Here is a 72,089-nt window from a genome sequence, read left to right as displayed (position 1 = left end):
GAATATGTATATGTACATAATAAATATTAAACCTGAATGGTAAAATTATACAACAAAAGTATTTAAGTATTTTTTACAATATAAAACTTCTCGGCGTCGTTTAAGAATAAAATTACAGGTTTTGGCACATAATCTTATAATATCTTGATTCGAAAAAAAAATACCATTTTCTTACAATCTGTAAAACTATTAAAATGAGATAATTAAGAGACTCAGTAAAAAGAACTTGTCTAAGATCATTATAAACAGGACAATGTAAAATAACATGATATTTATCTTCGACAGTATTAAAACAATTAAAACAACATCACTCTTCCAGCGGAAAATTTTCATACCTCATAGTTTCCAGTCTAATAGGAGCCACCCCACATCTAAATTTTGCAAAGGCGCTTCTTTCACAAAAAAGCATTAACAGTTTGCAGTAGTTTTCTACAACATACTCCTGGCGAGATAAATTAAGCAAACAATGTATTTTCTCGCAACACGTCGTTCTTGAAAAAAAAAGATAGCAGACAAATTGTCACAAATGAAAACATGGTTAGTACGGAATTATCACAGGTGAAAACAAATAAAATTTGAACCTTCGTAGAAAAAGACATTTTTCATCCAAATTGTTAATTTGGTATTTTATATCGTGACTGAATTAAGGATATTGACATATAAAAAGATCAGACAAATTATGACAAATGAAAACATGGTTAACACGGAAACACCTCAGGTGAAAACATAAAATCGAACGTTCGTGGAAAAAGAAAACGTTTAGTCCAAATTGTTAATTCTGTATCAATGTTGACTTTGTTTATATATATTTAAATCATCAAAGAACTGTTTAGTATGGTGAATTCAGATAGTCACTGAACAATACCTAATCGGTGTTTTTAAATACTTATAAAAAGAGACAAGAAAAATTATCCCCCAAAAAATTGGAATGTAGTAACTGGTCAATAGTATGTATAAAACAACATGATCTATTTTATATTCTTTTATTCTTCCATTGTTTAAAATAAAAGTTATAATTACAAGTCATATTCTATTTCCGCATTTTACAGTAAATAAAACCCTTTTTTCAAATAATATCTATAAACAAACTAAAATTATTGGAAAAATTGTTAAAATGAAAAAAAGTATATTTAAAAAAATGTCAAAAATAGATATTCAACAATTATTGGTTGAAACCACAAACACAATCTGTTAAACAAAAAAGTATCACATCTATGCGTACTATGCAAAAGTGAATGTTCACTGTCTCAAACGGGATATATTAAAGGAATATATGATATAAGCAAGAAAGTTTCACTATTCCATGAATTCAAGGTATGGAATATTTACAGGTGTATATAGATCAATGATATTGACATACATACCTAGTTTAAAAATAGGAAGTGAAAAGGTAGCTATAAGAGATGGCATGATTTATATATAAACACCGCAGGCAAAAACAAATAACATCGAAACTTTCGTAGAGAAAGAACATTTTCATGCAAATTGTTAATTGTTTAAAAGAGAGAGTCGTAAGATACTATAGGGACAGTCAATCTCATCAAAAATAACTGACATCGCCATGGCTAAAAATGAAAGAGACAAAAAAATATATAATAGAACACATGTCATAGAAACTAAAGATTAAGCAACACGAACCCCACCAAAAACTGGGGTTGATCCTAGCTGCCCTGGAAGAGAAGTCATATCCAGCTCCACTTTAAGAACCCGTCGTTTCGTCAAGTTATTATAATCCCGATAAATAGTCTTATTCGGTAGGTCACATTCGTGAAAAGGGACGAGGATTGAGGTTACTACGTAAGGAACATATCCGATATCATCTGTGACACGGTTATTCCATTACGGTCAACCAACTCGTGATGGCGTCCGTAAAATTTATAGAGGGGTACTTTCAACTTCACCCTGTGCAACTTCTGGTTAAATAGCTTCCTTGAAACAATGTAGACTTTGTTTAAAGATCAAAATCAAAAGGGAACTGTTTGCTATGGTCTTCTGAACACCGCTTAATCGGTGGCTCCATATGATTTACATTTTCTTGAAAATAATCGATATTTCTCATAATCAGCATTTTCATCCAGATCAGAGAACTTGTGCTTTGTTTCTTTCAGTTGGTAACATCATTTTTTGAAAATATTATCTGTGAGTTGGACAATCACATATTGCTTGCATGAAATAACCTTTTTGTTTCACCATCGGTCATAGTTTGAATAATGTGCTGCCTAAAATTGTTTGGTCCATATAGTGGTCAGCAATGTTATAAAATTACCTTTTATGCTCCACTCTAAGTCCAATTTTCTACGGAGATATTGTTATATACATTTTGAGAGAAGACGATGAGTTATTGTATATCTGCTTGTAAGGGGGAAGTTTTATACAGACATAAAGAGTCAGTTGTAGCTTTTTTCATATTAAATACGTTTTTGAAATAATAGAGGGTGAATATATGATGTTGAAAAAAACTAGATAATAAATTTTATGTAAGCAGTTCGATTAAATATATTTCATGAGCACAAAAAATGAATATATCGAGAATGTAAGCAGTAGTTGTGTGCGGATCAGTCAAACATACAAGCCAAACAAGGACATTCTATTAAAATTGGGGTTGTTTGTTGAGGACCGTCATTTTTTTATTATTCGTTTATCGTTTTATTATTAATCAGGCTTGTGTAGTTTTTTTTTGCGATTGCAAATGTAGCTCATTTGTTATGTCAAAGACTTTCATAGCTGACTTTGTCGTATGGTTTTTTCTCATTGTTGAAGCCGTACATTTATTGACCTTAATCACGGTCATTGAGAGTCTGTTGTATAGTTGTGCTGTGTCAATGATGCCCCGTCTAGTATATGGCTAGTGCTAATTTATAAATTCCATAAAAAAATATCAAGATTACTGAATGTATATGTCATAATTTGAATTATGGAAAGATATATTGGCATCAAGTTAATTTAAATCAGTTCACACCAATATTTGTGTAATTATAAAAATCCATCAATGATAGAAAGTCATTATCGGTTTATAAAACACGCAAACAAATTTTCTCAAAAGCACAAATATGACAACCGATAATTCATGATGGTACAGAAAAAAACTCATGCAAGCGTTTATTTTCTGCTCTTATGACGGGTTGTTGTCTCTTTGACACATTTCCAATATCCATTCTGAATTTTATTGTGTTGTTTATTGTTAGTTATGTTTGCAATGTTGAACATTTGGACTTAATTAATAGTCCATTTATTTTCCCAAATTAAGCATACAAGACTGTCGCATTGGAACAATCATGAAGTCATTGTTACTTGATTACGGGATCACGATTTGAATAAAACTCTTCAACCTAGGACATTCAGTAAGTCAACAATTTAATACAAGAAAACACGTGACAAACCATATTAGAGAGTAAATCAAGGAAACAAAGAAACAACAAATAAAAGTATTTGCACAATAATTAAAAAAATAGATTAAAAGAGCAATATATTTCAGAATGATAAAACACGACATCTAATTATCCTTGAATCGCACCACAAATACATACAATACGTCATTTCAAATTTATATTTGAATATAAACTTTGATAGAAATTGAAAAAGAAAACAAATCGGAACTAAACACATTTATTCAACAACTGTATCGGAACTAAACACATTTATTCAAAAACCAGTTGTTGGCATGACACGGGTTATGTTCTTCTCATATATGTTGTGATGGTATGATACTAAACCCCTAACGGGAAGGATTGTGCCTGATGACTGTTCATATGATGAAATCATAATATTTCAGTCAGTTTATTTGAAGTCTGGAACTGGCATGTCAGTTAACTGCTAGTAGTCTGTTGTTATTTATGTAATATTGTCATTTTGTTTATTTTTTTTTGTTACATCTTCTGACATCAGACTCGGACTTCTCTTGGACTGAATTTTAATGTGCGTATTGTTATGCGTTTACTTTTCTACATTGGCTAGAGGGATAGGGGAGGGTTGAGATCTCACAAACATGTTTAACCCCGCCGCATTTTTGCACCTGTCCCAAGGCAGTGCCTCTGGTCTTTGTAAGTCTTGTATTATTTTAATTTTAGTTTCTTGTGTACAATTTGGAAATTAGTAAGGCGTTCATTATCACTGAACTAGTATATATTTGTTTAGGGGCCAGCTGAAGGACGCCTCCGGGTGCGGGAATTTCTCGCTACATTGAAGACCTGTTGGTGACCTTCTGCTGGTTTTTTTTTTCTATGGTCGGGTTGTTGTCTCTTTGACACATTCCCCATTTCCATTCTCAATTTTAAACCATAAGATATGTGTAATTGCTGGCTCTTTTACAAAAATAAGTAAAAGAAAACAACCATAAAAGAGAGACGAATATGTGTAGTTGAAGTTTCTTTCACAAAAAAATATAAAAGAAAAACAACCATAAGATATGTGTAGCTTCTGGCTCTTTCACAAAAATATGTACAAATCATAAAATGTTTACGTACTAAATTGAATATTCAAGTAAACTGACGTCTTGAGTTTGTATATAAAAAGATATACTTGAACAACTCAAACGGTTCAAATACTTAAAAATGATACAAGAAGTTGTTACAAATTTGAGTAGTAATATTTATAAAAAAATATTGTTTGCTTAATTAATAGTTATCAAAGGTACCTGAATTATAATTTAACACACAAGACGCGCATTTCGTCTACATAAGACTCATAAGGGACGCTCAGATAACAATAGATATAAAGCCAAACAAGTACAAAGTTGAAGAGCATTGAGGACCATAAATGTTATCTATTCCTGGTATTAGAAAATCCTTGTTTTTTTGAAAAATTCAAAGTTTTGAAACAGGACATTTATAAAAATGACAATATCATTGATATTGATGTCAACACCGAAGTGCTGACTACTACTTATCATTTATCCGGTTTTTCTTAATAATTTGTTATTCGTATACAAAATCACCGATTAAGTGTTGTTCAACAGTCTTTCTGGAATCAACATATTTAGCGTTAGCTGTTAATTCTAATTTTTAAACGACGTGTGTATTATTACGCAATGAAACAATTTATGCGAAAAATGTTGTTTATCTTTTTTGTATACACCATGTTTGGATATGTGACAGTTTGTCTTCTATCTTATTCAAGCAACATATATTGTGCGGGCATACATATTACCTTTTCACTTGTTTTATCGAGATATGTCAAACATACCAGTCATGTATCACAACTGAAGTTTCCGGTGTATGAAAAAAACATAGAGTGAAACAACATAGTCTATTTTTTTGAATATTTTCTTATTGTTAAAAGTATTGTTAAAAAGTTTATTCTGAATTGGACATAATACCGATATTTTTTTGGGATATAAAAACAGTTAAATGAAAGGATATGATGTTTACTGGAACTAGGGTGGACTAGTAAAAATATCAAACGATTATCAAAGAGTAGTTTTGAATTTCTGTGTAGCTTTTTATTTGAGAACAATTTCAAGGATCAGTTGTTTTGTACACGTGTACGACAATGGAGCAGTGAACTGCAACCGGTATATGGATTTGTGTTGCGTATATTCAATGCAAGGAATTAATTCATGTGGACTTGTCTGCTATAAATGATTTAAGTTCTTTCTGAGAAATAAAAATCATACATTAGGAAGGTAAACTTAAAAAAAAGAAGGAAATCATGTAACTATCATGAATTTTGTATTTAATCAATCCTAATTCTATCTTACTTTTGAGATATAGTTTTTCATATGTGACGTCATTTTCTGCTGTTTCAGAAATTTCATAAATTCAAATGTGACGTAATTTTTAATGCCTTTTCACCATCGTATGTGACGTCATTTTCATAATTTACTGCGTTGAGGCCTGGACTGAGTCGGGTGTGTCTATTCTGTGTTGGTCTTTGCATTATGTATTCGTGTTTGTTTTCTGTAATGAGTTAATACTTCAGTTTCATTATGAATATCTGTTATATTCATTTGATAAAATTTACTGTTTGCAATTGCATTAATTGTTCTAAATAATAAGGATGTTCTTATCCCAAGCATAAAACATAGCCGTATTTGACACAGCCTTTTTCAACTTTTGATCTTCAGTGCTGTACAACTTTGTACTTTTTTTCTCTTTCGATCTTTTAAATCTGGGCGTCACTGGTGAGTCTTGTGTGGACGAGGCGCGTTTTTGACGTATTGAATTTTAAACCTGATGCTTTTTGTTATTCATTAATCATGTGTTTCTTTTTCTAATACGTTCACCTATTGATTTGTATCGAGGCCTGTAATATTATGTTGTCATTTCAATGTTATATTTAACATTGCCATTAAAGTGCGAGGTTTTGCATGCCACAAAACAAGGTTCAACCCACCATTTTTTCCTTTAAAAATGTCCTGTACCAAGTCAGGAATATGGCCATTGTTATATTATTGTTTGTTCTGTGTGTGTTACATTTTAACGTTGCGTTGTTTGTTTTCTCTTATTTTTTAGTGTAATTTCACATTGCGATAAGACATGTCACGGTACTTGTTTATCCCAAATTCATGTATTTGGTTTTGATGTTATATTTGTTATTCTCGTGAGTTTTTACTGATGCTTGGTCCGTTTCTGTGTGTTTTACATTTTAGTGTTGTGTCGTTGTTCTCCTCTTATATTTAATTCGTTTCCCTCGGTTTTAGTTTGTTACCACGATTTTGTTTTTTGTCCATGGATTTATAAGTTTTGAACAGTGGTATACTACTGTTGCCTTTATTTGTATGCAATTCATCGTAAAAAAGTAGTACAAGGTATAAATCACAGCAGTTTAGAGTACAATGAAACCCTGGTAGCATTACATACGCAGTTTTGAAATAAAAAGAACATAGACAGATTTTTATCTCCATTAAAACATTGTGTGGAAAGTTATAGTTGAACAATTTCATTGAAAAACAGTACAAAGTTGAAGGAGAAAGAGAAAGAGCTGCATACAAAACTAAACATTTTCTTTCTGGGTATTATTTGCAAGGCTCAATTGGCAATTTATGTTTATATTTGGGCATTCTTTTGGTCCATATGGACGAGACATTTTCTGCACTTTAATATGGTATTATTTTACAAGTTTTATAAACAGTTTAAGCTCAAAAGCTTTTCAATGATGATTAAGAAAATAGTACTGTTGTCACTGGTCAAGTGAATGAAATAATTCTAATATGATTTGCATAATAGGAAATACGTTGATAGTTTGGTCGAGAGCACTTCCGGGATTTGAACTTGACGTTGTTTATTATTCGATAGACCACGTTGACCGAACTTCTTTTCATAACCAATGTAAACGAGATGCTGGCGACAATAACACCGACGTTAACAAAATTTATTTTCATTGCAAGTTATTCGTTATGTATTTAAAAAAACCACTAAAACATCGTGTGAATGATAATATGAGTTTTTGTACTTTATTTTTTATCAGATAGCAAATTTCATTGAGTACATATTTTTGAGTAAACCAAATTAATTCAAACGCCAGGCCTATTCAATGACACAAATATACAATTTACGTGTGATAGAGGTAGCGAATGTTGAAAAATATATTCCTTATCTACAATTTTAATGAATTATAAAGATTAAACACATTTTAAAGGAATTTATTGGTGTATACACTGGACCAAGTCCTTTGGACTTTTATTTGTTTGTGAGTGAATTGGTCGAGTTTATACACCAATAAATTCCTTTAAAAAGGCGTTTAATCCTATAGTAAACGACGTAAACTATGGATGATTCTTTTGTCCTTCTTTTTTGCGAAAATCAGAACTCGTATTTTCGTAAATCACAGTTTATCAAACCACCTATTAATAAAAAATACATATACGCTAATTAATATTATCGAAAGATTATCATTCATGAGGCAGGTTAAAATGTGATTAGTATAAAAATGAAAATTCTAGAATAGTGATAACAGAAAAAAGGTAAAACCAATTGTAATTGAACCTTCGTAAAAAAAGAAAATTTATCGTCTAAATTATTAATTGTATAACAATGTAGATTTCGTTAAAATATTTATATCAACAATGAACTGTTTAAAATGATGAGTCCTGATAGTCTTCCGAACACTACTCAATCGGTGTTTTTAAACAATATCCAAAAACAAATTCAATTCAATTCAATTTAATTCAATATTTTATTTACGTCTCACCTAATGTATAAAATTATACAATACATTTATAAAAGATACCTTTTTTATACATAAGCCAATCTGTACAGATTGATGAGAGACGATAATCACTTAAAAGAATATGACGTATATGTACATAATAAATATTAAACCTGAATGGTAAAATTATACAACAAAAGTATTTAAGTATTATTTACAATATAAAACTTCTCGGCGTCGTTTAAGAATAAAATTACAGGTTTTGGCACATAATCTTATAATATCTTGATTCGAAAAAAAAATACCATTTTCTTACAATCGGTAAAACTATTAAAATGTTCATCAATTTTAAGAGACTCAGTAAAAAGAACTTGTCTAAGATCATTATAAACATGACAATGTAAAATAACATGATATTCATCTTCGACAGTATTAAAACAATTAAAACAACATCTCTCTTCCAGCGGAAAATTTTCATACCTCATAGTTTCCAGTCTAATAGGAGCCATCCCACATCTAAATTTTGCAAAGGCGCTTCATTCACAAAAAAGCATTAACAGTTTGCAGTAGTTTTCTGCAACATACTCCTGGCGAGATAAATTAAGCAAACAATGTATTTTCCCGCAACACGTCGTTCTTGAAAAAAAGGTAGCAGACAAATTGTCACAAATGAAAACATGGTTAGTACGGAATTACCACAGGTGAAAACAAATAAAATTCGAACCTTCGTAGAAAAAGAAATTTTTCATCCAAATTGTTAATTTGGTATTTTATATCGTGACTGAATTAAGGATATTGACATATAAAAAGATCAGACAAATTGTGACAAATGAAAACATGGTTAACACGGAAACACCTCAGGTGAAAACATAAAATCGAACGTTCGTGGAAAAAGAAAACGTTTAGTCCAAATTGTTAATTCTGTATCAATGTTGACTTTGTTTATATATTTAAATCATCAAATAACTGTTTAGTATGGTGAATTCAGATAGTCACTGAACAATACCTAATCGGTGTTTTTAAATACTTATAAAAAGAGACAAGAAAAATTATCCCCCAAAAAATTGGAATGTAGTAACTGGTCAATAGTATGTATAAAACAACATGATCTATTTTATATTCTTTTATTCTTCCATTGTTTAAAAAAAAAATTATAATTACAAGTCGTATTCTATTTTCGCATTTTACAGTTAATTAAACCCTTTTTTTCAAATAATATCAATAAACAAACTAAAATTATTGGAAACATTGTCAAAAATAAAAAAAAAGTATTTTTAAAAAAATGTAAAAAAAAGATATTCAACAATTATTGGTTGAAACCACAAACACAATCTGTTAACAAAAAAGTATCACATCTACGCTTACTATGCAAAAGTGAATGTTCACTGTCTCAAACGGGATATATTAAAGTAATATATGATATAAGCAAGAAAGATTCACTATTCCCTGAATTCAAGGTATGGAATATTTACAGGTGTATATAGATCAATGATATTGACATACATACCTAGTTTAAAAATAGGAAGTGAAAAGGTAGCTATAGGAGATGGCATGATTTATATGGAAACACCGCAGGCAAAAACAAATAACATCGAAACTTCGTAGAGAAAGAAAATTTTCATGCGAATTGTTAATTGTTTAAAAGAGAGAGTCAAAAGATACTAGAGGGATAGTCAATCTCATCAATCGAAAAGTAACTGACAACGCCATGGCTAAAAATGAAAGAGACACAAAAAAATAATAGAACACATGTCATAGAAACTAAAGATTGAGCAACACGAACCCCACAAAAAACTGGGGTTGATCCTAGCTGCTCTGGAAGGGAAGGCATATCCAGCTCCACTTTAAGAACCCGTCGTATCGTCAGGTTATTACAATCCCGATAAATAGTCTTATTCGGTAGGTCACACTCGTGAAAGGGAAGAGGATTGAGGTTACGGTTATTCAATTACGGTCAACCAACTCGTGATGGCGTCCGTTAAATTTACGGAGGGGTACTTTCAACTTCACCCTGTGCAACTTCTGGTTAAATAGCTTCCTTGAAACAATGTAGACTTTGTTTAAACATCAAAATCAAAAAGGAACTGTTTGCTATGGTGAATCCAAATATTCTTCTGAACACCGCTTAATCGGTGGCTCCATATGATTTGCATTTTCCTGAAAATAATCGATATTTCTCATAATCAGCATTTTCATGCAGATCAGAGAACTTGTGCTTTGTTTCCTTCAGTTGGTAACATAATTTCTTGAAAATATTAACATGGTTAAACTAGCAAAACTATACACCAATATGTATTTATACAATGAAACTTAATGCATTGTAAGTTTTTTTAGTTTTCCTTCTTTTGTGCACACATGAGAAACAATCTGAAACTTTTTTTCAAAATTGTTTCAAATTTGTGTATCATCATTTAATTGTTTCCATAGCAACACAGTTAAAACTGTAATGCTGTTATACATGAATACGTTTAAAATCTTAATGTAAGTAATTTCTACAAATTGTCAATGTATTATTTATCATTTTTCTAACTGCAGAATTACGTTTTGAAACAATTTGATCAAAATTGTGTCAAATTTCATTTTATAGAAAAATGAAAGCAAGGCATTTTGTATTCAAGGAACCAAAATAGTAAGACATTAGTGTTATTTATAAGATAGGACTATTTTTTTTTTTTTTTATGAATTTGTGGTTCCCTCAAAAGGCGATTTTATACCAAATGAATACCACAAAAAAGGGTGGGGGTGGGTTAATGTGATTACGATTGAAATTTGATATAACCATAACAGTTATTAAATCATATTACTAAAATAAATATATTTCAAAAAATCATGAAAATATTTGTTTCTCTTTTTTAACACATATATAAAAATTATTTCGAAATTAACCTTTTATAGTTTGAAATTATGGATATCCAGTAGGGGGTAAAACTGATCATCGGTTGCTCACTGGTATGCGTAGCAACCAAAATTTTGTCATATTTTCTATTTTTCATCAAGTCAAGAAAGTGTGTGAATTTTGTAGAAAATCTATGACCATGTGTGCCACATTTCCTATCTAAGAGTTTACATAGTAACAAAGAACTACTGTTAAGGAATACAAAAACCGATTACTTGCTTGCAAAAAATCAAGAGGGAAAAACGAACATGGTCCTTTGTTGTCCATCTTCGACCGTCGTCGTTTACCTTTGCAAAACTCGTCTCCTTTGACACTACTGGACCCAATTAAAATAAAATTCATAAGGGGCTTTAGTTTCAGAAAAATGTGTCTAATGACGTAACCTTCCAAACAAGATTGACGACATAGGCGAGTGACTTATTTCAAAAAGACGTTTAGTTAACGACTTTAATGCACCCACCTAACACACGGCTGTATTATATATCATTCGAAAGCTGTTAATCTGTACTTTCTGTTTTGCCCGGTCGTAAAAAAATCGTACGGTGCAATTTTTGTTAAATCAAGGTCAAAGGTCATGAAAAAAAACATTCCAATTTTTGCGATTACTAAATAAAACGCCATTTTCTAATTCTTGCACCATAAAATAGTCCAAAAGATCATATGAACTTTATCGAACATGATACATAATATCCAAATCAAACAAAAAATAAGAGATTCGATGCTAAAAATTTCCCGAAAAATTGAAATTTATCACAAATCCTAAAAAAATGAAAAATTATTCAAAAAGCAAAATATATCTTGGGGAATCGATATTTGTATGCTAAAAAAATAGATAATTGTATATGTTTTAGGTCAAGGAATATTTGTTTTGTAATTTTAAGATGCAATTATTAATTATTATTCACGGAACAGCCTTTTATTGAAGTATTTGCAGTTGCCCAAAAATCTGCCATCAGCAAATAGCGATCATTTTGTTAATCTATGTTAAAATAGCACATTGCTAATTGTGAATATCAGGGAGGAGAATGATTTTCCATAATAAAAGAAGGGATATTTAAAGTGAGAAAAGAATATATGCGAGGTAATTGAGGTTAAAATATGTTTTTTACGAAGTCAAACTTTTTTACTTTTTGTAATCATGTTTAAATGCAAACATTACTTTGCGACTAAATCGTAGGCAACATTGAAATAAGTAACCTTGTTCAGAAACACTTGGTTGTTTAAAGAGGGATGTAAACGAACTAAATAAAATGCGGCTTCTTCTTGTTTAGTTTATAATCGTGTTATAGTAAGTCAAATTAAATGTGTTTAGAAGTTTAATCGCTTTCATTATTTGAATAAAAGATGCTTTGAGTACTTTCTACATAAGCTTTAAAAATACAAAATCATGTCATTGTGTATGTAAAACACTATAAGCAGTTGTGAAATAACAAAATGAAAAAGTTAAATACCCATCATGACCTCATAAGATCATTCGCTGTTTTAGGAGTGTTCGTTTTCATGGTATGCTGTCTTTTTTGGACTGTTGTTCGTCTCTTGGACTTTAATTTTATTTTGTTCATGGTTTTGATTAACTTTATTTGATTCATGGTTTGAGATGTTGATTGTCCCTTTGGTATTATTTTACTTTAAAGACATTAACTTGCAGTAATGAAAATCGGCCAAAAAATCCCCTCAAAGTAAAGTGAAGAAGATTAACGCAATAAGACAATACTATCCGCGAAAATGACTTAATTTGCTCACGGTGATATATATATAGAACCAAATCGTTATCATGATACATTTAGCTACACTGATCTGTAATTTTTAAACCTTTTACTACTTGAATAGTGACGAAATATATCAAAGGGACATCAAACTCATAATTAAAAACGAACTGACAAAGCCGGGCAAAAAACGAACAAGACAAGCAACAGTATACAAAACATAACATATAAAACTACAGATTGAGTAACACAATCCCCCCCCCCAAAAAAAAAAATTTAGTGAACTCAGGGGCTCCCAAAGGGTAGGCAGATCATGTTCCACATGTGACACCCGTATTCGTTTAAATATATTTATTTATAGTGGATTGGGAAACAAGTTTTGCAATTTAAATTAATCGCTTTTCACTTTGCGGGTGCGAGTGCTGCCTTCTAGCGGCATTACCCTGTTCTTTTTCGAAATCTACAAAGGTGTCTTTAACGTGCAAGAGATATGACTCTCTCTTAACACGGGTCAGACCATACTCACAAATTATGTCAAGGAAGAGCCGAAAATTCAGTCCGTGAAATTTTCATCACGGAACGGAAATCGAACGAGGAACCTTTATGTTAGTAGTCCGATGCACTTACCACCACACCACGGCTCTCTTTAACCCGTCTTGTGGCTCATTTATTTCCTGACTCGGTGCCAAGCCTTATTCGGTTGGTAACATTCACGGCAGAAATGACGGCAATTTGGTTACGTCGATGGAACTTATTAGTCGTCATCTGGCGAAACAGATAGTTCATAATTGTCAACCAACTCGTATTGGCGTCCATGAAATTTTCAAAGGGATGATTTCAACTTTGCATTTGAACTCTGGTTTCAAACATGTTTAAACCACCATTTTTCTTCAAATGTCTTGTACCAAGTCAGGCATATGGCAATTGGTATCGAATAATCTGTTTCTTTGTATGCTGCCGTTTGTTTTTGTAGCAGTTCTGTGTTTCTGTTATATCGTTGTGTTCCTCTTATAGTTGATGCGTTTTCCTAGTTTTTACCTTGTGACCCGGATTTATTTCAGTTACTAGTAAATCGATTGATGACTATTGAATAGCGGTATACTATAGTTGCCTTTATTTCAGAGGAGTTGAGGCTCAATGAAATCGGTTTCCTCCTTTAGTAGTATAGATATTCAGGCGTTGCTATAATGTTGTTACATAGAAATGAAAAGTTTATAATTTGGTAGTAAGGGGTGTTTTTATGGGTTGTTTTATGCTCATCTCTTTTGTCGTAAAACTTGTTCTCAACCAACCCTCGTCATCGATTTCAAGATACGTGATAGAGTAAACTATATCTGTTGAGTCTTTTATTTTCAATTTCAATGGAAAATACGTGTACAACATTGTCACAAATTTTGCACTATTCAGTGAGATGACATCATCTATATAATGGAAAGTGAAGTTTCAATATAAAGATAGCTTCTTTTCAGTCGTCATCAGAAACTTTTGCATGAAGTCATCCTCGTATGATAAATGAACTAGTCATTCAAGCTATTCAGGAAGTCTAGTTGTAACTAGAATCGTTGCGTATTAATGGATATTTTTTCTTCAAAATTATTATTATTTGATGAATTAATGCATCTAACAACGAACAACGCAATTTAAGCAATGAAGTAGTCAAGTTTTATAATGTGTTTACTAGTTTTTGAAATTCTTTGAAATTTCAATTTTCATCAATTTATTTTCTATTTATTTTGGTCTAAATTTTCAATTCACATTAAATAAATAAAAGGTCTTTTTACTACATCAATATTTATAATGAAGCTACAAATCAAACAATTAGAAAAGTCGAAATATGTTTATTTCAGTCTGGTAGTTACATGTACAATGCAGATTGCAATCTCTTATTTTCACCCCCTTTATTTCAAGCAATAAGATGATTCGCGCACATTATTTATTCACTCTAAATTTTTCAGATTCTTATGAATTTGTTTATTAAATCTTATATTGACCACATACAATGTTTAAATAGGAAGAAATGCTTAAAAGCTGTTTTTTCGCAAATGGCGGTATTTTGGGCAACTGTATGAGTTGTTATGATTTGCTGTTTGATTAGAAGTAAGCATAATTTTAGGAAATTTTATGATGTCAAAAACTTCTTTGATAGTCATTACAGGGTTTTACTTAGTTTTAGTTGATTAGCATTTGCACGAGAAAGAAAAATTTGGGTTTTCACACATTTTATTCACTTTTACTCGAATTTCAGGAAACATGTGCTCTCTGTCAAAAAAACACTTTAAATATTAAAAAATGCATTTGAATAATGACTGTTAATCTCCCTGCTAAAAATTTAAATTGTTTGCATATGCGAATTTAGCAAATAAAAGTCATATTATGCAATCAGGCTGAAATCTTAGAAAATATGCAATTATTCGTCCTTGGCCTTTGGTCTTGATTTGACGGAAATTGCACCGTACGATTTTTTTACGACCGGGCAAAACAGATAGTACAGATGTGTTGCTTTCAAATGATATATAATTTAGCCATGTGTTAGGTAGGTGCATTAAAAATTTAATTTTATGGTTAAAGTCACTCGCCTAACATGGCTTTAGATGGAACATGGCTGTAAAATGTAAGTTTGGTCAATTTCGCCAAAATCTCGTATGTTGGTTTCGCCAAAATCTCGTATGTTGGTTTCGCCAAAATCTCGTATGTTGGTCTAATTGGGATGTAAAATGCAATGCCTTAGAATAAAATATTGACAAAAAATAGATAATCGATAATGCTAAAATCGATACAATGCAAGTTTGTTCTAATGTCTAGAAATTCGTTTGAATAAAGACAATCGGAAAGGAACCAAAATGTTCAGAATGTTGAGTAGCTCCGTCCTCTGTTTATTTTCGTCAAAACTGTCGGACTACTTCTGATAGGAGATATTTCCCATAAATGTCAAATTCTAACAATTTTTTTTCATTTTAACGTATGAATATCAATATCTTATTAACCGTTTTTTAGGATGTTTTATTTTTGTCCGATCTGTGCCAACTTCCGTATTTTATCACGAAATTTCATGTTATACATACATCATACAAGTTTCCTAACGAAGTGTTCAATAACTTTATCAGATCTTCCTGGTACATTTTAAAAATAGAAAATAAGATTACAACATATTCATGTACATCTTACTCATTACATGTTAACACCTTTAAAATCTTTGCTTTAATTCAGTTGCAGATAATTCATTGTTAGAAGTCATAACTGTTAACCATAGATGATATGCCAATCAAAAGCACATTTAAACCTAAAATACAATAAAAAGAAAAAAAATATTTTTCTAATGTCTATTAAATCTAAAGGATCAAAAGAGCCTGTATATATGATTAACCATTGCATTTACAGCATCTTACAATTTACGTTAAACCTTTTCTATCATAATATAAGTAGATTATGTAACAAGTAAATTATCAAAGGAGAATTTTCTATGGAGCTTAAGGAGGGACATATCAGCATTTGATGTTATAAATAAAGAAACTTTCAATAGACATCGTTTTATGGTGCAATATGATGGAGGGGATACAAAAGCAGGTGATGTTTTATGTAAAGAAAAGTGTCAATAAAAAATGTTCTATAGTGTTTAAAAGGGGTGGGGGTGGGGTGGGGAAGGGGGTTTTAATTCTATATATCAATATTTTAATTCAACTTAGAAAAACATAATTTTGAAGTTGATTTAATACTACTCAATTTAAACATTATTTTTTATAGATAATTTATACATCATTCTTGAAATATTTGATTTTGCATCTGATAAATATTTGTTACATGATTTCATAGCATTCCTGTATAGTCCGTAGCCGAGACAGTTGGTGACATCACAGCTGAAAAAAGATATTGACAAACAAAATAAAAGTCATCAATCAAATCAGGATGGCATCCTCATGATAAGAAAAGCAAAGCGATTGGGTAATTAAACACATTGATGTGCGTAGGTGTGTCCTAGCTTTATGTGCATACTATATATTTATTAACATTCAGGTTGTCCTAATGTTTTCTTCAGAACGCAAGCCTGAGAGGATGGTGAAATATAAGGTTAGTAAAATAATTTATATCAATAATACAACTTTTTTTTTTATTTCATCGTTTTTAAAATTATTTAGGGAATCAAAAATTAAAAATGAACATATTAGTTTAAAGTCCTTATTTTTTGGCCCAAATTTTTAGATGCATAAATCTTTTGATAATTCCAAATTCATAAGTTTTTATAAAACGATGAGAATAAATTTCATCGCAGACTTTTGTTCATTTCAACGGTAATTAGGCATTTGTCGGAGCTGCCTGTTGTATGTACCAGAGTATTTTCTTTGCGTCATATTGCTAAATCGCTAAGGTGTTTTGAATAAAAAAAAACTTAAATTGCTATTTTTGACAAAGCCTTAATTGTTTAGCTTTTGAATTTTTAAATGACGAATCTTTACTCGTTACAATAATTTTGGCTGCTTTTCCTTCAGATTATAATTTCGAATAGTTTTATTTCTTTTGTTCAAACTCTGTTTTTCTTGGCATGATACTTTCATGGCGTGTTTATATGTCTTACATGTATGACTGTATTGTGTGATTTACTGAATTGTTGAATAGTTTTCAATTTTGTTGGAATAAGCTGTTGCTCGTATTTATTGCTGTCATAATTTCAAACTCTAGAATTGATTATATAAGGGAACTTTACTTTTTTAAAACACATTTTGTAATTTGTATATATCGTGATAATGCGACAATGTGTATGCTCCGTCACTAAAAGCTACCAGAACTTTGAATTGTAAAATTGCTTTATCGTGTCGTGGTCATAATGTGCTGAATCGACACGATTGCAATATCTTTTTAAAATCAATTAATTATTTTGTTTTTTGTTTATTATTGATGTTAGTTATAAAAACATATATAATATCAGTTTTAATTACAGCTGAACCTGCTAATAATTGTGGTATTCCTAAATATTAGTCAATACAAAGGACTGATCATACGGGAACAGAATCCAATCGACCAGCAGACAGATATTTTTTTATCGATGACAGTGGAACTAGAGGTAAAATTATACATAATCGATTCATATTTCAGAAACGGGTTACTTTATACAAATCTTAGTTACTAGAGCAGGATCTGCTTACGCTTCCGGAGCACCTGAGATCACCCGAGGTTTTTTGTGGGGTTTGTGTTGTTTATTCTTTAGTTTTCTATGTTGTGTTGTGTGTACTATTGTTTGTCTGTTTGTCCTTTCCATTTTTAGCCATGGCGTTGTCAGTTTATTTTCGATTTATAAGTTTGACTGTCCCTCTGGTATCTTTCGTTCCTGTTTTACTACTTTGGCTTAGTATGAATCGCTTTGTATACCTTTTGCAACATTACACATTATGATAAATCATAGGTCTATGCATAGGGTACAGGCAAAAACATTTAAAACACAAACAAAATATATCCGTCAGGGAAGATCAGTTATATAGCTAAATGTGAAATGTAATAAAAATATTATTATCTAATAAAGTTATGACGCAATCGCGGCATGTGTATAGAACGGAGGTCGACTATAGAGGCCAACAACTGGACGTCGATTAGAGAACAACAAAAAAGAAGTTTATAAGAGGATCCAAAAAATTGGTCGTCGATTTGCATTGTTATTTTGTTATTACGTCAGAGTTAGACGTCGAATTGTGGACCGGACGTAGATTAGTGACCGGGCGTCGATCTGAATCTATATATTTTTTATTTTTTTTTATAATGGAAACCTATCTATTATTTCCATTTCCAAACTAGACGTATGTTCTCTACTTCTTTCGTAAATTTTGTCATATTTGTGTTTTAGAAAAACATGCTACAATTCTATATTCCAGTGCATATTTTCGTATGCTGTTTGTGCTGTTTGTGTGTTAACACCTAGTTTTCAAATTCATGTAATATATCCATTTAATTTACCTGAATAACAAATATTTCAACAAAACAATAAACAATGGTTGTGTATCAAGTCGACGTAAACGGTAAACACATACGAAGTTATTTGATAAACTTGAAATGCCAAAGATAGAAGAGACGCGGGGGATACCAAAAGGAAAGACGTGCTAATACGCAAACGACAAACTTTACTGAAATGACTGAGAAACACGCATCAAACTGTAAAACTGGAGTGAAGTTCTCAAGGAAGGGTAAGCGGGTAAAATTCTGATGAATGCTTTCAAAAGATCATCAATTCATCTTGGCGTTTTATGAAATAATCATATGTTTCTTTTTTTTCTATCAGAAACCTCATTTGTAGATGGTTCTGGATTAGGCACAGGGTCAGATTTTGGACTACTTCCTATTCCCCTGTTAGCCCTAGCGTTACTAATGATACCGATGATTATGATGCCAATGATGAGTTCTGTTACTAGTGAATCAAGTATTGCTGTTGCACCCATACCTGTTGTGTCAACACCTGTTTTGGTTACTGTTCCATCAACACAAGCCGCTGTACAAACAACAAGTAAGTATTTTTTGGAAAGCAAGTCTTTATAAACATCCGTTGTCGTTCTATTAGCAACAATATTAAGAGAGGATTAATTAGGTGGCTCTGCCGTCGTCGGCGACGTCTAAAGTCCGCGAAATCAATCGTCTACAAAATCATCATTTCATTTTTTTGGGGATATTATTAATAGATCTTTGCCTTTTTATATTTTATTGAGATGACAAATTGCATTCTTTTTCGGCTTCGACTTCAAACATATCAAGAATTATTACAGAATTACAGTTCGTCAATACTGAAACCATTCATTCCTCTCTGATTTCTAACAGTACATTAAATATGAAAACTGACACAATGTGTATTCAAACATGCCACTCTTTATCGCACATAAGCCGTTCCTTCCTAACCATAATCATTATGTTAGCTAAAGCTTTTAGTGGATAAAGCATCAAGTTATTGTTTAACATTAAAGCTAGAAAGGAATATCATAAGCCTTCTCCCATCTTTAGTCGTAAATATCATTCAGCTATTATACTAGATTGATACAGAATAGGTTATCACGTAACTTGATTGGTGTCGTCCGCATACAAATGGCAAACAAAAACATAATCTCCACGGTAGATTGTCTGCTATTGACATGAGCACGGTATTAATATATGAGAGCAAAATACTTGTCCATATGTTAGTTTGTATCTTATGTTACATGTATTCACGATAAAAACATTGCAAAGGAGTATTTATAACTTGTGACAAATATAAACAAGTTATGTATTGCACTATTTACAGCTGGGTGCAGACCAAGCATTACATGTGGACGGGCGGGAAAAGTTAACGATTAGTTTACTCGCGTGCACTTCATGTAAAAGCTGCGTTAACTCTACGTTAACTCAGTTATTTTAGTTGACATAAAAAGTAAAAGTAGGTGTACATTCGCGTTTACCTCCCCGTTCACGCAAAAAACTTCTAATTTTGTAAAAGGAAAACGTACGTTTACTGTTTGTTCTGAATTTGTAGTAAACGCGCATCAAAACAGATTGACCAATAATTAACTTTTAGATGAAAAGCCGCGATAATGTGCTAAGACATGAAACTAAATGTTTGTACGCTATGTCATTTATTTATTTCTTGAAGCATAACCTAGTTAACTCTGCCTTAAAGAATGTTGACCAATTACTCATGATATTGTATACAACATAATTGTACATATAAAGGTGCCTGCTAAAGTACCTCTGTGGGTGTGGGATTTTCTTGCTGTATTAAAGACCCATTGGTAACTGTTTTCCCCTCTTTGGACGAGTTGTTGTCTCTTTGACACATTCCCCATTTCTATTCTCATTTTTACACATAATTTTGCAGTATCAGTATTTGATTTTGGTATATATATTTTTTTTTAAATATTTGTGTTTTGAATTGGCACTGTTTTAAACACATATACGTAAAATATTAAGATAAAAATCATTTAAACAAAATAACAAAATGTACAAATGTGCACGAAGTTTATTCTCTAATTTATACAATTAGTTAATGCAAAAAATAAATGCGCGTTTACTTTCAGGTGCACGTAAAAATACACTTGTGAAATCTGAATCTTGAATAAACGCCCGTTTATTTTTAATTGCACGCTAAAATAAACTCGTGAAATCTGAAGAAACGCCCATTTAATTACTGCTGACTAAACAGACAAAGAGTAAAACGCGCGTTAAATCTGAATGATTTTAATTTTGACCGTGTTAACGTAATTATTGTGAACGTTCGTGACTAGTAAACATGAAATGTGAAGTTAACTAACGAAATAGGAGGAGTTATCTGCCCTTGATGTGACATGTAGTGTTTTTCGCAAGCTCCGGTTAAAATTTAAAAAAAAACATCTTTAAACCTATTGCTTGTTGTACTTTTCGTCGGATATATAACCTAAATTCATTGCAAAGGTCTTTTCCGTCCAAGAGTAAGTGAAAATGAAGTAAACAAACTGTCAAAACTGATTTCTAAGTGAACACATATCGTTTTGTTTACAAAATGGCGAGCCAACTAGACACAGTTCACAACAATAATCAACAAATACAAAGATATACGTCAGTACACTTTAGTTCAAAGTATATCAAGGGGATCACACATACAGATATTCTAAACGAACTGGAAAAATATATAAATAGAGAAAAGGTTAAAGCTATACAACTGACTGAAAGAGAATGTGTTGTTACGGTTGATGATCAGGTATCGAAAACATTATTACTAATAAAGGGTATCGAACTTAAAAACTATCATTACAAATTTGTTGATGTTGAAAAAGAGGTGACACATGTTACGATTAAGGATGCACCTGTCGAGTTGGGTGATCTTGCAATTTGTACATTTATGAGACAATACGGTGAAGTAGTCCAAGACTCAATTAAAAGGGGGACTATAAGAGGTACTAACATTGAAACCGGTACGCGGTATATTCAGCTGATAAATTGTGTCCCAACCATCCCAAATATCACCAAATTCGGAAGATTTGAAATCCGACTTTTCGCTGACAACAATAGAACCCAATGCCGATACTGTAGTCGAACGGACCACCCTTCATACCGTTGTGATATGAAACCACAAAGACAAGAAAGACAGCGATACTGTTTTCGTTGCAGTAGCCACGACCATATTATTCGAGACTGTCCGCACACAGATAACGTATGTTTCGAATGCGGTCAAGAAGGTCATATCAAACGAAATTGCAATCGAAATAAACAAACCGTTAGAAAAGACGAGCAAAATGAGAAAATAACCGAAGATAATGAATACGGGGACTATGTTCATGAAATTAGGGAGGGACGAGAAACTACGGAACAAGATCAGATCGAGGAATTGAATGTCTACATTGACAACGATACCACCAAACACTCGGATTATGAACAATCTGTTCCTGAAAACGAAGACAACTGTTTACCATTACCCCCTATTACAATCATTTTAGGTGCATCAAACTGTTGCCGTCTCAAGATATCTGACAACAGAATACACAATGCATCTGTTTCTGGTAGTACAGCAGAAGACATTGACAAACTTTTAGTCACACTGGACAAAAGTGTTGATAAAAATTATGTGTCGAAGGTCATCTTTTGTTTGGGTACAAACGACGTCACAAGAAACATGACAGATAAAGAAATGATTTGTGTTAATATGACAAATGCTATAAATAAAGTTAAAGCAGAGTTTCCAAATGCGGATATATGCATATTCAGTATACTGCCAAGAAAGGGCAAAGGTCAAACTTTAACAAAATGTAATTTAACATCTCATTCTGTTAATTTGTATATGGAAAAGGTATGTTCAAAAGACCAAAGGCTATCTTTTATCGATCTTTGGGATGATTTTTGTCGACCAGGCATGGGTGTCAACCCCATTAAAACATTGTTTGATAAAAATGACCCATCCGGGGTACATATCAATCCAGAAGGAGCAAAACAACTTGTTTCTCTTGTCAAGAACTTTATGAGTATAGACAGATTAGGTGAATACCAAACACCAAGTGGTAAAAAGAGAACTCGAAGTTCAGCTTCAACACCAGGATCAGGCGAGAAACAGCAATCAAAAAGACAAAACTCTTCTTTGGAAGAAACTGTTTCTAAGTAAATTATCCCGGCATATTCCTTAAACGAGCTTATGGAGAACTTTGTGTAAAATGTATATAATATATTATTATAAATTTTTATCATATAATGAAAAACTTAAAAAAAATACATGCTATTATTGTGTATGCAAAATCTTGCATTTATTGTAAATATTTTGGAAAATTATTGAACTGTATTATGTTAGTGATACAAATATGTGTATTTGTTGGTGAAATAAGTAGGCAGATAATAATTATATATGAAATATATGGTATGGGAGATAACTCTAAAAAAAAATGCATTGCAAGTGTACATGCAAATTCATTTATTGTAAATACATTGAATATAGGTTGGACTTTTATTATGTTGTATAACATAAATGAAATCGGTGAACTGTATAGCAAACTAAATATTCAGAATTTTGAAGACAATAATATAAATATATATTTTTCCCATAAAGTATGTCTATTCGTTTAGTTTCATTAAACGCAAACGGTATGGGAGATAAGTCAAAACGAAATGCATTATTTCAATGGTGTCAAAAAAAGAATTTTGATTTTATATGTTTGCAAGAAACTCATTGCACAAAATTTGTTGAAAATGAATGGAAAAAAGAATGGGGAGGTTTAAGTTTTTGGTGTAACGGGACTTCCGTTTCCAAAGGGGTAGCAATTTTAGTGAAACCAAATTTAGATATAAACATTTCTGAAAAATATAAAGATGCAGAGGGAAGGAAATTAATAGTTGAATTCAAATTAGACTCAAACGAAACTATTAGAATTTTTAATATCTACGCCCCTAATAATGGCATAGAAAGAAAACATTTCTTTAATAAGTTATTAATAGATAAAGAAAATGATATTGTGAATTACGTTATGGGAGATTTTAATTGTTGTCTAAATAGGAAATTAGATAGAAAACATATGCCCAAACGTGAAGATGCGGGAAATTATGAACTAAAAAATTTCATTGAAAAAAATGAACTGACGGACATTTGGCGTCTCAGATATCCAAACAAAAAACAATATACATTTTCAAGGGGTCAATCATACTCGAGAATAGATTATATATTCACCAGTGAGAATATCGATTGTAGAGTAAACAATGCAAAAATTGTTTATTTTCCCTTCAGCGATCACGACGGCGTAACAATTACTATGAACATCGTCGAACCAGAAAGAGGCCCGGGTTACTGGAAAATGAACAATAGTATAATTAAAACCGACCTTTTCAAAAATACTTTTGAAACATTTTGGAAATCTTGGAAACTTAACATAAATAATTTTAAAGATAAAAAGGAGTTCTGGGATTTAACAAAAACTAAAATAAAGGACATAACAATAACGGTTTCAAAGAAACTTAGATTAAATGAAAATGAAGTTAAAAATTGGGAAGATAAATTAGAAAATCTGTTAGAAAATGATGGAACACAAAAAAATCTGAATGAGGTTGAAAAACTAAAAAAAGATATATATAAATATTACGAACAAAAAGCAGAAGCAGCACGCATACGATCAAAAATAAATTGGTATGAAAAAGGCGAAAAATCCACAAATTATTTTTTCAGATTAGAACAAAAACGAGGAAAAGAAAAACTATGGTCAAAAATAAAAGCCGAAAATGGCACATACAAAAATAATATTAATGAAATCTTAGGCGAGCAATTAAAATATTATGAGAAACTTTTTACCTCGGGGGGTTGTAATAGAGAGGCTGGGGAAAAATTACTATATAATGTAAGTAAAACTCTATCTGAAGCAGAAAAACGGTTATGTGATAGTGAAATTACAAAAGATGAAATTTTCAAAGCAATTAAATTAATGAAAAGGGATAAATCACCAGGGGAAGATGGCATAACTGCAGAATTTTATCAGGAATATTGGTTTTTGATACAGGATGAGCTTACGCAAATATTAAAAGAAACCTTTTTTGATAAAACACTTTCCGAATCGCAGAGACTTGGAATGATAAGCCTATTATATAAAAGTGGGGAGAGGGAGGATATTAAAAACTGGCGACCTATAACATTATTAAATGTAGACTATAAAATTTGCTCAAAAATTCTGGCTGAACGTTTGAAAATAGTTCTACCATCAATTATAGAAACAGATCAAAAAGGGTTTGTTAAGGGCAGAAATATTTTTGATTCTAATAGAATGCTGCAAGATATTTTCGATTTTATAGATATGGAAGACGAGGAAGGATCAATCCTTTTTCTTGATCAAACAAAAGCTTTTGACTATGCAGAATGGGAATGGTTAGATGCATGTTTAGAAAAATTTCAATTTGGGGAAAATTTTCGGGAATGGGTTAAAATGTTACTAAAAAATGCTAAAACTTGTTTAATGACTAACGGTTTTCAATCAAGATACGTCCCAATTTCTAGATCAATCCGTCAGGGCTGTCCAATATCGCCGATGCTTTACATTTTACAAGCAGAGCCGATGGCAGCCACAATTAGGGCTAATCCGAAAATTCAAGGAATAAATTTACCCCACCCTGACATAGAAAATGAAAAGAAAGAGGTTAAGATTAACATGTTTGCAGACGATACACAATTTTTTAATAGAACAGAGGAATCAATAGAGGAAACATTCAAGGTTTTAGAAATATATGAGAAAGCATCGGGTGCTAAGATAAATTATGAAAAGACTGTAGGGGTATATTTGGGTCGTTGGAAAAATAAAACACCAAAATATAAAAAAATTAGGTGGTCTAGCGAACCAATTAAAGCATTGGGAGTCATGCATGGATATAGTGTTGATATAGAAGCTATATGGTTAGAAAAAATAAAGAAGATTAAGGCGTGTCTTGAGGTTTGGAAATCTCGTGACCTAACATTGAAGGGCAGAGTCTTAATATTAAAATCATTGATCATTTCTAAAATAGGGTTCGAAATCGAAATGCGAGGTATACCTGAAAAATATAAAAAAGAAATAAACAATGTCATGTGGAATTTTATATGGGAGGGGAAAGTAAATTTAATTAAAAGGGACGTGTGTTGCTTACCGTTAGAAGAAGGGGGGATTGGTATGATCAATATAGACTCGTTCATTAAATCCAAACAAATCAAAAGTATGCAAAAGATTTTAAGATCAAAAACCGATAACTGGAACATAATAGCCAAATGGTGGCTACAGAAGTTTGATATCAAATATAATTGTAATAATTTTTTAGCAAAGTGTTCGGACTTACGAGGATTGCAAATGGAAAATTTTCCAAAATACTATCTTGAGTTAATTAAAACGTGGTCAAAATTTTTAAGTATACAAAGTCCAATAAATAAAAACGATATCCTAAACCAACAACTTTTTGGAAACATAAAAATTCAATACAATAAAAAACCTATTTTTTTCGCTAACTTCGGAAAAAGTGGAATTCATACAATAAAAGATATTTGGGATGAAGAAACGGAAAACATCAAAAGCGACAACTTTATATACAATACTCTTAAAGATAAGAGAAACTGGATCTCGGAATGGGCAAGGCTGAAATTAGCTATTCCTAAATTGTTCAAGGACAGACTAAAAAACGTCCACGTTGATCCAGAACCCCCCAAAAATGGTTATTATATTAAAAATACATTTGAATTTTACGATAAACAGAATAAAGTAGTAATCCCAAGTGAGATATCTTTGAAATTAATCCAATATTCGTTAAATTTAGATATAGTTCCAAACTGTCAAATAAAATGGAATATTCAGTATAATTCGGAATTACCGTGGAAAAAGATCTGGATAAATTTAAATAAAAGTATGTCCTCTAGGAAAGCAAATCAAATTAGCTGGAAAATTGTTCATAACATTATCTATACGGAGCAAAAACTATTTAGAATGGGCAAATCAAATAATGGCAAATGCCATTTTTGTAAAACAGAAAACGAAACTCTCACACACCTTTTTCACAACTGTAACATTATAATGGTTGTTTGGGAACACATTTTTGATGCGCTTAAAACATATAATGTACTAAATAACACAGTATATATTCCATTGAGCGAAGAACTTATCATGCTAGGAATGTACGATTACAACAAAAAGTACAATGTCATAACTAATACGATTATGAATACAGTTAAATGGATTATTTGGAAATGTAGGAATATAATCAAATATCAGTCTAAAAGTTTTACTTCCAGTCAATTGATAGCATATGCAAAACGGGAACTGGGAAGTTTAATTGAATCTATGGACAAATCATTATCATCCAAAAAAGAAAATTTTGCAGCTGAAATAAAACTTATAATAAATCTTATACATTAGTAAGTGACGAAATAATTTGTACTAACTTTCTTTTCCTTTTTAGAACATAATACATCCAACGATAGAAATATACAATACACGCATTTACAAGGTCGAGCATGTGACCTATAAAACCACTGACCGACACATAACAATGTAATCCAGGTGTTAAAAGTACAAAAAATTAAATGCCAATTATATAAGTAAAGGTAAATTATTGTGTAGATTGTAGTGTGTTTTGGGGGACTTTTAATGTATTTTATTTACTGTAGAATATTGTGAACATTTTATACGCAAACTCAATCTGTGTAATTAATATGAATGTATAACTTATGTATGGAAAAAATATTAAATAGATTTTTTTTTTTATGATAGAGTCTACCGTTTATCCCTGGACGTTGGATCATTGTAAACACAGGGCCCCTTGTGTATTCTTCCCTGAGTTATACAAGGAAAATGTAATCAGGTGATTTTCAATAAATGTATTTCAAGTCTTAAAAAAAAAAAAAAAAAAAAAAAAAAAAAAAAAACGAAATATGTGCACGCGGTGTTAACGTGCGTTTACATTATGTTATATTTGGTCTGCACCAAACTGTATTTGTCAACAACTGTGCTTTATAGTACAAACATTTTATATAGATTATTCTCTGTGTGTTAGTCTTCAAATGAACTAGGGGTCATTTGCCGAAATTGTTTTTTTCCATGAAATTTTTTTTTTACATTGTAATGTTTAATTACCAGTTAAATTTTTATTGCTGTTCATTAAAAAAATAACCATTTTTGTGTCATTTGAAAAGCACCATGTGTTCCAACGAATTGCCCTGCAGGATATAGATTGCTGAGTGACCAAACTGCCAGCCCTAATTGCTACCTATACAGTGATACTAGTCAGCTTAGATGGTCTGAAGCTCTGGTTAGTATATTTTATTTTGTATCAAATTTGATTATTTCTTGTTATAGTAGGCTTTGTTTTGATTCGTTGATAACAAATTTAATTTTGTGAAATATGATCTTATTCTACAATCCCATGAGAATACTCAAAAGGATATACATGTTTCGTGTTAACCCTTGTTATACGCGTAGTATTCCTTTTCTCGACTTCTTTCTTGCACAAAATGTATATATATACATTCAAAATTTGTAACATGAAGTTAACATTTTGAAAGTATGAGGCATGATTCAAGAATTATTTGACATCAACGAAAAAGTATTATAAAACTTATCAATGAATAATTGCTTCCATTAAAATACACTTTCAATTAAGAAAGCTCTAAATATTAACCATTCTTTATGGATAACAGTTACTATCGAAATGATTTCAACGATGCTTTATAGCAAATAAATGAACAAATAAACCTTAGATACTAATCGCATCTATAAATTATTATTTTCTAATCAAAAAGTTAACCGTACACATTTTGTCTATATATATATATATATACAACTCGTCTAAACATCAACCCAACAATGTTAGATCTGTAAATTTGCTTTCGCAAATTTTTGGTTCTTCCCTCGCCGGGATTCGAACCCATGCTACTGTGATATCGTGACACCAAATCGCCTGCACTGAAGCCGTCCCGCTAGACCACACGACCACCTGGGCTCTCAAAAAAGAGCTTTCGCTGGCCATGTGTTACCTTTCCACGTCAGTTTTAATCTAGCGGCGTACTGCAGTCAGTAAGACAACAAATTGAAAATAATGATAAATTGAAAAAAAAAAAAAAAACAACAACTGAAAAATGTCGTTACCAATACCTGCAGTAGCGATACTTTAAAAGCTAAGTTATTGGTGTTCATGCTTTTACACTTAAAGGTATACAATAAATGTATCATTTGTTTTATAACCTAGAACTAATTACTGATGAAGAAAATTGCACCGATGTCTTATTTTAAAATTTTAGACAGCATGTGCCAATACACCAGGAGCCTATCTATGGAAGCCAAATGATGAAAAAGAAGCTGATGCTGTAAGAAGTTTGTTTGCCTTTGGTAAGTTATGGGTAATGTAATTGATTATCTTCCTCATTTATGTATAAAAAACCATATCAACTACTATTTTTATTCATACTTTCTAAAGAAGATCTTGAAATTAGAAAAAAAAGTAAAATTTGTTATCTCTATGAATACTTAAGGCAAATACTACACTGTTCCCAAGCGACAATACACAATCGCTTCAAGTCATGATAAGGTCGACAATATTTAACCGACATATCCTTCTATATTATTCACATATTTCTACGATTAAATTCTACACTGAAAAAAAATCATTTAAGGATTTTTGCACCTATTGTTTTTGAACATTTGCTTAATTTTGATTGGGAGTGCTCTGATTTATACAGGTATTTCTAAAAACAAAATTGCCCACTAACTTCTTTTCTTTCCATAATTTGATTACTTATCGCATCGTATGTCACCTTTGTAAATCTTAAAAATTCGTTCATTGTTAATGAAAGAAATGGGTGCCGATGTTAAATATTTGATTAAATGAGAGAGAAATATTTTCCGCCAAACTCTCAATGGCTTATGTCTTGAAAACAAGCAGACGGATCCAATATTTAGGTCTTTCCACCTGTCCGTGGAAAGACCTATTGATTTTGTTCTGATTATTATGTTTTTTTTTTCTGCCGCCTAATTTTTGTTTTGCTTTTGCGTAGTATGGTTGTTTCATACGTTGTCGCTTAGATTTGTCGAATATGATATCGTATAGTTTATACGTTTTAAAAACTGACAACCGCTTAACCGAATACTTTACATTGTAAGAGTTATCTCCCCAAACACTGTGTTTCTTGTGGCCACTACTCCTTCGCAACAGTAAAAGATTATGACAAATTTATTTTACCAAATTGCTCGTTACATCTTCAGGATAAGGTTGGCTATTTAGACCAAAGATATACGGAGACTCAATATGAAAGTTATTCACCCTTTTTCATTTGATTCAAGTGATATGCATTTCTAACTATTAAACCATAAGTGATAGAGACCTAGGGTCTTTAGAATTGAGGTCTTTGGTCCAATAAAATGAAAATTAGGTCAAGGTCAAAGGTCAAGGTCATCTTCTAAATTTTGATTTCGGTTTATTTTCACTTATTTTCAAAAACCATAGAATATATCGACAAATTATTTTAACTAACACTTATATTTTGATTAAAAGGGTACGTTGACCGTTGATTGGATTTTTCTCCCCTTTTATATTTAGAATAATGCGTAAAGTGATATAACTCATTAACCATACATATTATAGACCTAAGGTCTTTTGATTTAAGGTCCTTGTTTTGTGACCTTGGAAATGAGGTCAAGGTCATTCGCAAATTGGACGTTCTAGATTTTGACCTTTGCTTTAAATTCATATTTATACATCATAAAGCCATAGGAACTGACGATTTTAACTAAATTTAAATATTTTCAAATCAAATGAAATTGTTCGTGGTGGAAAGACCTTCAATTGATCTCTGAACAATCGGTTGTTAATTTTTTTCTGCTTTTTTAATACCTTTGGGGAATCGCATAAATTCTGAACGGAGCAAGACAGATTGCGTCGACAGGATAAGCGTTTACTGCTATGCATGCTGTATCCGCGATGAGAACTATCATTCAAACAGAATCTTACCATCGGCAATAGAACAAATTCAGTCACATGAGAGATTAGACAACTTTTCTGTTATCAAGAGATTTAAGTTTGCAAATCATGTTGTTGGTGGGTTTAGACACTAACTATCGATCGTACCGATTAACACATTTGTGCTGGTGCCTAAAACTCCTATGTAATGATGAGTTAAGCCGTCTTTTCAGCCATTCTGTATTGTGTAACTGACTTGATATAATAAAGAAGCTCCCTATGATACAAAGAGCAATTATTTTATTCTTAAGGAACCAATGTAGATATATGGATAGGCGCAAATAGTCCTCTCCATAACGGGAATTATGAATATGCCGTTGCTGGTGGTGCTTTGTCATTGACTAATCTTCCATTTGGTACACGTAAGTTTTACCTTCTAAGATAATTGAATAAAAATGTGTGGTTTAAAATGTGTTGTCAATAAGATCAATTTCTAATGGTATAGGTTGTGTTCTAAAGAGATACTTCAATAATTATTAAGATGAAGTAACGAAGTCAACATTATGTCTTCAACAGTAATCACTCTTAAATCGACCGGAGCCTAGAAAAGCAGATCAGTAGTTTTACCTGAGAAAATCAAAGATCCTGTAAATTCTTGCAGATTCCCAATGGTATATTCAATCACTTTTTCAGTTTTCGTTTTTTTACTATACCGTCTTCAGCAGTATGGCAACGAGAACAACGAATCACGTTTTCGGTAAAATGGCTGAAATATATACTTAGAAGCGATTGTTAGATTACAAATTTGAATGCCGATGATTTTTGAATCGACAATATAACGGTTCTGATTAGTTGAATACTCAGACACCAGTTTTGTCTATCAAAACTGTTATCTGCGACCAGAATGATTGGTTAGTCTTCTTTCGTGTTTCTTCTTTTCACATTTCAATAGTATTGTTTTTGTGCGTTACTGAACACTTATATTAAGATAAAGATTTCTTCTTCTATTTTTTTCAGTGTTTGCAGATAGTACCCAAGAAGACTGTATTGAGATAGAAGTAAATGGGATGAATACCTGGGAGTGGGATGATGAAAGTTGTGATGACACATATCGGTATATTTGCGAAGTGCCAAGGGTTAGTATGAACATGCGTTTTAGACTTCTGAAAATATTTAATTAATCTTTTTGTCGTATTGGACATAGCACAGCAAGATCAGTCGCGACGATTTAGAACCAAGTACGTGCAAATGCGATAATTACTCTCATCGTTATATTGTTTTCATCTTTGCAAAAATAATGATTTACACAAGTAGGAAAATGTTAATGAGTATTGGAATGAGTTATCATATATAACTGTATTTTTTCTGAAATCCTTTGATCAAAAGGGTTTAATAGATTGATATTAAACTTACGATATTTTCCTACTAGTATCTACAATTGAAGAACGCTTTTTGGATGTAGTATTTTTTTCTACAATTTAAATTTTTGAAAATTAACAATTAACTATTAAATCTATTCATGACTTAAACTTTACGAGATTTTGCATTTTGAATAAGTGAATACAATATAGATCAAATGGAGAAAAAAAAAGACAAATTAAAAATGGTTAAGTGTTAGATAAGTCGATGAGAAACTGACAAAACAATGATTAAACATAAAAACAACAGAATACCAAAACCTACAAAAAACTTTTCCACACACCTCCCCCTCTACACTCACATTAAAAAGAAAACAAAAAAAGGTGATTAGAAGGTGCAATTGAAGAGTAAGCAAATATTGTTCAACATATGACACCCGATATATTGATCATGGTAAGAAATGTTCCCAATTCACCGTTTCACAATCTAATGCCTTCTAGGTAATATTTCCTAAAGCATTGCGATTGGTTAAAAACGTAATAAACATAAAAAATTCAACCTATGACGTTACGTTATTTTAATTTGTTCAACGAACGATGAGATTATCCATAGTCCTTTAGATTCTGATAAGGCGAATTGGTCTGAATGATTCAGACAAAACTTGTATGTTCTATTGACTAGAATAAGTATTGTGTACCTCTAAATTTAAATCTGATTACAATGTATATTGATCAAGCTTTTTCAACATTTCATTTCAATGTATTTAAATGACCTAATGTTACATATGTTTTCATATTATATTAAACTAAATCAAGTATTTTTTTTCTTTCAGCAAACCTGTCCGTAGAAGTGTATGTAGACGTTGTTAAATTCATATGGACGAATATTTCTTATCCTTGGCGCAAAAAAAATAAAGAAAACTGGAATCATATTGATGTTGTTATTTAATTTGTTTTAGCCTTGACCAATAGCAATTTTTCCTCCAATCTCTATGATATAAAATTAAAAAGATGTGGTGTGATTACAATGAGACGACAACTATCACCAAAGCACGAATTGATTTAGCGATATCATTACTTTCATTGTAAATTATCTTAATAACGCGATATAGTACATTGTATTATTTTATTTAGAGATTTATTACTATTGAATAGCGATATTCTTCTTTTGTCTATATTATAACGTAGAGTCGGCTATTTTAAGTACCGACATGAAAAATATGAAACAATTCAATAGAGATAACCGTTTAAAGACAAATAAAATAATACAATGTACTATATCGCGTTATTAAGATTATTTACAATGAAAGTAAATATTTTCTATACGCCAAGAGCATCGTGTATTAAGGGGGCTCCTGGGTATAAATCTTTTTTTTTTTCTAATACAGGATTTCGATTTATTTTTTTATCAATGAACTTTATCATATACTTAAAAGAAAAATGAAATAAAAAAATTGGGTCACCGTTCATTTAAGCTCACAATCTGCCTCTGGAAGAAGCATACATTTTTGTTAATGTCCTATTTTTCTATTGAACTAATAGGAGAAATAGAGGTAAAATCGAAATAAAAAAAAGATCCACTTGCAGAAATCGCTTAAATTTTACAATTACTTAGTTTATGTACAGCTTATTCGATAACAATAATAAAAAATATAGGTCACCGATGAGTTAAAAAAAATATTTCAAATCTAATGCCAAAAAAATGGCATTTTTGCACCAACGGTGGATAATTTGGAGCTTTTTCAATGATATAAACATTTTAAAAGTCATCTGGGGCCAAACCGAATAAAAAAAATATGTCAATACGAAACTCCTTCATATTGATCCCTTGTCCCCCTGTCTAGAATCTTTTATTGTTTTGCTCATTTTTTTTTATCAAATATGCTGTATGGTATTCTATAAAATAAAATTCCTTAGATGAACTTAAATGTAGGTTGCTTTTAGGTTTGAGTAAGTAATACATCTATATGTAATAGAAAAGATATACCTTGTTAGCAATATAGTAAAGAAACTACCCCACCCAATCAATGACCAACCTGAGATTACCGTCGGTATTTGATGAGGTTCGTGTTGCTATATCTTAGAGTTTTAATGTTTGTTTTAAAAACTGTGGTGTATGTTAAGTGTTAGTTTTTTTCCACGGGAATTTTAGTTTGTTTCTGATGTTTTCAGCCTCTTTTTGGCTAGATGACAAACGAAAACAGTATTGAATTATTATCACAGGTCAGAATTAATATTTCGATGGTAATGTCTTTCCGAAGTTAAAAAGACAATACACTTGCATTTTTGTGGTTTTACTTTTTAGTAGTAAAACTCCCTTGAAATATATTAATCATTGCAGTATACATTAAATCATTTTAAAACAAAGGTTGTTATGAATGTTTATATTCAAAAATTGTTGTTAAGACCAATGCAATTTATATCACTATTTTTTTTCATTGCTAATTTCCAGTTTTGAAATGAAAATGAGCAATCGAAACTGTTACAATAATTTACGACAAAAATAGACGTTTTCGTGTTCCATCAGTTAGTGTTATTTTTGGACGGGGATGTTCCGTTAGTCCAATCTAAAGATGTCTTAAAAAGTTTATACTTTCCTTTTGCTTGTTTTTGATCGGGTTTAAAGTGACGTTATTCATTTCAATTAATATTATTAATGTATTACTTCTATCTTCATAGTCAAGAATTGAGGTACTTTACCATATATATCTTATATTTTTTATTCTTATATTTCTATAGATACAAATATTCTGTAATAAAGTTTTGGTGTCCCTTATGAAAAGTTGTTAAATATGGTCAAAGCAAAAATTCAAGAAAAATTCAAAGACACATTTAGAAAGCTTGTTTCTTAAAAATAACTAATTCATAGAAAAATATCTTACATATATATTATTTCATATTTTTATCGCCAAAAATGACTTTAGATTGACTTTTTGGCATATAGGGGGCAAATTTGAAAATTTCAAACAGCTAATAAATAACAAATGACCTTGACCTATTTCACTTTCTTATTCCGAAATTTTGTATTCAATTTATTACAAGTAAGTTCTAAAGATGACTTTAATAATTTGTCGAAAACAAACTGTGTTTTTCACGACTTTTGATAGTAAGGTGTTCGTCAATTTCTAGGTAAATATCAAATTTCTTTTATTGGGTGTGAAAGGGTATATATAAATGATTTGTTTCGAAATTTGTGTAACATAAAGGTAAAACTTGGTTGAATATAAAGCTCTGTGTATAGCTTTGCTTTACAGAAATAAAAATTACTGCAAACGGATAATAACAAGAAAGGAATTATCCGTTAGATCAATTAAATGCACGTTAGAGGCCCTATAGATATAATTCAGATGCTCCTAAAGACTTCCGTTAGCTATTTAGCAACGATAAATTCCAGAATAAACTGGACCCCTGCTGTTGTCTCACTCTTATCTTGTGGCGAAGTATCAATTAGCGGGTGGCCAGTTTAGTCCGAGAACTCGTGTGTACAATGACGATCTCGATTCAACTACGGATCGTCATTTGACAGTGACTGGGAATCTAAATTGGTTAGTGAATTAACGGCTGAGAAAATAATTATAAAAGCAAAATCGCTCCATGCCGGACATCATTTCTCAACGACGAGCGTGATTGACGGAGTGGTGTTTTATTTATAAACAAAAATGAGGCAATACGTTTCATTCTCCTGATATTTTTACATTTTCATTTACAGCAGATTCCAACGAGTATGAAGCTATAGGTAGATTCTTTGGTTAGCTTCCTTGATAGCTCAACCATGAAATCATTATTAGACCTTATAAGGTAAGGTACAACAATCATTTGGGTGGAGTTAATAGTTAAGCAGAGAACCAATCAGAACTAGTGACATAATTAAATAGTGTAAAACTAGTTTTACAAGTCAGTTTAAAAATAAGTTTTCAATCTAAATTTAAAATGTAGTAATAATTATAAGCTTATTCACACGCATGTTATAGGTGTGTTTGATTTGTCAATTTTATTTAAAAAAAAATTACTCAGTTCATTTATAAATACAGTTATGTGTATGTATAAGGTTAATGACCTCTTCTGTAGCCTTTGAATTACGAATGTTTCAAACTGCAATAATATAAAAACAGCAAAGATAATGAATAATAGAGATGGGCCATTTTGTACATTTACAATAAGGAAACTTCGATCAAGAATTATTATTTGTAGTTTTATTGCATTTAAAAGTTAAACGGGATTTTGTGGCAAATAAACCAAGATTTTTGTAGAAAATCCACAGATATTTTTGTTATAAAATTTTAAGCATAGATTACTCAGACACTTGATTTTCTATGATGTGCTAGCGTTTATTGTTTACAAAAAGTCCTAGACAACCGTTAATGTAAATTTTAAAAAATCGTCCGAAGTCACGAAATTCGAGCGCACCCTAGAAGGTGTACTTGAATTGGTCCATATATATATATTTGTTTAAACCAATATCTAAATTTATAAACTTGTTTTAATAAAATCATTGCTAGCACTGCTTGCAAAAAATCCTCCATATATCAAGTACTAAATTGTCAACTATGAAAGTGCAAAGGAAATGCTGTGGATTTTCTATAAAATTTCCATTTGTTTAGCATTGAATCAACACAAGGGTACATCATCCTTGAACAAAACATAAACCGTAACTCCGCTTCTAATTTATTGTAATACATAGAATTTTTTAATTCAATGAAAAACTATAAGAAATGAAATTTAATTTGCAAAGTTGTTTAGAGAAACCTGTTTGTATGAAACATACATATTATAAACAGGCCATTGATATGAGTGTTTTCATTGGGTGATGAATTGGTGCTATGCTCCTCCCAACTTTGAGGTAATAATCATTTCATGGTTGAGCTAACAAGGAAGCTAACCAAAGAATCTACTCGTAGCTTCATACTCGTTGGAATCTGCTGTAAATCAACATGAAAAAAATTGTTGCTTGTTGTGTCACCTAGCTATTATCTCTTGTCGTGCGAAAATTATTTTGGTGTCGACTTCCGTTTACCTCTACAATCAGAACACATGTGAAAACCGAACAAAGCGCAAAGTCCCATGGGTGTTCGCAGGCGATTTGGTGTCACGATATCACAGTAGCATGGGTTCGAATCCCGGCGAGGGAAGAACCAAAAATTTGCGAAAGCAAATTTACAGATCTAACATTGTTGGGTTGATGTTTAGACGAGTTGTATATACATTATGTACACAGACATGTATCACCATCATTGATGGCGATCCGATGGATACATCTGTTGTAGAGTTGTCACTGACTCAGACGTACTTATAAATATAATTATTTTCTGTGACTGTATATTACATTAATCCTAGTAGGATCCTTTACTATAGATAATTTACCTGATCCGTAACAATAACATCTTCATGCCTTATATATCATGTACTGTAGTACGCCGCTGGATAAAAACTGACGAGGAAAGGTAACACACGGCCAGAGAAAGCTCTTTTTTGAGAGCCCATGTGGTCGTGTGGTCTAGCGGGACGGCTGCAGTGCAGGCGATTTGGTGTCACGATATCACAGTAGCATGGGTTCGAATCCCGGCGAGGGAAGAACCAAAAATTTGCGAAAGCAAATTTACAGATCTAACATTGTTGGGTTGATGTTTAGACGAGTTGTATATATATAATATATATATATATATATATATATATATATATATATATATATATATATATATATATATATATATATATATATATTTCAAAATAGATATTCAAACTCGTACATGTTATAAGTCGAAATGACAGACAATAGTTAAAACACCCCAAGAAAACTGAGCAATACGATCATCACAGATTCCGGGGGCTGATCTCAGTAAGAAAAGAAAAAAAAATGGCACTATTCCTGTAGCGAATTTGACGGTCAGCAGTAATCAACAGTTACTAATGAGGTAGGGTTCAAAAAGGATTCGCGAAAAAAAAAAAAGAAAGAACAAATTATCGGTCAGAGAGTAGTAGGTCAGAGACCACAGTTGTCGTTCTATTATTTTGTAGTCCCTAGTGTGGACAGTGTTACTTGCCAATTTTTAGCTCACCTGGCCCGAAGGGCCAAGTGAGCTTTTCCCATCACTTGGCGTCCGGCGTCCGTCATCGTCGTCCGTCGTCGTCCGTCGTCGTTAACTTTTACAAAAATCTTCTCCTCTGAAACTACTGGGCCAAATTAAACCAAACTTAACCACAATCATCATTGGGGTATCTAGTTTAAAAAATGTGTGGCGTGACCCGGCCAACCAACCAAGATAGCCGCCATGGCTAAAAATAGAACATAGGGGTAAAATGCAGTTTTTGGCTTATAACTCAAAAACCAAAGCATTTAGAGCAAATCTGACAGGGGTAAAATTGTTCATCAGGTCAATATCTATCTGCCCTCAAATTTTCAGATGAATCCGACAACCCGTTATTTGGTTGCTGCCCCTGAACTGGTTATTTTAGGGAATTTTTGCTGTTTTTGGCTATTATCTTGAATATTATTATAGATAGGGATAAACTGTAAACAGCAATAATGTTCAGCAAAGTAAGATTTACAAATAAGTCAGCATGACCAAAATGGTCAGTTGACCCCTGAAGGAGTTATTGCCCTTTATAGTCAATTTTTAACCATTTTTTCGTAAATCTTAGTAATCTTTTACAAAAATCTTCTTCTCTGAAACTACTGGGCCAAATTAAACTAAACTTGGCCACAATTATCATTGGGGTAACTTGTTTAAAAAATGTGTGGCTTGACCTGGCCAATCAACCAAAATGGCTGCCACGGCTAATAATAGAACATAGGGGTAAAATGCAGTTTTTGGCTTATAACTCAAAAATCGAAGCAGTAAGAGAAAATCTGATAGGGTTTAATTGTTCATCAGGTCAAGATCTATCTGCCCTGATGTTTTCACATGGATCGGACAACCCGTTGTTAGGTTACTGTCCTGCATTGGTAATTTTAAGGAAATTTTACCGTTTTTTGTTATTATCTTGAATATTATTATAGATAGAGATAAACTGTATACAGGAATAACGTTCAACAAAATAAGATCTACAAATAAGTTTGCATGACCAAAATAGTCAATTGACCCCTTAAGGAGTAATTGCCCTTTATAGTTAATTTTTTACATTTTTCATAAATTTTTGTAAATTTTTAGAAAATATTTTCCACTGTAATCACTGGGGCCAAGTTCATTATAGATAGGGATAATTGTAGCAACAAGAATGTTCAATAAAGTAAGATCTACAAACACATCACTATCATCAAAACATAATTATGTCATGAATTTATCCGTGTCCATTGTTTAATATGCACAAGACCAAGGTGAGCGACACAGGCTCTTTAGAGCCTCTAGTTCTTATACCCCTTCAAAATATATTTCTCCATGTTTTATGCCTGAAATAGCAAGCTAGAGGGTGAGGTGAACTTACACTGTCAATAAATTTGAAACATGAATTTCAAAGTAAAGTAGTCCCCCTTAACATAAAAGTGTCCATATTTTGAGTTAGAATGGATGAACGTTTCTATGATTTTAATATAATTTGTACCAAAAGTAGTAAACCTCACTAAAAATATTATTTAAAAGCGCAGGTTTTGTTTTTTCAAATTTTCATTTATTGTCTAAAAGAAATGCAATACAAAAAACATCTTTGCTCTCGGGCCAGAAGCAGCTCAGTGTTAACAACAACTAATAAATAATTCGAGTTTCTCTAGACACAAGTATCAATCAAAACACACCCATCGATTTTAAAGTGTGTATAGTGTAAGAAAACCATCATCTAGTGCTTGTAAAAAAAAGTTATGAACATAGCTTAACCTCATTGGTTGATATCTTTGGTGGAAGCACATGTGATACATCCTCATTCTTTCAATATCCAAGCTGTGGGAAGGTCGTGCTCCACGTGTTGTCGGCAAAGTAACTATATTCTTTAACTTTTACTTACATTTGCCTTGGTGGCAATACAGCCTTGGTGGCTTTAAGACCTTGGTGGTCATTTATATATGCCTTGGTGGCAAAAGACCTAGGTGGTCATTTATATATGCCTTGGTGGCAATAGACCTAGGTGGTCAATTTTTATATGCCTTGGTGGCAATAGACCTAGGTGGTCATTTTTATGATTTTTTACATTTGCCTTGATGGCAAAAATGAATTAAAAATACTAGCCTTGGGGGCGTCAAGACCTTGGTGGTCCTTTATATTCGCTTTGGCGGCTTCTTGATAGAACTGGATGGTAATGTTTGACCTTGGTGGCAAAATGTTTTGGGATTTAGACCTTAGGTAGTTATTATCAACCCAGGTGGTCAGATATTTGTTATGCCGTGCGCCGGTTAAACGCAGGGCAAAGTGCTATCGCTATATAAAATATATGTGGAAGTGGGGGCTCTGGCCATTTTGGAAAATTGTAGTTGATAGGAGAATAATAAATTGTTTATAGAGTAAATAGTTTCTTTTGTTACTTTTGACTGTGTTGTGGACTTTTCATTTATTTTTACATCGTACATACTGATAGAAATGCTAGTTAAAGACTTTGTTAGAAAAGAATAGAATTATTGAGAAAGTGGAATAATTTAGTGTGACATGTCACTTGATATTCATGTTTTTTATCGGAGTGATGTGTATTGAATTGTAAGGTGTCTTCGTCGAGGTCCGCGTTCAGCGGTCTGTTTGATTGTACATTGAATTGAATAGAATGTTTTTGTTTTCAGATGGTGTTACCTACAGCTTTGACAGGGTGACGAATGAAGGAGAAGTAATATGACATTGCACGATGATTCATGTCAATGAGTTTGAACAACCTTTTTAAAAGGAAAGGATTTTTCTAATCAGAATATGGTGAGAACAAATTGCAATTGAAGTAATGTTTTGATTTCTGAAAATAGGAAAATAATGCATGTGGAAAATATTGATACTACACTAAATTATGTATGTCTGTGTTGAGAAAGGCAGAAGATGCCAATATGGCACGGTACTAAAAAAAAAAAAAAAAAAAAAAATCTGTGATGGAAGCAGCTTTATGTTCAAATGAACCTTTTTAAAAGTAATGCTAATAATTTTTCCGTAATTTCATGATGTTTTCTATTGGATGTGTAATTAATTTCATTGATGTGTTGAAATATGTCACAAAAATCTTTTTGTCATAGGAGATTAAATAATGGTTGCAATATTTTTGTTTTGTTTTGTTTTATCTAAATTAATAAATAAATATAATGTTAAATGATTTTGTATACTAGTACAAATGTATACTTAAATTTTATGTTTTGTTAAATTTTTTAATTTAAATTTCTTTGTCTACAGTTCGAGGGACACTGATTCCCTAGTGGTTTTCCACGTGGGTTGTAGGCAAAGGGATTTTTCCTTTTCAAAGTGTGACTAATGCTGTCTTTAGTACAAATACACAATTTGTTATTGGTTAATATATTTTCAGTAGACATGTGAAGAATCGAGTGGAAATACAATTGTCAATGTTCCTGATTATAAAGTAAAGAGTGTGTTTGATTCAACAACAGTAAAGAAAGAGACAAGCCAGCATAGTTTACACTTGGAGGTTGAGTCCCTTTGCTTACAAGCTTTCCACATGCTGAAGATGTTATTAGAATAATGACAATGTTCATTTTGATATGAGTTCATTGCCTTAACTCAACTTTTAAAAGTCCGTAGGTGGTCAAATTCATGAGAATATATTGAATTATGAACGATTTATAAAGAACTGTTTACATGCATCTTTAAATGTTTAGAAGTGTTTTAAAGTAATTGTAACAGGAATAATATTTAATAAAAGGGTTGAATTTGTTTTGAGTATTGGGAATACTATTCCTTAAGGGAAAGCCTTGCTAGTGGTATATTTTGAGATTGGCCTGCAAATATGCTGTATGGACTATAGAGTTTTCTATGCCCATAACTTAACATGAACTGGATGCAAGATTGTATCAATCACTGAGGATATGTGTATAACCTCATTGGTTGATATCTTTGGCGGAAGTACATGTGATACATCCTCATTATTTCAATATCCAAGTGGTGGTTGGTTAAAGGGCTATGTTTGGTCAGGCAATACATATTGCCTGTTTGGGTTGATGAGGTTCTTGATAAGTTCCCCCCTCTCCCACCCATAAGTACCAAAATGTTGATATGTTTTTATATTTATATTTCAATATTGGTTTTACATGTATGCATTTTGGGTTGATGAGCACGAGACAACATTAGAAAAACATGAGCATTACCATGGGATCATGTTGACAAAACAAACCTTCGCTTTATCGATTTTCAAGGGAAAGGTCAATTAGGGCAAGTGTATTGGCATGTTTGTGTTTGCTTTTTCATTACAACGGTAAAAATAATATTGTATATCTCGGATGACAATAATGTTGATTATAATGCTTCATTTTATGAGCTCCAGAGTAGTTTTATAACTGAAAAACAACTGTGCACTATATCCAGTGAGCTCTTCTGCATTGCATTGTGCATGGTAGTCCACATTTTGGTTTCTGAAACGTAAAGATATTATCTTGTATTCGGTTCTTTCCTCTAGAGTTTTCTATGCCCATAACTTAACATGAACTGGATACAAGATTATATCAATCACTGAGGATATGTGTAGTTCATAAGTGTATAGCAAAACATATATATAGGTATATCTTTAACTAGTAAACTATTTGCGAACTGTAAAGGTATTAAAGAAATGCACAGGATTTTACATCAAAAATACATTTTTAAGTCGGTTTCAGTATTTCAATTGAGTTTCTGACTCATCCAATGCTGTTGAGGCAGTACTATTTCGACAAATTGAGCCCACATGCCACTACTTCTTAATGAATACGATTTATTACCCCGTAATATCTATACTGTCGATCTCATGTGTTTATATTTTGTTTTTCCAGAGTATAACAACAAAAACAATAATAAAAGATAAAGCAGGTAAACAAATGGAAGCCTTAACGGTGTTTCAAATAACTATCAAGTACTTTAAAGACCATATGTATACAAAAATAACCGAAAACGTTAAAGACATAGATAACCAGATTTGTGTTGTCTATGTATTTACAGTACCAGCTAATTGGGACTACTTAGCTGTTGAGTTCATGAGAGAAGCTGCAATAAAGGTTTGTGATTCCTTTTCAGTTTGCTTATTAAAAGTGCACGTATATCGATATTTATCGTTTTAACAAAAAAAATGACCGCCTAGTTTGAAACAACAACCAACACACTACAAAATCAAAGACAACAACAGGCAACTACAACATTACAACATACGAACTTTAACGAACAATTAATGTTATTATCATTTTTACAAATGTTTGTATAGAATTTCTTTAAACTAATAATGCCGTTATTTATTCCCTTAAAAGTAAGATAAGTCGACTATTTAAAAACATTATTCTGAACTGAAAGTCCCTTATGCAAATGTCAATTGAAAAGCCCATGCACATCGAGTGAATGTATATAAACTGTCATATACATGTACCTGACTTGGTACAGATATTTTCTAATGTAGAAAATCGTGGATAAAACTTGTTTTTATAGCTAGCTTAATCCCTTGTATGACAGTCTTACAATGTCAACGATGTGCGAATAGATCAAACTGACATTATACGCAAACATGTTAAAATAGTTACCAACGTACCAAGATTAATTATAATTTAATACCCCAGACATAAGACTCATCAGTGACGCACAGATGAAAAAAGTTATAAAGCCAAACAAGTACAATATTGAAGAGCATTGAGGGCCGAAAATTCCAAAAGGTTGTGCCAAATACGGCCATGGTAATCTATTCCTGGGATAAGAAAATCCTTAGTTTTTCCAATAATTCAAGGTTTTGTAACAGGAATCTTATAAAAATGACCCTTTAATTGATATTCAAGTCTACACCGAAGTGCTGACTACTGGGCTGTTGATACCATCGGAGACGAAATGTCCACCAGCAGTGGCATCGACCCAGTGGTGTAAATAGTTATTTAATTAGGGAACAACAGTCACCATTGTGTAATTATCTTAAGCACATTAAAAATATAACATGTACTTCAATAAAGAAACTAAAGCTTAAACAAACGAAGGTAGTTTTAATAAGTTGAAGCCTATCAACTTGAAACTAAGTACACATGATTGTGTATATGATATGATCTTTCTAATTTTATTGTCAAATTAGTTTTGACCTTATTTTAAGAACATAGAAAATGATAGTGCGAGTAAGACATCCGTGTACTATGGACAGTAAACCGTTTCACAATATTTCTCAAGACTCTCTTTCACTACGGACAGAATTGTTGTCATTCCAATTGAACAATTCGTTCGTCAAGATTGAGCCGGCAATGTACCATAGCGTGTACGGAATTTTGTGAATCTCAGTTATCCAAAAAATTTTTTTTTTGCAAATTCTCCAACTTACTGCTCAATGTGATGTGCATTGAATTTATGAAGGACTTTTGATTCGCCTAAAGCTCATCCTTGTCAAATAAAAATGAAATGTATTTGTATGTGGGATTACCTGAGTGCTCATTTATTCATAATTTTCATACGAGATACCCGTAGTAGTTAAATTTACATACAAAGACAATATTATTTGAAGCTTTGTCCGCAGAAGCAACGATAAAGATTAATAATGTGTCTGGCTTTTAAATTTAACATCGAGTGTAGCTGTATAAGGTTAACTCTTTAGCAGGTTTTGTTGTACTAGTAATGCATTTATTCAGGCAGGTATTGGCAGCAGACAGTTGGTCATTGTTTCAGAACCTGAAGCTGCATCTATGTACAATGTATTGTCAGGTCGTGAATTCGCACTTGCATGATTCACAACAAAAGAATTCCTTTGAAACTCAATTTAAATCAGGCAAGATGTTTATGATGGTTGATCTTGGAAGTATGAAAAGTTCATGCAATATAAATTTATAGATTTGATTCCGTTTCTGAACTGATAAGTTTAAGCAAAATCTAAATTATTTCAAGTATAAAATGTCTTACTTCTAAGACTTGCACTATCGTCTGACATACTGTTTGATAATAATCGCATTGTATAGGGTGCGACAAGAATCTTAAATTATATTAGGCGTCATGTTTCGTCGAAATTTTAACTCAAATGTTGATTTCCATATGCTTTAATTCGAATTATATAAAATAAGATTAAATAAAGGCAACAGTAGTATACCTCTGTTCAAAACTCGTAAATCTATGGACAAAAAACAAAATCGGGGTAACAAACTAAAACTGAGGGAAACGCATTAAATATAAGAGGAGAACAACGACACAACATTAAAATGTAACACACACAGAAATGGAGTAAGCATTAGACAAAATCCGATGAGAATAAGAAATATAACATCAAAACCAAATACATGAATTTGGGATAGAAAAGTACCGTGACACGTCTTATAGTAATAAGAATTCACACTCAAATATAAGAGGAAACAAACGACACAACGGGAAAACAACGTTAAAATTTCACACACACAGAAACGAACTATGATATAAAAATGGCCATTTCCTGACTTAGTACAGGATATTTTTAAAGAAGAAAATGGTGGGTTGAATCTGGTGTGGATAATTGACGTGTTGAGAAAGGTTTTTTATGCGTTTTGATGAGATATGCATTTATTTTCGTACCTTCAGTTTTAAGATCCCCAAATATAGTGCACAACAAAAACTAAAGACTCATCAGTGACGCTCGAATAAAAAAATGTTAAAAAGGCCAAAAAAAGTACGAAGTTGAACAGCATTGAGGACCAAACATTCGATTCCTGAAGTAGAAAAGCCTTAGTTTTTCTAAAATTTAAAGTTTTGTTTTCAATTATGAACATATCAATGATAACTCTAGTCAACCCAGAAGTGCTGACTACTGGGCTGGTGATACACTCGGGGAAATAAATCTCCACCAGCATTAGTATCGACCAAGTGGTTGCAAATAAACTCATCTGAACGACCTCTTTGACGTATAATGTTTGGCATTTTGGATCCGCAATGCTCTTCAACTTCGTACTTGTTTGACTTGATAAATATTTATTTTGATAGGAGCGTCACCGTTGAGTCTTATGTAGACAAAACGCGTACTGAATTATAATCCTGGTACCTTTGATAACTATATTACTTTTCTCGGTGAATATTAATAATTTTTAAATTTCTTTACAGTATTAATTTTGCAATATTTATTTGTTGCGTTTTTCAACATCACTTCATTCTCTAGTACTGTCATGTCTACATTAGAAAAGCCCTAACGCAGTTCCTAAAGGTTTGTGGGATTGCAAAATATGTATCACCACTGAAGACATAATAATGGCCAAATGCGCATCTGGTGAAGTGAATTTGTTGTCGGAAATGACATAACTACTTTACATCTAGAAATTAACAATGGGTTGAAAATAAAACGTTTGCGTTGAAAGAGATGATTTCAGCTTTTAAATGGTGAACTGTCCATTTATATATAGTTACATTCCAGCAAGCATTTGATACGACTTTCCATCTCGAATTTTCTTGACATGGAGTTACAGCTCATAAAAATTCTTTTGAACCAAAGGTTCCAAGTTGAAATCATCCCTTCGTAAGTTTAACGGACGCCTTCACGAGTTGGTTGGCCATTTTTGAATGTTCAAAGTATATGCTCCAGACGTGATAACGGATATATTTTATTTTTTTTAATTACAATCTAGACAGTTTTCCCCGAATGTGACCTTCCGAAATAGACTTTGTACCGGGTTTGTTATAATATAAACAACACGACGGATGCCACATGTAGAGCAGGATTTGCTTGCCCTTCGAGAGCACGTAAGATCACTCCAGGTTTTTGAATGGATAGGGTTGTAATTTGCGTACTGTCGTTTGTATCTATTTCCTTTTTGTTTAGCATATATTTCATTTTGTATCATTGTAATATGAGTAGGAGGTTTGGCTAGCCGTACAACCTGGTTCAACCCACCATATTTTCTTTAAATGTCCTGTTCCAAGTCAATAATATGGCAGTTGTTTTCAAATACAAAATGTAGATTGTTTCTAAGTATGTTGGTGTTTGTTTTTGTTACTCTTCAGTGTTTCTGTTGTTCCTTTGGTTTCCTGTTTTGGTTGATTAGTTCCCTTGGTTTTAGTTTCTAACCCGGAATTGTTTTCTCTCAACCGATTTAAAACTTTTAAACAGCGGTATACTACTGTTGAGTTTATTTAAGCATGACATTGTCAGTTTTTTCGACTTATGAGTGTGATTGTCCCTTTGGTATCTTTCCCCTCTCTTTTAAAACATAAATTAAATTTTCTTAAAAAAGCAAATGTTCAACAAGTCTAAATATAGGCTTTATCTTAATCATGTCTACAAATTAATCGATTCCAAAGATGTTCGAAGGTCATATATTACAAAAGCATTATGAAGAACTATAAGTCCACAATTTGTGATAAAGTGTGTAGTTTAAATATAACTTTTCAGGAAATAATATATGAACTAAAGTACTTTTAACTGTCAAAAGGAACACATTTAAGTTTGTTAAAGGCCACAGTAGTTTACAGATGTAAGAAGAGACAAATCAAGGTTTAAACAAAGAACTAATCCTATTTGTTTTGACTCTATTTATCAAAGTGGTAAATGAAATTAATATTATTTTAGAAATGTTTGATGAGGTCTTGTAAATTTAATTTTACGCATATGAGATATTTTTAGAATGATCAACGATAAACATTACTGTAGAATATCCACCAGTGAGCTATACCCGGATTGAATAAAACCATAGTCCTTTTCACTTTCGAACTTTAGGATATATGTTCTTCTTTTTGTGCAGATTGATAATGAATCATATTCTTTAAAATAAATTATCCTATAGTTAGCTCACCTGGCCCAAAAGGGCAAAGTGGACTTTTCTCATCCCCGCCAAGCAACCAAGATGACCATCGTGGCTTAAAGTTGAAACGGAAAAGGGGGAGGTGGTTGTTGGTGTAAAATACAGTTTTTGGCTTTTATATCTGAAACTTTAGCATTTAGAGCAAATTTCACATGGGAGTTAACATATTCATAAAGACAAGATCTATCTGCGGTGAATTTTCAGACTCGTCAGAAATCCCGTTGTTTGGTTGCTTCTTCTTAATTGGTGATTTTTAGGACATTTTGCAGTTTGTGGTTATTATCTTGAATAGTATATAAGATACAGAATAAACTGTAAAACGCAAAATTGTTCAGCAAAATAAGATATACAAATACGTCAAACATGACTAAAATTGTCAGTTGACCTCAGAAAGGGTTATTTCCACTTTAATTACTGTGAATAAATAACTAGGTACACAAAAACACTATTTGCCCGTATTTACAAAAACTATATAAGCTCGCTTTTGTCAATTCTTCATACAATTTAGATGGCTTAAGTTTAATTTTAAACAACACTTTATTTGGTTTTTAGGTAGATCCGCCAATATCACAGTTCATCAAAGATATATATATATAATGATTTTTTACGGGAAGTTATTCCGCCGAGTGGTGGTCCATGGGGTGGTAACTCAAAAGATGAGAGTTTTTATATCTTCCTTACTAAAATTGTTGTTGTCGGTGTGATGGTAGAATTTAAGAAAAGAGAACTTGAAGACTTTATTGATTAGTTCAGAGAGTATGAGACCAAAAAGAGGTGAATACGTACAAAATCATTACCCAGAGTAGTTTTACCATTGACTGTTACCTTAACTGATTTAGCTACAAGCCTATGGCAGAAAATGGAGATCGCTGTGGAGAAATCGCCTTATCGTGATTCGGTTAACTACAGTAAACAAAAGATTCATATTATGCCTGATACATTCAGAGATTAATTAAAACCTACTATAGAAGCATTCGTAGAACACCTTGAAACTATGTTTCGTCAGGCAGAGTTACGTGATTTGAAAACTATTGTCATGGTTGGAGGGTTTTCAGAATGTGAGCTCGTTCAACACAAAGTCATGGAGAGATTTGGAAGAAATATAACAATAATCATATCTGAAAAGGCTGGGCCTCCAATTTCAAAGGGAGCAGTCTTATATGGTCATTCAATGAAACTATAGTGGTCGATCGGGAGAGGATAAAAAGGGTATGTAGGAGAGGGACAGAAATTTGGTTAAACAATATTATATTTAATGAAAATAGACCACGCACGGTGACCCATAGTTGTATACTTCTATGTCATTTGGTATCTAGTGGAGAGTTGTCTCATTGGCAATCATTCCACATCTTCTCTTATTAGTATGTTTAATCATTGCTTGTTTGTATAGTGATTAAAATTATAACACAATGTTTGCTGTTGTGCCCTTATTTTTGGAATGTTTACCTATTATGTCTGGTTGTTTTGTTCACACATCGGTTTCAATATAATATAATGTGATGCGACTATCATAAATGTACAAGTGAAAGGTTTCGCTAGCTGTAAAACCATAAAAAATATCTGTAACAAGTCAGGAATATGACAGTTGTTTTCTTGTGTTTGAGCTTCAGATTTTGCCATTCTAATTATGGACTTTCCGTTTTGAATTTTCCTCGGAGTTCAGTATGTTCGTGATTTTATTTTTTTGGATACTAGTAATGGATAATCAACAAAAAAGATCGAGAAACAAGCAATGTTGATTATTATAATCGGTCAAAAAAATCATGGCATGAAAAATTTCAATACTACTTGGAGTATGATTTGTCAAGTGTGTTATAGAAGCAACAACAAATACAAAATGTGATTGATTATAATAAAGTTTGAGAAAACAAATCAAAATAGATGAAATGAAACGATATCATTTAATTGAAACTTTCATTTATGTGTGAACTATTTAATTTGTTAACATATATTTCCATTGAAGTACAGGACTAGTACTATTTTCTCCTTCAGCTAAACATTCTATTCAAATTGCTAAGTATTGACTTCAATGCGCTGCGGCTAATCCTTAATATCATTTAGCAGTTTGCGTTAAAACACATTCATAAAAAAATGTTTCTGTTGCTATAGCACCGTAAAAAAGATTTTATCGAATCTAATAAAATTTGTAAAATATATAGTGAGGAATAGAAAGTACCGTTCAAAGATATATATGAAGATACTGAGTAGGCACCCCAAGTTCACGAAGTTTGATAAAACACAACGATCGTTAAAAAATAAAACGACGAAATGACAAACAATTATAACGAAAAACTTCTTGAGATACCAGAGGGACAGTCAAACTCACAAATCGAAAATAAACTGACAACGCCTGGCTAAAAATGAAAAAAGACAAACAGACAAACAATAGAACATATGACACAACATAGAAAACTAAAGAATAAGCAACACGAACAGATATAAAATTGGTTATTTAGCTACAGAGAAATGAGAAGTAGGCAATAGCATATCATAAATCATCATGTTTGTCATAAATCAAATAATGAAAAACTGTTCATTAGATCATACGTGTATATAAATATTTTTCTCACCTCGAATATAGCTTTAGACATATTTTTGTTCAAATGTGTATGATTATGTATGAATTTTTAAAATGTTCATAATTTACGACGAAGGTGTAGTCCTAGATGTCTCAGTTGCTAACCATTACCATCAAGGGAGCGAAGTGATATATTTTTGGACAAAACAAGACTTTTAGTTCCCTAGATAGATATAAGAAAATTTTGCATGAGTGCCAATTGCAATGAGACAACTCTCCATCTAAGTCGTAATTTTGTAAAAGTAAACTACATTTTTGTACAATAGGTCAAAGTACTGCTTTTAACATGGAGCCTTGGCTCACATCGAAAGGACACGTAAATGTCAAGTGTAAAACATTTGAACTGGAAAACAAACGGTCTAATGAGAAACGAGAAACACTTATGAACCACATCAACAAACGGAAACCACTTAACAACATGCATGTAACTTGTTTTTCGAAGGTTCCCATGCAGCAGGAAATATCGTTAAATGAAATAAAGACGATCGGTCAATTCATCATAAAAAATAGTAGCGAAAGACGACACAAAAACGATTATCTATTAATACAATTTTTTACTGGTTTTGAATAATGATTTATGGGGTTCTTATTTCAAGTATTTGGAAAGTTCGAGAAACGACACCTGATTGACAGACTGTTTGGTTTATAAACATCATTATCATAATATATAAAAGTTTTAGAAGAAAATATATTTTCAGTTATATTCATGGAAAATCTAGACAAGCTTGCTATTTAACGGTCTAGGTATGAATTTGTGTAAAGTGTTGGTATTTGTTTAACAAGTTAACGTCGATCAATTTTAGAGCTGAAATGTTTTTGAAAAAAGGAGAGTATGTCCATGAATAGTATAAGTGTAAACCCAAATGCCAACACTGCAACTCCTAACATTCCAATGTTCTTTGCACTCTGTCGTGGATCTTCTGCGCATGTCTTGGACCGTATGGTGGAAGAAAGTGTCTCTGAATCAACTTTCAACTCCTTTTGTAGTTTCTTAATGTACTTAGCGATATATTCGTCAGTTATATTAAAGACATCACATGCGCAAGGACAGTATGTGGTAAAGTCAACAGTGCTGATTATTGATAATGCTGTTGTTTCAACAACAGCTGGCTGCAAACTGGTACCTGCAATAGTTTTATTATATCATTTTAAGACATACATTTTTGGTAAAACATTGGAATCCAAGGATGCTTACTGTTTACATGTTAACCTCGTATCATTAGGGAACTCTTTTTGTCTGTTCCAAACTTTTTGAATAAAGAAGTAAATGCTCAAAAAAGATATCGAAACTTTACCTTTTCTGATATAAGGTGATAGGAATTGCCGCTGCAAAAGGTCTCACTTTTCAGCTTGAAAATGTGTAAATAGGTATGGAAAACTATGAGAAATACATGATAAGGTCAATAAAGTTTCCTTTTTTATATAATGTCTTAATTCTTCTTCGTCTGTCATCGGTTTGACATACATGTTTTTACCTACATACATTTTACAATCCCTCTTTTTTGATACTTTGGTATTCCATGTTCCCATCATACTAAACGAAACCAACGAAATTTATAAAAAAATATACGTTTTAAAGCTAAAAATTTGAAAAGGTTAAGGCACGTAATCACAGCGACACCGCCATCGATTAAGTATTGATAGTTCCTACTTAGTGTTTGACAAACTACAGAAGCGGTTAGATCACTTGTTCCGTCATTCAATTGATAGTTCCTTTCTAGTGTTTGACAAACTACAGAAGCGGTTAGATCACTTGTTCCGTCATTCAATTGATAGTTCCTACTTAGTGTTTGACAAACTACAGAAGCGGTTAGATCACTTGTTCCGTCATTCAATTGATAGTTCCTTTCTAGTGTTTGACAAACTACAGAAGCGGTTAGATCACTTGTTCCGTCATTCAATTGATAGTTCCTACTTAGTGTTTGACAAACTACAGAAGCGGTTAGATCACTTGTTCCGTCATTCAATTGATAGTTCCTACTTAGTGTTTGACAAACTACAGAAGCGGTTAGATCACTTGTTCCGTCATTCAATTGATAGTTCCTTTCTAGTGTTTGACAAACTACAGAAGCGGTTAAATCACTTGTTCCGTCATTCAATTGACATATCTAACCTAGTTTTTGAAGAACTACAGTAGTAGTCAGATCACATGTCTAGTCATTCTGTTGACTGTTCTTACCTAGTATCTGACAAACTACAGTAACAGGCAGATTACATATCCAGTCATTATATTGACTGTTCCGACCTAGTGTCTGACAAACTACAGTAGAACGGAGATTACATGTCCAGGCATTCTATTGATTGTTCTTACCTAGTGTCTGACAAACTACAGTAGAACGGAGATTACATGTCTAGTCATTATATTGACTGTTCCGACCTAGTGTCTGACAAACTACAGTAGAACGGAGATAACATGTCCAGTCATTCTATTGATTGTTCTCACCTAGTGTCTGACAGACTACAGTAGAACCAAGATCACATGTCCAGTCAGTCTATTGACTGTTCTTACCTAGTGTCTGACAAACTACAGTAGAACGTAGATTACATGTCCAGTCGTTCCAATTGTAGCTTGAAATAGAATCATATCTCACACAATGTTGATCACCACCAGCGTTGTTTGGGTCTCCTATAAAAAAAAAAGAGTTGAATTTCAACCCGTACACAATAAAAACAAATAGTATTGATAAAAAAAATCACAAAAATACAGAACTCCGAGGAAAATTCAAATCAAACGACAAAATCAACAGCTCAACACATAAAACGAATAGACTGCAACTGTCATAATCCTGACTTTGGACAGGCATTTTCCTATGTAGATATTATATTTTACAAAAAAACTTTTGAACAAAATGATTGGAATGACTAGTTCCTTTTTTCTCATTTCTGTATTGGTTTAATATATTTAAAAAAAGATTGAAGTGTTGATCAAGAAAAGTACAAATCTTTCACATACAAACACTATTAAGTATGTTTCGTAATTATGCCTCACCATAGCCGAAGGCTCTGAATCCAGTATCAATACCATTGTTCCATACAAAAGTTCCTTCTTGGTCTATATCTGTTAGTCCAACCCAGACGTTATCATTAATGTACCTTAATATAAAAAATCAGATAAAACGTATTCATAGTTCAGTAGTTGTAAAACTGTTTGGACTTTGATATTTTAAGATTCATTAGTGACTCTCGAATCAAATACCTAAATTAAGCCAAATAAAGAGCGACATCGCTGAGCATTGAGGACCCAAATCAAATATCCGCAATGTTGTTCAAAATAAGGCTAAGTTTATCTATTCTCGCATCTCGTGTTCGTGCATCATTATAAATATTATATAATGATGCGACTGTCGTACAAGTCATAGGTTTGGCAATATACAACAAGGTTCAATCCACCATTTTCTACATTTGAAAATGCCTGTTCCAAATCCGGAATATGACAGTTGTTGTCCATTCGTTTGATGTGTTTTATCATTCGATTTTGCCATTTGATTATTGACTGTCCGTTTTGAATTTTTCTCGGAGTTAAGTATTTTTGTGATGTTACTTTTTCTGTGGTTAAAATTTCTTTGTTTCTCGAGAAAAAAAAAGAGGTTTCTATACAGTTAACGCTGATTCATAATATATCAATAACATTTCATGTCAATACAGAAGTGAGGCCTACTGGGCTGGTGATACTTGCGAGGAGTGAACATATATAAGCAGTGGCTGACCAGTGATCGTAAATAAACTCATCGTAGATATCATGCACTGAATATTTTGTACGCCAGACGTGTGTTCAAAGGCTCACATTTGAATGTGTCCTTGGTATAGTCCGCATCTTTTGTTCCTAATTATATGCTAGTAGTTTGCTTGTGTATTGTTAGATAGATGCAACATAAATCGCTAAGCAAGCTTGATTTCATTTCAGGTTTTCACTCGGTGAAAAAACTTGATAACATAATAAGGAAAATAAAGGTTCCTTCCTTTAGAGTTTAATTGTTTACCTCAAACAATAAGCAACTAATATTTGAAGATAAACAAATACATTTTTGTACTTACTCTAGTATATACCATTTCATAAAGATATGTTCTTCTTCAGTCTTTGGCATAAGTATGTCTAAACCTTCCGCTTCACAGGCATCAAGTGCATCATCGTAATACTCACTTCCTAGCTTCTTGTAGCATATATCCTGGTATGGATGTTGGAAGAAACCTAACGGGGAACAATGGTCTGCAATGTGTAATGATTTTTTTTTAATAAAGATGAACAGTTTGTAAAATGTGCAATAATATGTTATCAAGTGGATACAACTAGTTATTTTGAGAAAACAAGCAGGTTAAACTAAGAGAAGAATTGTCAGCCTTCTTGCATAAGCAAATAACAAAAAAACAACCGTTGCATAAAATTTATAATTATAATTAGGCTTAATTTTACAAAGAACAGAAAAAGAAGGTAGTAAAGAAACATTTTCAAACTTTACAGCGACACAAAAAGACAAAAACTTGACAAAAAGGACTATAATACGCTACACTGAGCAATATGAAGCCCTAAAATAATTGAGATCATCTCTGGCGCTCAAAAGGGTAAGTAATAAAAAATTAACGGTACCAATTTTTTTGCACCAGATGCGCATTTCGACAAAACATGTCTCTTCAGTGATGCTCGTGGCCAAAATATTTGAAATCCAAAGCTTATATAAAAGATGAAGAGCTATAATCCAAAAGGTCCAAAAAGTGTAGCCAAATCCGTGAAAGGAATCAGAGCTTTGCATGAGGGAGATACATTCCTTAATTTATAATAATTTCTATCATTTTGTTACAGCAAATTTTAATAACCCAAAAAATTCGTATTTTCAAGTAAACTACGTTTGATCAGAGGAACCCTTCGTGTTTAGCATGACACATATGCTATTAGTCATGATTTATGATTGACATTGTCATAACTAGGTATAGTCTACAACAAGTGTGCAATAAGTACCGATTCAAACTTATGTAGAATTGTGATCTATATATCATTGGTATAATACGATTTGAATAAATGGGGAATAGAGGTCTGTAAAAGGTACTAACGGTTTTTACCTAACGGATCGAAGTGGTCTGTGATAATTGGACACACGCTGGTTTAACAAAACGGAAAACAGTTGTATGTGATAGAAAACATGATAAGAGTATGAAGTTAAGGGGTATATAGGTAAGAAAAATCAAACATTTGAACAGTTTCAAAATCCCCAAGATAAACATGCAATGTATCAAGTAAATAGTCAGTAATAGGTAATAAGTAAAGATCGGGTAACGAAGAACAGTTGTCTTTAATATCAGTTCTATATATATGTGGATATGAAACATATTTAATCAAACATAAAGGCCTATAAAAGGAAACAACAGGTTTAACCTAAATGGTAACAGAGGTCTATAACATGCAATAAGAAATAAACAGATTTTGTTTAAAAATTCCGTTATTTTCATCTGTTGCTTGTTACATTGTCTTCAACAAGTCCAAGCTCCTTGTGAAGAATACATATGAGTTTCAATTCTATTATATTAAGAAATAAAAACATCAATCTAATAAATGTTTCATAACATTAACTACAAATTTATCGTCTGTTAACTTCTTCGAATAATACATTCGTTTTGTAAATTCTCTAATGAATAGGCAAAAAACATCAAGACTTTTCATTTTTTGATCAGATACATAGTAGGATTTATGAACCCAATAATAGTAATAAGGTAGTTAAAGCCTAAGTTATATTTATCAGATAGTTAAAGCCTAAGTAATATTTATCAGATATTTTATACCCAAAAACAATATCTTTCAATGAGAAATCTTTTTCTATATTTACTTTTTGCAATAAATTAGGAATATTTCTCGAAAATCGTGTAAAAAAGAACATGACATAAAATAATGTTGAAAATCTTCTTCAATAAAGTATTTGTTACATAAATCATTGTCCTTTACCTTCTATCTAAATAATAACTTTTTAGTAGGTAATATACTTTGTAAAAGTTTCCATCAATACATCTTCAATTTATTTTCTTCTAAATAGTAAAAAGTAAAGTTGTACAATTGTCTCAAATGAAATTCTTCATTTAATGGAATACATTTAAGAAAGTCTCTCATAACTCTTTTTAGAGTGGCTCTTGTATGTTTTATGATGTTTTATTAACTATTTGTATGTTTTATATAATGAAGAGGTGATACCTAAATAAAATAGTGTCTTGTCTTGTCTTTTCTTATCTTGTCTTTAACCATACATTTAAACCAATAGGTTTCACATTTTTTTCTTTACTAATCTGTTATATAATAACTTATTTGACAAAAAAGAAATGTCAATATAATTACCACTTATTGACAAACATTGTCTTTTTACATTGACTATACTTCTCGTTGAATTTTCTGATCTATATATATAAGACATTGTAACCAATCTTTTGGAATTGCGTTTTTAAGGGATGTCAGCTCAGCTACCCAGTTGAAATATTTCCCACTTTTTTGCAAAATTACATCTTCTGAAATTTCCCCATTTTCATTTAAAATATAAGTTATATTAATGATATTACCTTTTACCCATTTAAAAAAAAAAGACATTTGTTATTAAATTTAATGTATTTATTCCCCCAAATAATTTGTTTTCTAATTCCGTAAAAGGTTTTTGGTATATCTGTCTGTCCACCTCCTGCATGTAATTTCCTCTTGATTTTCAATACATTTTTATAAAATTTTGCAATATTAGGTAGATATTGAACAACTTTATTATAATTCATAGTCATATAAACTGCTAGGCATTTTTTTCCCTTAAACAAACAGATTTAATATAAATGCTTATAATAGTTTAATTGGTGAACATAATTTGACGGCTAATTCCTCTTCATATTCAAACAATGTCGTTGGTCAATTTTTTATATTTTTATATACAATGTAAATACATATTCTAATATGACGTGCTGCTTTCGCTTTGTAAACAACACCGTGATAAAATTCTCGATATATCTATACTTAGCGCAGACTCCAAGATGTACACAAATGGCTGTTTAAATATGCCTCCCACGTAAATCCACATGTACCGTAACCTATGTGTAAACGATTGTGGATTTCGATGTGTTAACAATTACAATTGAATAAAACCCTACAGAACATTTATTCTGATTCTGATGCATAACAAAAAGAATTTACAAATTAGAGAACGGGAAAATGGACAAAAACAAAATAAATTAAAATTCCGCGAAATTCCAGTAATGATTTTTGCGCATTAACGTCATTTCAAAACATGACGTCATACGAATGAAAACGTCAAAGCTGAAGGTTTTTCTATTGCGTTTACCTTCTAAACTCGGATACAATTGCATTAAAATAAAGTATTGAGGTAGGTGTTGCTTGTTTTCTGTTCTATTGCATTATTCGCACATTTACTGATTTCAGCAAGTCAACATGGCGGCTCCTTGGTTACAACATGTCAACAGTGAATTTGACGGTAGCTTACGATAAAAAATGTAAATTTAAAATTGCAAATGTTGGGTTTACTGAGAAGTAAAACAAGTAATCACATTTTTTTTCTAGCGGTTAGTTAAGAAATCATTCATGCAGGTTTATTAGATTTGTTTTACATTCATCGAACGGTGGGTAAAATAGAACAGCCACACACACGGTGTACCCATCATCGCTTCAGTTTTTTAATGATCGTATTTGTCCTATTAGAATCGAAATAATTCATGGAAGCCATAGATTTGTTGTAAATTTACACATGGCCTGGGCCGTGATATTCGTTAATTTTATCCCTCGCTAACGCTCATGATAAAATTCGAATATCACGGCCCAGGCCATGTGTAAATTTCCAACAAATCTATGGCTTCCATGAATTATTTCTTAAATGTATTATAGGAAAAAATATCCGTTTAACCCTTTCGGCGCCAAACCGACAAAAATGTCGTTTACCGCTAGCACGCCAAAACGACATTTTTGTCGTTTTTTATTCAAATTAAGTAACATAAAAAATATATATCAACAGCAGCAGTTTGATGCTCTAAACCTATATAGTTTTAAAGAAAAATACAGTAACATGTTTCAAGTAAAAAAAAAACATCTTCTGATGACGTCATGGTCAACTATGACGTCATTTTTCTGGGCGTAAAGTTAATGATGGACGACGGCGATTCGGGATCCGAATATGAATCGGACATACATATTTCAGACTCTGAATCAGAGGGAGATGAAGAACTGGATGAAGGAATTCCCATGAATAGGGGACCGTGGTTCCCTGTATTAGATCCAGGGACTTTTTCATTGCCGGAACCAAATTTTCATGAACAAACTGGACCGGTAAATTTTCTGCCAAATTCAACAATTTTGGATTACTATATGAAATTTATAGACATGCCGGGGAGAAGTGTTATCGACCTGTTAGTTGCCGAAACAAATCGATATGCCACCCAGTGCATTGATGAAAAAAGTCGACCCCCAAGAGTAGTGCCAGAGTTTGCACGATTGAAGAACTGGACTCCTGTGACACGCCAGGAAATTCTGGCATTTGTTGGACTAGTTCTTTCCATGGGTGTTGTTAAGAAACCTACATATGAGTCATATTGGGAGAACAATCCTAGATCATGGTCTATGGAAACACCAAATTTTGCCCAAGTAATGTCTAGAAATAGATTCCAGGCTATCTTGCAGTTTTTGCACTGTAACAACAACGAGACAGCAGTGCCACATGACCAACCAGGCTACGACCCACTCCACAAAATCAGTCCTGTAATAGACATTTTAAATCAGACATTTTCAGAAAATTACAGGTACATGTACGATAAATAAAGTGTCCGATAGTACTTTTTGGTTCAAGAGAATACAATACATCTTAAGTTATTAGGAGAGTGAAGATATTTATATGTTGTTAAAGAATGAAAATTTTATTACATTGTAAATAGGAAAAAAGACATTGATTTCAAATTTACACATTTCTCACATTTTATTACATTGTGTAACCAGAAACACATAATACATTAGCCTTGACTTTGTGTATAAAACTTGTCCAAAGTTAATTACAAGGTTGTCATTACTGCGATGAAACAAATGAAAGTGGGCAAGAAATAAAATCTAAAAAATATATATCTGTTTACATGTTTTTTTTAATTTAAATATATACACTCTACGCGTGCATCTGTAACAACGATTTTTTTTTTATTCAAAAACGTAAAGTTTGCTTTGAATATTAAAAAAAAATCACCTACTGTTATTATTCTTATATTTTTACAGACTTAACCAGGATGTTTGTGTAGATGAAAGAGTTGTGGGATTTAAAGGCCGACATCAGTTAAAGCAATATTTGTCCAACAAAAAGGCACATAAATGGGGGATTAAATTGTGGGTTTTAGCGGAATCCTACACCGGCTACACCCACCAGATTAAAGTATACAAGGGTAGACGAAACGAAGCAAGAAGTGAAAATGGACAGGTAAGGTCAATTATTGCATGTTGTAACTTTTTTGAAATTTAAAGTTCCTTTACTATATATTTTTTTCAAGATTAAATTCAATAAATGGGCATAACGCGGCATAGTGATAGCATATAGTTATGTTTTTAGAAATAATATACTTCCCTTGTCCATATTTTATATATTATCTTGAAAGAAATCTAACAGCCGGTCACCGTGAAACACTTTTCGGTAAACCAGCCTTCGTTTTGCCTAATGGAATCACTTGTTCGTGTTTATCCCCTGTTTATTTCAATATATATTTTCAGGATCTATTGAATAAAATTAGTGGCTTAAAACTTCAATATTCTCGTGGGATTTTCTCGCTGTATTAAAGACCCATTTGTGACCTTCGGTTGTTTTCTTTTGTTTGGTAGGGTCATTGTCTCTTTGACACACTCTCCATTTTCATTCTCATTTTTTCTTACACGCCAGGACTTCACAAATAAAAACATATAAACTCAAAGCATTTTTTCAGGGGTACCAAGTAGTGACAGAGTTGATGACACCTCATTTAAACAAAGATCATCATGTTACAGTTGATAGTTTCTTTACAAGTCCCAAATTGGTACATGATTTGAAAGATAAGGGTACATTCTGCACAGGAACTGTAATTAAAACCAGACGTGGCATGCCAAAAAGCTACCGCACTGCTAAACTTCAAAAAGGAGACATGACAGTGAAATATCAGGGACAACTCAGTTTTATGGGCAGATCGCAGACTTGTTACCATTCTTACAACAACTGGCTCTGCAAGGTAAATTTAAACGTATATTAGATACATGTATTTTTATTTTAAAATACAAATATTGGATATGATCGCCTATGAGACAACTATCCACAAGAGAACAAATGAAGTACACAATGTTTCATCAAAGTAATGTTGAAATTATAATCATTATAATATTATTGTTTCTTTAATGATAATTTTATCAAATATACTATGATCGAAAATTAAAATCAATACGGTGACATATTTATTGCTGCACAAGTTAAAAATTTCGGTACAGACACCACAGAAACTTATTTCAATTGAAATAAATTAATTTTAGAACAGATGATTTTAAGCTAAAACAAATAAAATCTGTATATTGAGTTTACTTTTTTATAAATGCATTTTCGACCTTCTTGAAAATATTTTCATGTTCTTGAAGAAAACTAAATGTTTATAAATTTGTAGCATGATTAACACAACAAACAGTAGAGGAAGAGATTTGTCCATTCCATCCGCTGTTAAACGTTATAACTTTACAATGGGTGGAGTAGATCTCGGGGATCAACTTCTCTTACAGTTCGAGCCAAATTTTAAAAGTGTGAAAATGTGGAGAAAACTACTTTTCCATCAATTAGTTACTGCTGCAGGTAAAAGATAATTTGCAAGTTTAGAATATATAAATGTTTGTCGAAAGACATTGACATATTTCTTTATAAAATAAGGAGAATGTTGATTGACAATGAAAAAACTATCAACAAAATTCATATGAAATGGATCGATTCAAATTTTTATATATCGAAATGGATTAAAAGATAATAGAAAAGCTACATATAAACTTGTATAGTTGTTACAGCAGATTTCAGTGAGTATGTAGCTAAAGGTAATCTCTTTGGTTACCTTGCTTGTTAGCTGAACCGTGAAGTCATTGTTAGGTTAGCTAAACTTCCCTCCTTTAATAGTAGACTTGCCCAACAGAAAACCAATCTATCTCACTGTGGGACTAAGCTACTTTAAAAGGATGGTAGTATAACTTACCTAACAATAACTTCACGGTTTAGCTAACAAGCAAGCTATTACCATTAGCTACATACTGACTGAAATCTGCTGTAAAGAAAACACATAACCTGTATAGTTGTTCAAGAAATGAAATAACCCTAATATATATTTATCAGTCACTGGCCTTCTCTTTCATATATTTTTTCACCTGGATTTTTTTTTTCGAAATGCATTTATTTATTCGTGATTATTTCAAGAACAAAGGTTAGACACATTGTCATATGCTGAAATATTTTTTTGAAATGTTTTTTTCTATCATTTTTCTTTATATTTTTTGCGTATTTGACATGTATCTTAATCGTACAAGCCTAAATTCATTTTGTATTCAATTTTGTTTTCTTTTTTTGATTTACTCGTGGAAGACATTGGTACGTATATTAATATGTATTATTTTTATTCTTCGTTTTCAGTTAATGCCTTCATCTGTTACAAAAGAACTTTTGTTGTTGAAACAAAGCTAGACCATTTAAAGTTCCAACAGCAATTATGTCAGGATTTGATAGGAAATCATAGAGATGGAAGTATAAACCAACAAATAAGAACAGTCAGGCTGGAGCATCGACAGTTGGGCAGAATAACTGAGAGGCATTTCCCGGAAAGAATACCAGATGGTAAACGGAAGAAATGTGTGGTGTGTGCTGGGACAGACAGATTCAAGAAATCCCGTATTCAGTGGTGGTGTAGAATTTGCAAAGTTGGACTCTGCGTCGACAGGTGTTTTAAAAGATATCACACCAGAATCAACTTTGAGGAATGAGAATACAACTTTTAAATGTTGAAAGTTTTTGTCTTATAGATCATCATGCAATAAAATCTTTTTAATTCTTTCATAATTGTTTTTATAAAAAAAATTATAATACGATGATTGGCAACTTCATGATGAAATGTTTGATTTTAAAGGCTTCTCACCATAACAATAAAAAAACAGTAAAATTCTGCTCTTTGTAAATATAATATTTAATGTTCCATATGCGTGCCATGTCTCATGTGTGGTATAATTATTCCATTAACGTTAACAAAGTGCATGTGCGTGTACGTCGCATGTTGACGTTACGTTACGTATAGTTTAAAGTAACGTCATTCACATATGTATGGCAACGTAACGTTGTAACAAAACAACGTCCCGGCGCTGAAAGGGTTAACAAGAACAAAATGGTACCAAAGTAACGTAAATTATATGATAGAAACTCACCCATAAAATACAATCTTTTCTGGCACACAAAGCCTCGTCCTGTAGAACAACTTTCAACCTTCCATTTACCATCATGTTGCATAGTGATACAGTCTTCAATTGTAGAGTAATCTAAGCGAACGATATATCATGCATTAATGGAAGAGAACAAAATATTCTTAAAAATCATAACTTGTATATAAATTATAATAACTGATTAATATTTTGTTCTTTTCTTGACCTGACTATGAATTGAATATTTTCTCCTGGAGATTTTGCAATTACAATAAATCTGTCAATAGCTACATGTTTGGGAGGGGGCTAGATGGGGGACAAGTCAGGACTGAATAAAGTCAAAAAATAAAAAGGAAGGATAAGGATTACACCTAAAAAAACATGCAGGACAAAATGTTTCATCCTAGCTCTCCCTCAAAATCAAATGTTAGTTCCCTGACAAGAAAGGTCAGTTCAAAAATTGGTGAAAAAAGGAGAAGGTCTCATCTGATACACAATATTGCTTTAAAATATTTAAAAAATTTTCGAAAGTCATCGACTGATTTTTAAAGTTTTATTATGTAGCCCAATTCTCTCGGGATATATGAACCATTCATTCAAACAATATAATTCTGAAAGAAAAAAATAAGCTTGGTTATGTTTCAGTAATAAATAAACTAATCTACTCACCTCTACAAAACGGACTTGAACTGAAGACGGTAAGGTTTACGTCATTTCCGTCATAATATTCCCATACATTCTGATATGTGTTACCATATATACCTATTCTTATATCACCGCTATAAATGTATAAACACTTTATATAGTCACGTGTTTATATACTACTTTGTTATACAATTACTGAGAAAAACAACATCACGGAATGGGAACGGTTTGTAAATTGTTTGATTATTCAGGAGAATGTCAAACTGGTCTCAAATAAGACAACTCTCTCATTCAAGACACAATTTGCAAAGGTACTAGTAAACCATTATATGTCAAAGTAATGTCTTCAACACGGACCCTTGACTAACACCGAACAGCAATCTATAAAGGGCCCTAAAAATGACAAGTGTAAAACCATTTAAACGGGAAAACCAACGGTATAATGTGTATAAAAAACGAAAAACGAGAAAAACTTATGACCCACAAACAACAACCGATTCACATCAAATTTGACTTAGGACAGAGGCAAACAAATGCAGCGGGTTTAAACGTTTAAATATGTATCTACCTTCACCTTTACCTGAAACAATAGTGTAACATCACAACATAAAATAGAAACACTTCTAAATATCAATTGAAATGGCTTAACTCAATCAAAAGACATTTTAACACAACTGAACATCAACTGAATGAAAATATTTGATCTGTGACACAATGTAAATACAAAATTAAAAAAAATAAGGGGTTATATGCAAAACAAATTCAGAAAAACTAAATTAAACAAAATGCCGCCAAAAAGAATAATGTACACAGGTAAATGACTACAATTTTGTTGACAATCTACTTATTGTATTTGATGTTATTGTTCTCGTCCTCAATATGCAAGGTAAATATTTCATACTAAAAGTTAGGCAAACACCGATCAACCAATAAAACATATATCGTGCTAGATAAATAAAGACATATGGTAGATTGTACCATGAAAACAGTTTATTAAATAAGAAGACATGGAGGATAAACGTTATTATGACAGTTGTTTCTATTTGTTTTCAGAGTCTTTCCTTTATGATAATCTTTCGATTGTTAATAATCGCGTTCACTTCACTTTTCTCAACATAAGAATAAAACTATCCCGTAAAATATGTGTCGAAGTCAAAAATTTCTGTTTCACAAATCAGTCTTTTGTTTTTGTCGTTAAAGTCAAATAATTAGTAACCCTGTACATGTATACATATGAGAAAACAATAATGTCAGAAAACTTTTAAAAAAGAATGGCTATATTCGAAATGTGTTCTTTTGCGTGAGCTTTATCTATACCTTGGGAGTTTATATTATATTATGTTCAAATGTTTTGTATGATGTATGATATTACTTGAAAGTTTCGCATATTAAATACAAACAATCAAAATGGAGGAAAAAATAAAACAAAAACTGTTCTTTCAACAGAATGTTTCCCCGTAATTTACGAGACTGTTTTCGATGATGATGATATGTGGATGTTTCACGTCCGGCTATCTTGTCTGGAAATTGCGGACTGGACTAACCTATTTTAAAGACCGGAGTCTGTTTGTCTTTTAGCTTTCATTTTACTCCGGCTGCGTTGGTGTTGCTGGTATACGGAGTATCAGGTCGTGCTGCTAGTATGTCTGCTTGTATTGCCTCTTTGGAGTCTTCGTTGACGACGGGCGATGTGTGTGTGGTGGTGTGCGCATTAGATCTGGGTCGTCGATGTCAAACCCTTCTTCAAAGTCGATCCTACTGCGCTTGCCTCTGTCATTTGTGGGGGTGTAAAATACCAGGCGATGACCGGCCTTGTTAGGGTTGTAAGGACTGGTGACAATATCCCTATTGACTACAATTTCAACTGGTTCCCCTTTGTACTTAGTTGGTGTGAGTACATGTCCAACTACGCTGTCTCTTGCCTCGGTTTGTGTGATGGTGGTTTGTTGGATTGGGGCAGCAGGTGCAACGGCTGTTTTGTTTGCCATCCAATGGTCGTAACGCTTGGAGTCCCCTTCCTGGTGGATGGTGGCTTACTCTTCAGGGCCGGCTTGAGTTTACAGGAGGGTGCCTCTTGTTCCTTAGCCTTGGTCCACGTCAGCAGTACTGTCACCTGGTCAGTACTTGTCGAAAAATTCCAAGTAGGTTCTTTACCAGTCAACTTCATGGCTGCTAACAAAGCATTCAATTCATCGGGGATTTCCATGATGATTGTCCAAAAAGTGAGAAGTGTTAAGCTGTCATCAGTACGAGTACGTCAAACGCGTGAATGTTTTCATAATAACATCAACTATATATATGGTTTTTTTCCTGACGAAAGGAAATTAAATCATAAACACTTTTCACGATGCTTAAATCTCCTTTGAATATCTTACAATATTGATAATGTATAATTAGATTAATGTTAAACTATGATCATATAATGCTCGTGATGTTGATGCAGTAGAATATGTCCACATGCTTATGGTGTAAACATCATGATCATTTATTAAAGTGTAGATTTTATTTTAGTACAAGCAAGTTGTGCTTGATTGTTTGTAATTTTTGGTAAATAAATGTAGAACACATCGTTTATAGTCAAGGTCTCCTTTTTTTAGAATTCAACTTGAAAAAACAAAATTTTTCTTTTCATTTTTTAATTTTAAAATAATATTAGTATACAAACATAGATTAAAATACCTTTTAAGCTTGATTATAAAGCTATTTTCTGTTTCTGTCTTTGGTGCAGCAACCGTAGCTTTATACTCGTCAAAACAATATCTCTTTGCACCGTTCATATCTTTGTATGCACTAACAGCTATATAACATGATGTCAGAGAAGCTGAACCGGTCCATCCTGGCGAACATACTGGAATGGGTAACATGTAAATATGTAGATAAACTTATTTGTTTTTGTAAAAGTGAAGTTTTGTTATATGTGGGGGCGTTCGTTTTCTCGTTACAATATGGTTTTTTTGGCATTGTCGAAGGCGGTTGCCTATAATAGATTAATTCCAACTTCGTTTGGAACTCAGGTGGACAGTTGTCTTGATGGCCATCCTATTCACATCTCCTTATTTGTTATGCTTACGAACGCCCCTCAGTTATAGACAAGGCAACTTACTGCATGTGTTGTATTCATACGTAGTAATAAGGTTTCTATAGTAAACCTAACCTTTCTAAGGCACATAAATTTCTTTTTGTTGAACCCATGCACAAAAAAAACTTTAATCGCAATGAAATGTATAAATTTAACACAAAGAAGAATCTTTGGAACATCTGACCTGCTATATCTTGTTACTGCCACAAACAAAACTGACAGTGAACCAAGGACAGAGAGGAACTTTTAGTATGAAATATACCTTGCATATTGAGAACGAGAACAATAACATCAAATACAATAAGTAGATTATCAACAAAATTATTTTCATTTATGGAACACTAAATAAGTACGAATAGCTCTCAAGTTTTAACTAGAAGCTCCAAGGTGTCGCTCACTAGATTATTTTGTTAATGATTGATAAATGAAATAATGCAAACATAATTTCGACTCAGTTTCAAAAATATAAGCCAAAAACTGCATTTTACCCCTATGTTCTATTTTTAGCCATGCTGGTTGGCAAGCGGGATCAGAAGACACATCTTTAAACCTAAATACCACTAAATATCCCAAAAACAATTGTGGCCAAGTATGGTTAAATTTGTTTCGATAGTTTCATAGGAAGATTTTATTACAAGATTTACAATAAATTGTTAAAAACTTACTTTGAAGGGCAATAACTCTTTTAGGGTTTAATTGGCGTTTTTGGTCATGTTGACTTATTTGTAGGTCTTACTATGCTGAACATTTTGCTGCTTACAGTTAATCTCTATCTATGATACTAGTCAAGATAATAACAAAAAACTGCAAAATGTCCTTAAAATTACCGATTCACTGGCAGTAACCCAGCAACGGGTTGTCTGATTCAACTGAAAATGTCAGTGCAGGTAGATCTTAACCTGGTGATCGTATGTTTTTTTATTCATTCTATTGTCAGATTTGCTCTAAATTCTGTAGTTTCAGAGATATAAGCCAAAAACTGCATTGTTTCCCTATGATTTTTTTTACCCATGTTGAATGGCTGGCGGGGTCATGTGACATATTTTTTTAACTAGATACCCCAATGATGATTGTAGAGAGTTTTCTCATTGGCAATCATACAACATCTTCTTTTTATATAATTATAAGTTCGAATATTCCTTTGAAATCTTTTAACTATCATATACACAATTGGCAATATTCACTCAATATATATGTTATCAATATAAAATATCTGTCTCGAACAGGTTATAAACGTCTCTGGTGGCGAAACAAACCTTTTTTTGTAAAACAACACATTGAGACCCGTTGAAAGGTTTTTTTTTATATATGAAAACGTACAGTCAAATATACAATTATAATATAGGAACCATCTGCAAAAGATAAACAATGCAGTGTAATGAAACGTACAGTCAAATATACAATTATAATATAGGAACCATCTGCAAAAGATAAACAATGCAGTGTAATATTTACCAAAATGCATATTAAAGCAAATAAAAGTAACCAAAATATAAATTAAAGATTACCTTGTAAAATCAGGGTAACAGTTAAAAGTACGAGTTAGGGAAAAAACCGATGTTAAGTCTTGAAACTTATTGCGAACTTTGTATTAAGAACCGCATTTCATTATACTGAGAACAGTTAAGGAGACCAAAATATCAATCTCCTGAATTATTCATGTTATGAAAATTCATTAAAAATGTGCATATTAATCTGAATGTGTAATTAACAATTCTCAGTGTGTGTTTTTTTCAAATATTGCATCTCAGTTTTTCTTATTAAATCTCAGTGTGTAACTCTAAATCCTTAGTGTGTGTTTATTCATTTCTTAAATCTCAGTGTGTAAATTTTAAATATTAGTGTGGTTTTTTTTTCTCGAAAGAAGGGGTTTAATTATAGTTTTGACGAGAAAGGCTTGTCATAAAAGTTTTTGAAATTTTACCACAAACAAATGATTTATCAAATTGGTGTGAATTATAAAATACATAGACGAGGTCCTATTATCACTGGTGGTAAGCGGATGGTCGTAACTAAAAGTTACGACCATCTGAATATGGGAGACAACTCTAGGGATAAGTTTTTCTTTTCCGATTTTCGTGCAGTAAAAGGTTCATTTGAGTCAAACCGCTTGTCTCATATACACATATCGTGAGTGCATTCTTATTGAAACCAAATTTGACACATAAAATCATAAAATAGTCATTCAAAAATTCGAGCATGATGGTCGTAACTTTAACTTGTGATGGTCGTAATATCAACTATAGTATTTTGGATGATGGTCGTAACCGACACAAGATGGTTGTAACTTTGAAAGATGACCGTAACTCAAGTATTTAGACGAACTTTTATCAAGCTATTTTAAAAGTACTGTGCACATGCATAACCATGTTAATAAACTCAGTTGTTACATAAAGTTTACTACAAAAAATATTATTTCATTTGTTACTCTGATAATTATATGCAGAAATTGAGTTAAAGAATTATCAATCATACATTTTTTATATGTTCCAAACGACCATCATTTAGGAGAAACAGTGAAAACTAATCAACTCGCAAATAGTATGTTAGGGTTGAGTATCAATATATTTTTACTGTACGTTAAGGCATAAAATTGTTGAATATTTGCTTTCAGATTTTTTTTTATTTACGACTTTTTATTTCCTGCAATCATGTCGGCAGATGAAATTATTGAAAGTACAATTTTGAACAATCTTCTTTCATTTTTAATCAGCTATTGCAGTTTTTATAAACCATTGGCTTTCAAATATTCGGCTTTTGGTGAATCATGATTAATGAAAATCCACAAATGCCTGGTGTTTTTATCGTGTTGTCTTTATTTTTTATCGATTGCATGACGATCTTGCGGTATATCATTGATAATTGTTCTAAGTATTGGTTCAGAATAAAAACTTAATCCATGGTGTCGCAATGAACATTGTGTTAACCTAGAAAGTATGAATAAGGTTGAGATATTTTACAATGCTACACACGTTGAATTTAAGAGTAAGATCAAATATCAGTAGTTTGTAGACAGGCTTGTAGCCAGGATAATATTACAAGGTAGAACTAAATGTATTGCGGAAAATATTACATACATATATGCAGGTATATATTTTACAATGATACACGCTTTGAATTTAAGAGTAAGCTCAAATATTAGTAGTTTATAGCCAGCCTTGTAGCTAAGATAATATTACAAGGTAGAACTAAATGTACTGCGGCAACTATCACATACATATGCATGTTGAAAATAATATTTATGTTATATGTTTATATTGCATGAATGTACTCAGATTTAAAAGACCAGCACGCTGAGTTGAAGCATAAAGATCTATCTTTTAAATATTATCCTGGCTACAAGCTATGTATGAATACTGTTTGCTGAAGTCCTTTTGCTGAAATTAAAAAAAAATACATTATCATCAGCATATAGTAAACAATGTGAATTGCTGACCCCCATATTCTTTAGAAAGAAGTTTAAGGATGTCGTAATTTTGACTCTAAATATGCCTCCTCTAGTAGTGGAAAGATGATCCCAAATTGTCAAGCCTGTGCCAGTATCTGATCATAGACTTTGCAATGACAAAATACAGAGTGAATCTACCGAGTTAAGAAAGATTGGCAAAATGTGTTTCTCTTTTGGTAATACCAAGTAAATGTTTACAAAATTCAATGCGTAGTCTTTCTGAAAGAATCTTAGGATAAGCCTGATCTACATTTTTTTGCTGAAGTTGAAAAAATGGCAAGATCATCAGCATATGTATAGTAAAGAATTGGCTGGTCGTGAATAAACAACAGCTGTATCAGGGGAACTTTTAACACAATCAGGAAGTTCATGTATAAAAATTTTAAACAAGTTTGGACTCAAATTGTCTCCCTGTTTTACTCCAACTTTAGTTCTAAAGAGATCTCTTACCATACTCTCTAACTATATTCAATAGCTTAAGTTTTATCCCTGGGAGAATGACAGTATCAAACGCCTTCTGGAAATCAACAAAGTAGGCAAACATTTTATCTTCTTTTGTATTACAATACTTTATAATAGTTTTTAGAATGAACATATGGTCAGATGGTCGTGTTTTTTTTTTTTGGTTTTTTTTTTGGTAAACCAAATTTGGCTCTCATCAATGATATGATATTTATCTAAGGATTTACAAAGACGTGTATCAAGTATCTTATTAAAAAGGCTTCCCCAATGAATCAGTAATTGTAATTCCTCGATAGTTCTTAAGATCGGATGCATCATTCCCTTTATGAATTGGGAATAAAAAACGCGTGGTCCAGGGTTCATGGTATTTTCCATAAGAAAGACAAAGATGCATAACGGATAGCATGGTACTAATAGGCGTATTCAGAATTTTCTAAAACCACGGGTAATAATTATACCTGAGCTTCGAATTTGCACCTTATAATCAGCTTGACTATATACCAAATGACAATACGACTTCTCAAAATCCAGGCTAAGAATAAGATGTATGTTGTTTAATTCGATTACGGACCTGCGAATTCGCGGATATGGTCTTGTCTCGATAACGATCCCCATAACATTATTTTGACTCCTTACTTATGCTCTTTCGACTTAAAGTATCAATTTTAAATTGTAGATTTTTCTTTTAAATTCCACCTAGTAGGTACATACTAGTTTTTAAAAAGTTTATATTTTCAATACATGCAAAATATAAAGAAAATAAATCAGGATACTGTTATTTCATGTGATGTCAAATTTGTTAAAATCGCCTTTTCTTAATTCGTAACTAAGAATGATCATAGCTAGAGCTGTGTGTTAAAATGAATTCTCCACTTTTGAGAATTTATATTGTTATTAACCTTAACAGCTTATAATTAGTTGCCTCTTGGTTGATTTTATACATTATATTTTAAGTAACAGTGACTGGTCATTTCATTTTGTATTGGGGTTTTTTTCTCGATTCGTTCCAATTTTCTTTCCTTTCGCACTTTACAGGCATCCCTCTCTTCACCTCTTTTAGTTTTTATCATTTAGTAGATCAACTTCACAAATATATCATATAATATATTCATATAACAAAAGACACGTTTAAAACTATTGACTTGTCTTATTAGGTCCTATTTAATAAAGAGTTACGACCATCACAATTTTAAGTTACGACCATCCTGAACATTTTTGTTTTTTTAGTTACGACCATCATGCTCGAATTATTGAATGATCATTTTACGAAAATTGGAATGTTTTTATGTATCAAATTTTGTTTCAATATCAACGCACTGACGATTAGTATGTATGAGACAAGCGGTTTTACTGAAACATTTTTTTACTGCACAAAAATCGGAAATGAACAATGTATCCCTAGAGTTGTCTCCCATCTTCGGATGGTCGTAACTTTTAGTTACGACCATCCGCTTACCACCAGTGTATTATAATCTTACCTGCATGTGACCCACGTTGTATGTGACCAACCAGAAACACCAGTAGCAATACACATGCTGTGTTAACCATCTTAATTTGTATCCTTCCCTTAAAGATTTCTTTCATTTAATGTTAGTCCATGTTTCAGTTACATTAGTGCTAGTTGATATCTACGTGTATGTCATTTTTGTGAGAGCATAGTTTAATATTGTGGTGTAATTAAATGTTACTGATAATCCAAGTTTAATGATTATCTTGTACTGAAATTAATATATTCTATCGAACTCAATATTTAAAACATGGGAATATTTGTTTCCAATTTATTTTGTTG

General features: G+C 32.0%; 2 protein-coding genes, 1 long non-coding RNA gene and 1 pseudogene across 3 annotated transcripts; 3 read left to right on the top strand and 1 right to left on the bottom strand.

The window, feature by feature from the left end:
- Nucleotides 1-16,391: 16,391 nt before the first annotated feature.
- LOC139486873 (lectin BRA-3-like) lies at nt 16,392-32,818 on the top strand. The gene is made up of 8 exons (XM_071271934.1): nt 16,392-16,752; nt 17,621-17,743; nt 18,950-19,171; nt 27,776-27,891; nt 28,880-28,967; nt 30,846-30,956; nt 31,552-31,670; nt 32,726-32,818. The coding sequence occupies exons 3-8, from the start codon at nt 19,036-19,038 to the stop codon at nt 32,738-32,740; spliced, it is 585 nt and encodes a 194-aa protein (XP_071128035.1). The 5' UTR covers nt 16,392-16,752; nt 17,621-17,743; nt 18,950-19,035; the 3' UTR covers nt 32,741-32,818.
- A 6,912-nt stretch (nt 32,819-39,730) lies between these two features.
- LOC139486872 (uncharacterized) lies at nt 39,731-41,795 on the top strand. Its single transcript, XR_011655662.1, has 3 exons — nt 39,731-39,799; nt 40,591-40,717; nt 41,310-41,795. It is a non-coding gene; the product is annotated as an uncharacterized lncRNA (long non-coding RNA).
- A 7,786-nt stretch (nt 41,796-49,581) lies between these two features.
- Nucleotides 49,582-63,429, bottom strand: LOC139484677 (macrophage mannose receptor 1-like). Its single transcript, XM_071268537.1, has 6 exons — nt 63,336-63,429; nt 62,673-62,783; nt 54,308-54,479; nt 53,262-53,365; nt 52,782-52,898; nt 49,582-51,396 (listed from the first exon to the last, which is right to left on the bottom strand). Exons 2-6 carry the CDS (start codon nt 62,752-62,754, stop codon nt 51,056-51,058), a joined length of 816 nt encoding a protein of 271 aa, XP_071124638.1. The 5' UTR covers nt 62,755-62,783; nt 63,336-63,429; the 3' UTR covers nt 49,582-51,055.
- Nucleotides 58,333-62,365, top strand: LOC139486871 (piggyBac transposable element-derived protein 4-like; annotated as a pseudogene).
- Nucleotides 63,430-72,089: the final 8,660 nt, after the last annotated feature.

Source organism: Mytilus edulis, chromosome 8 (assembly GCF_963676685.1).
Source record: "Mytilus edulis chromosome 8, xbMytEdul2.2, whole genome shotgun sequence".
Taxonomy (NCBI): domain Eukaryota; kingdom Metazoa; phylum Mollusca; class Bivalvia; order Mytilida; family Mytilidae; genus Mytilus; species Mytilus edulis.
Note: the sequence above shows the minus strand (reverse complement) of the source record. Positions and strands in the feature narration are given on the sequence as shown.

Coding starts and splice junctions, on each gene's coding strand:
- LOC139484677 (XM_071268537.1), bottom strand. CDS start 62,754: ATGCAACATGATGGTAAATGGAAGGTTGAAAGTTGTTCTACAGGACGA. Junction 54,480..62,672: donor GAAAAGATTGTATTTTATGG/GTGAGTTTCTAT, acceptor TACACATTGCAG/ACCATTGTTCCCCGTTAGGT. Junction 52,899..53,261: donor ATTCAGAGCCTTCGGCTATG/GTGAGGCATAAT, acceptor TTTTTTTTATAG/GAGACCCAAACAACGCTGGT.
- LOC139486873 (XM_071271934.1), top strand. CDS start 19,036: ATGATACCGATGATTATGATGCCAATGATGAGTTCTGTTACTAGTGAA. Junction 19,172..27,775: donor AGCCGCTGTACAAACAACAA/GTAAGTATTTTT, acceptor TCATTTGAAAAG/CACCATGTGTTCCAACGAAT. Junction 30,957..31,551: donor TAATCTTCCATTTGGTACAC/GTAAGTTTTACC, acceptor TATTTTTTTCAG/TGTTTGCAGATAGTACCCAA.